This window comes from Myotis nattereri (genome assembly GCF_964212035.1).
Source record: "Myotis nattereri genome assembly, chromosome: 7".
NCBI classification, from domain to species: Eukaryota; Metazoa; Chordata; class Mammalia; order Chiroptera; family Vespertilionidae; genus Myotis; species Myotis nattereri.
Window position 1 is genome coordinate 80,035,659 of NC_138082.1, and position 60,948 is coordinate 80,096,606.

General features: G+C 39.7%; 1 long non-coding RNA gene across 1 annotated transcript; it reads left to right on the forward strand.

The window, feature by feature from the left end:
* Window positions 1–34,185: 34,185 nt before the first annotated feature.
* On the forward strand, window positions 34,186–60,206 carry LOC308522126. Its single transcript, XR_013996215.1, has 4 exons — window positions 34,186–34,288; window positions 44,222–44,428; window positions 55,742–55,823; window positions 59,204–60,206. It is a non-coding gene; the product is annotated as an uncharacterized lncRNA (long non-coding RNA).
* Window positions 60,207–60,948: the final 742 nt, after the last annotated feature.

Genomic DNA, 60,948 nt, shown 5'->3' on the forward strand with positions numbered 1-60,948 from the left:
CTTATGCTGTTTCTACTTTCAGCCCAACATAAGCCCTGAGGCAGAAAATGGATGAGGGGGGAAGGGAAAATGTTGGGAGAACAAACAGAATTTAGTGATTCAATAAATTATCCTGCCACCTCCCAATGGCTTTCCCTTCACTCGGCGACAATTGATCTATAAAGTCCTATAAAGTTTAACATGACTTGGCCTCCTGTTCCCCCTCAGACCCTGACCTTCCTTTGCACCCCCTCGTAATTCCACTGTAATCACACTATGCTTCTTCATGTTTCTTGAACTTACCAACCTTTCTCCTTATCAGAGCCTGTGGTAGCCAGGCTCTAGGAGGATCCCCAATGGGCCCATCTCATGGTATTTATGTCCTAAGAGTCCCTTCCTGCACTGAATAGGGTTGATCTGTGTGTCAACTTAAGAAACATTAAGAGTTTATTTGAGCCAAACTGAGGACATGGAGCAAGATCTCAAATGCTCCAGAGAATAACAGTTTTGAGTCTTCTTCCACGTACTGAAATTAAAGAGAGAATGTAAGGAAGGTTACATGGAGGTTGGAGAAAGCAAGGTGAGGATTAGATTACAGCAAGCATGTCAAACTCTCAGCCCCAGGGCCGCACGCAGCACACAACGAATATTTTTGTGGCCCAGCCAATATAACAGTATGTAAAAAACATTTTAATAAAAATTTCATACCTTAATTTTTACAATATCCTGTTATTCATAATTATTAATAACAAACTACATGGTTCGCTAATGACTGATGACTATAATCGTGTTGCATTCATTTCCCTTACGCACCTTATACGCAGGCGCACCATTTCTCTCTACTAACACTAGCCACAAATATTTTAGCAGCCGATTGCCTCGTCATTAGTCTTGGAATGACTTGTTTGGTGTGCGCAATAGGAAATATTTTGCTTTCAAAGAACAAGAAAAATAGGTTTATTTGCATTACGTTTATTAATCTGTGCAGTTATTCAGTGTCTGGTAAGTTAATGTTCAAGAAAAAATATTAATTTTCATTAAAATGTTCTATTATTTTATGTTAACAATGACTCATTTATCAGCCCTTTGTATTCAGCATGTCTCTATCGAAATAAACCTACATTTCTATGAAAATTGAAGCTTTTGTTTTCTTGCGGCCCACATACATTTAAACCTTGTTTATTTGGCCAGTGTTAGCCTTTGAGTTTGACATGCTTGGATTACAGGATGGTGAAAATTATGTGCTTTCCTGAGGGTGCTTATTCCAAAGGTGTGTTAACCTACATGCACAGCAACAATGTAAGGGGTTTGCTTAAGGCAAAGAAATCTTTTCCTAAAATGTTATTATTAGGTCTGATCAAATAATTGAATTGACACCCCCCGCCCCTGCCTGGGAACTGACCTTTAGGCCACCTCACAATGGACACCTTTCACGTAGACCACATTCCACTTGCTAAGACCACATTCCACTTGCTAAGACCATTATCTCTCCCTTCTGGACCTTCCCAGGATCCGCACCCACCCAGAAAATTCTCCACCCACAAAAAGTCCACCTAGAGTCCTTTAAAATCTCTGATTCCCAGTCCCTGGGGACTGGTGCCATTTTGGGATCTAGCCCATCTGGTATACAGATGACCTAATAAGTTTACAATTCTTTACCCCCTTTGGCCTCATGCATTCCTCCTTCGGTGACCCTAACAGTTATATGCCTGGGATGTGACTAATCACCATGACTTGCCCAGTTAGGAATTTATGATCAGATGACCCTGTGAGGTTATTTTTTATAGAACCTTTTTTATTTTTCTGTCCACCTGTGAAACAATTGGAATTTGCAGAGATGATGTGTAACTTCTGAGCTGGGTCATGGAAGACATGTGGCTTCTTCGTCACTCCATCTTAGACTGTTTGCTCTGGCAGAAGCCAGCCAGCCACTATGTCATGAGGATGGTCAAGCAGCCCATGGAGAGATGGATGTGGAGAGATACTGAGGCCTCCTGCCAGCAGTCAGCATCCTGCTAGTGAACCTTTTTAGAATTGGATCCTCCAGCCATGCCAAGCCTTCAGAGCCCGATCTGACATCTTAACGACAATCTCTGAAGAAACCCTGAGCCAAAACCACCCAGTTAAGTCGCTTTCAAATTCTTGGCCCACAGAAACTGTGAGATAATAAATATTTACTGTAATTTTAAGCCACTTAGTTTTTGGATAACTTGTTTTGCAGCAATAGATAGATAATACAGGCCTTCACATGCCTTCTGCAGGAATACTTTATCTCAAGTTCCTACGTCTCCCACACCTCTTTGAACACCGCTCTGACGTCTCCTTGTAATAAGGCCTTCTCTGACCACCTATGGACAAATAGCACCCTCTCCCCACGATGGCACTGGGTTGGTTCCTCTTTCCCTGCTTTATTTTCCTTCACTGGCATTTCTAATCAGGTGACAAATTATATATTTGTTTTTTGTGTGTGTGCATTTTTTTAAATCTTCATTGTTGAAAGTATTACAGATGTCCCCTTTTCCCCTCCATTGACCCCTTCTAGCCCACCTCCGCCCCATGCCCCCCCCCCATGCCCTGCCCCCTGATTATGTATTTGTTTGTTTGTTTACTCTCTCTGTCTTCATGCTCAAATGCAGGCTCCTTGAGAGCAGGGATTTGTTTTGTTCTTGGCTATATGTCTCAGGCCAAGCGAGTGTCTGTCTCACACGCAATAAATCAGTGATGGCGAACCTATGACACGCGAACTCATTTTTTTTTGGTTGATTTTTCTTTGTTAAATGGCATTTAAATATATAAAATAAATATCAAAAATATAAGTCTTTGTTTTACTCTGGTTGAAAATATCAAAAAATTTCTATATGTGACACGGCACCAGAGTTAAGTTAGGGTTTTTCAAAATGCTGACACGCTGAACTCAAAAGGTTCGCCATCACTGCAATAAACACTTGTTGAATAAAGGAAGAAATCAAATCAAAAGTCAGCAAAAGTTCACTATGAAATCGTGGGGGTCAGGCTGAGGATATGAGACTCAATCTGTGCTTTGGAGATGATAATAACAGGGAGTTTTGGGGGTGCTGTATTCCAGCTCTGGTCCAGGCAATTACACCGAAGAGAGGGGTGCATAATTACAGCTTGGAAGAGAACAAAGAGGGACTGAATTGATAGAGAAGACTGAATTTCCAAGGGTAAGCCATGGCATTTATAAGGGAGAGCTTTAGGGCATATTCATCAAGCATGAAGTATTCTAAATAAATTAAAAAATTAATTTAGGAAATTAAAGAGTTCAATAGTAAGTCAAAGGACTTCATCATGTTAATGTGTTCTTGTTTGCACATTTCTACTCAGGGTATAACTACTTATTAATAATCATTGAAAATCTTTAAGTATTTAAAATATATGTTTATTCCATCCCACATAACACTCAAGTCAAGTCCAGGTAGAAGTTTGTGCTTTCAGGAATTCTGCTAAGCAGGTAAAACACAACTGTTCTAAAAGAATCCAGTCTGATACCTGTCAGAGAATAAATACTGAATGAACAACAGCAGCAACAGACAAGGATTTGAGTAGAAATAGGTATTTTCTGGAATATATCTGGGATGGGCCACTTATGTATATTAAGAGCCTCTTATTTAAAGTTCCAGAAATAAAGAATTTTTTAAAATATGGTGTGTTTTTTTTTTAATTTTAGAGAGAGAGGAAGGGAGAGGGAGAGAGAGAAACATCCATCAGCTGCTTCATGCATGCCCCCTACTGGAGACTGAACCCACAACTTAGGCTTGTGCCCTGACTGGAAATCAAACCAGCAACCTCTTGGTGCGTGGGATGACGTTCAACCAGCTGAGTCACACTGGCAAGGGCGATAAATGTTTTTTAAGGGAAAGAATCAGAGACTGGCAATCAGGGCAAGAAGACAAAAAAGGTGGGCTTTTTTGTTCGTTTGTTTTAAAAAATATTTTGGCACATACTTTTTAAATAAAAACTTCATTTATCCCTTAAAATATATTTAAAAATATTTTAGTATATTCTATCTTACCTAATGTGTATTTATATTTCTTATTCTGACTACTGTATATTTATATTTATTGAGCTTGTTGGTCCATGGCTGCTGAGTGTATTTGTTAAAATCTGAAAGCAATGATTTGACTCCTGTTTCCATTAATATACTATCAGTTCCATGTTTTTCAATTCAGATCAACTCTTGTTTTTAACTCTAGTTCAACATTTGGGCAATAACACTACTGAATATTTTCTTACCAGCACCTCCTTTGCTTTCAATAAAACAAATAGTAATGCCTATTTCATTATCTATTTCACACTTTCACTGTCTATAAAATACTGTTGTTCAGGTAAAAAAAAAAAAAGTAAATTATAACAAAGCATTCTATTAACAGTGATATGGGATTTTTGGACTGGAGCATGCAGTGTTCCCCTGAGCAGGATGGTTCCCCGGATTCTTTGTCCATAGGAGTCGAAGAATGAATCCACAGACGGAAGAGGGTATAGCAAAGGTGGAAATTTATTGAAGAACAAGTACAGACTCCCACGTGGGGAGGGGAAAAGGGTCCTACCCAGTTCCTTTTCCCCTGGTTTATAAAGGCTACAAGTCCCTGTGTCCTGATATCCCCTCTGGTTGGTCAATATTCCCTTTGATTTGGTCACTATAGCAACTCCTGAGCTCAAAGGTTAAACATCACATGGGACCTGTGAGGCCCTCCTCCCTTGTTCTCCCATTTCCTCTGGGCTTTCTTCCTCCTTCTTTATTTTGTAAATATAGACCTTTTGGCTACTCCCAGTTCCCTTGTCTTATGGAAATGTAACTGCTGCCTCTCCCTTGTCTTATGGAAATATAACTGTTGCTGTTCCCTTGTCCTATAGAAATGTAACTGCACCTGGCTCCCTTGTGTTATGGAAATGTAACCTCTGCTCTGTAACCCTGTGTTCTTTCCATGGGCCCTTCATTTTTAAATGCCCTTCATTCCTAAACCTGCCTATTTCACCCCTAAAAATCCCTATTTCAACAGCATGGACTTTAATGCATATAAATTACTATTTGCCACAAAATACTGCTCAAAGTCATGCTTTGAATTTATGTAGCCTCTTCCCTTTGATACACTGAAAGGTTTGACGGGAGGCTAATCTGTCTTTGCTCTGTCTACCACAGTTCAGCTGGGGACAAAAAACGACATCATCGGCGAAGCAAGAGAATTGTTATGGGGAAAAAACAATGTTCTACCCCTTGAAATTATACTCCATCCTTTTTTTTTTTTTTTTTTTAACAAACTTTTGGGTGGAGGGCTGACTTTCAATAGATCGCAGCAAGGGAGCTGCTCTGCCACCTATGAAATCCTGACCCAGAGCAGGTCCTCTATGGTTTAGCACCAGGTTCCCCACGAACGTGCATTGTATGAAAGGCGAGGGGGCGGCCCCGTTTCTGGCGGCACCCCGTTTCCCAGGACAAGGGGCTCTCCGCGCCGGTCCCCACTCGGGCAGAAGCGGACCATTCTTTATAAATCTTTTTATGTAACCAGACATGCTGAAGCTAATACCTAAGGCGAGAAGGTGTGGTGTGTTTTGTGTGTGTGTTTTGTGTGTGTGTGTTGTTGTTGTTGTTTTTGCAAGTTCTATAAAAATCTCCTTGAATCTCCTAAAATGACATATCTGAGATTATTTAATGATCTTGACAGACTGTTTAAGTTTCACTTAATATGAAAGAAAAAAAAAAATAAAGCCATTTATACTTCCACAAATTGAAGTTAAATATATCATTGTGAAGCAATGGGTTGTCTTCCAAAAGAGGACAAAAGGAAACACGCCTATGAAATCTAAGGATGGCCTTCATGGTAGCTCAGTGAACCTGTAGGTTTACCTGCGTATTAGTCTACTAAACACTACATCAGATAACTGGACTAAGTATTGTCAAATGAAAAGCTATGCTTGCATGTGATTATTTTAATGAGGTGTTTAACATCATTTAATTATCACTTAAATGTACTAAATTGAAAAGCTGACAGAATGATATTGAGTTGGGAAGGGCTTCTTAAGTATAAAAAAAATATGCAGATGGAAAGTCTTTAGAGAATTTATATTGCCCTAATTAAAATTTAAAAATGTCAACTTCAATTTGTGCAAGGAAATCACTAATGATTGCAATTGGCCTCTTCTGTCAATATAGCTAGCGTTGGGTTATTTTATGTTATTTTATTCCACGAGCCTGATGCAGTGTTCTACCTAGGTTTATCATTTTTGGCCACTGCGTGTGACGGCTCTTCCTGACTACATGTCCCACATTCCCTTGCAGTTAGGTTGACCATATGACTGAGTTCTAGCGATGGAATGTACAGTTGTGGCTCCATCATGCTTTCTCTTTTCCCTATATAACTACCATGTGGATACAACTTTGGAAAGGGACTTGAAAATTCCTAGCCACAATATGAAAGGGTCTGAATCCTAAATCATACCATGGAGGAAAGATATCCCCAACTAGAAACCCCTCATTGAGCAAGAAATAATTTTCTATTATGTTAATCCATTGCAATTTTATATTTTATTTATTATAGCAGCTAGAGTTACTCCAATATACTAGTAGTTATCTAAACTAAGTAGTAGTTCACCCTACTAGAAGAAGCACACGCATATACACACACATTATAGACACACAAACACAAAGAAATAAATGCAAACACACATACACATTTTGCTTTTACGTTTTTGTATTGCTAATGGACTGTAAAATTCCACAACCTGTCTGGAATAAAATTTCACAATATATATCAAAATACTTACATATTTGTGCTTAATTAGATGCTTTTGACCTATTTCTAGGAATTTATCCTGAGTTAACAATCACTACTGATGTGTGCAAAGATTTGGTTCAATGACATTCAGTGTGTCATTTTTTTATACTAGCAAAAAATTCGAAGCAACACAAATATCTCATACTGGTTAATGATTTAAATAAATTTTGGTACTTTAGACAATAATTGAATATTCAAGATAGTTAAACTAATATTTTAGGAGATTACTTTATCACATAAGAAAGTAGTAGTGCTACATTGTTAAGTGAAAACATGTAATAACATATATAGTTTGGGTTCCAACTATTTTTAAAGTTATGTATATCTGTGTGTGTGTATAAAAAAATCTCATAAAAGACTGAATGAAAAGATACTAAAATATTACCAATATTTATATCTAGGTAGTAGAACTAAAGGTGACTTTTAAATTTTGCTTTCATTTCTGTATTTTCTAAATTTTCACCAACAAATAGACACATTTTTGTTATGTATTTTTGTTAAAAATTATATATATATATATATATATATATATATATATATATATATAATTTCTTTTTAATAAAGGTAGCAGTAATCCTTTTGCAGAATAAGCTTTCTCCCAGAGTATAAAATGAGAATACAGGTCATCTCTGGCTGTGGTAGAGAAATGTAAGAAAGAAGTAGATTATTGGTAAATGAAGGAGGAAAGTACATCAAATTCCATAGTAAGTTGATTCTGAATAGAGCTGCAGAGGGCACTAAATGAATACTGAGTATTTTGCATTATAATAAAATATTAACTTGTTCCCATGTACTCATGCAGTAATTCTAGCCTAATATCCACATGTGTTATTCCCATTCTAACCCTTATTTTAAGACACTGCAAAACCCATGTCTGTGTCCAAAAGACCATGGCAAAGGTATATTTTGTATTTTTTTATGTCCCCTATTTCCTGCTTTGTTGTTTCCCCTTATTTTATAATCATATTAATTGCCAAAACTCCAAAGTTGACCTGACTCACTTGCGATTTGAACTCTTTTAACCCGAGCTTCTTTCAAATTGGACATGTGATTTTGAAAAAGTCCCTGCACCTCTTGGGACTTGGTTTCCCTTACGCAGTGATAGAATTGGACCAGGGTCCTCTCCTACTTCAACATTTGCACATTCCATGGTAATGACTTATCATAGGAGACTGCTCTTGAAACTCACTCAAGGTCCTACTTCCTGCCTCCTGCTTCCTGAGCTAAAAAAATAACCCAGTGTCCAGACACGAGACCCCAAGAGAGAACATATCTGTGCCTAGAGATTTTTGTTCTTACTTCGTTTCTTCTTTTTTATTCTCATTTTAGAGAATAAAAATGAGAGGTAAAAATTTCACCCAAAGGTCATGGGATCGATGATTCAGTTTCCTAAAATGTGAGAGTTAGAATGGCACTTATCCCGTGAGCTGTGAAGAATGCATGAGATAAGGTATGTAAGGAGGATTGCATAGGGCACACACTTGGCAGCACTAGCTCCTATTTTACTATTATTATTTTTTATTGCTAGTAGGTGGGTAACTGAAGCCAGTTGTTGCTTTTCCTTCATGGATTTAAACAAAGTAGTGTGGTATAGAAAGAGCAGTGCTGGGAGGGCTGGCACCATCAGAAAGAATAGCAATATGGCTCAGGTATAATCTCTGAGCCCATAAAATGCTGCCTTGTGGACAGAAACCTGACTAACAGGTCCTGATGGCTGGGATGTGAATGAGAACAGTCACCATGACTCTCCTGATGTGGGCAGGTGCTACCTATGTCCACTTAGTAACCTGCCTTCTTAAAAGCTCTCTGAACACAGTTCAAACTACAGGAAATGGTACAGATACTCAAGATTATTGCATGAGAATGACAGTTCCTCCCATCCAAAATTTTATTTGCTCCTCTTATCAGAAGGCATGATAAACATAGGTTTTGATTTGAAGCACAAACCTGCAATAATTTTGAACAGCAGCAGTGATTTGTGGTTGCCTCTTTCCACAAAACCAGAATAGGTCAGCTTAAAATCTGTCTTACATTTTACATGTCTTAGAATTTTTGTGTATAACTGATACTTATAAGGATCTCCAAAGACTTGGGAGCACAAAGCTCCTTTTGGAGTGAAAAATCAAAAAAAACAAAAACAAAAAAAAACAACAATCATTTGTATTTCAGGTGAAAGTATAGAACAGAAATAATCATCATTAACCAACCTCCCTAAGGTATATCTGAAGCATCATTGTTCATGTAACCGAAACCAAACTGTATTACAAATATTTTTAATTTTGCATATGTGTTTTGACATTGTAAAAAACTTCTGGCTGGGAGAGATATCCCTTTCTTGGGCAAGCCCATGCTTAGCATTAGCAAAGGGCCCAGCTGGGACCATGTCTTTGGTATGCAATCTAACCAATTCAGAGCTGTCTCCTCTATCAGGCTTGTGCACGCCAGGAGGCAATATTCCTCTCCTTAATCATCTCAGGGCCAGGTGCTAGGAAACTGGAGAGTACTCTTACAGCTTAGAGCACACTCCTAGTATTCAGACTAGCCAGTCCTGAACTGTTTACCCTGCCTGGACTTGCCTTTTCCTTGGAAACCCCAATCTAGGTTGTGGCCTAAACCTTCCCCTTGCTACTGTCTCCTGCTTTCCAACCACTTGGTGGCTTTTTCCATCTGGCCCTACATGACATGCTATGCTTACTGTCCCTAGGACTTGTGAGTATAATAAACTTAAGGGTTTTTTTTGTTGTTGTTGTTGGGTTTTTTTTGCTTGTTTTTCTTGAGCTTCTTTTCTGTCTTGTCTTTTGGCCACATCTGACTGACCATTTCATACATAAATATAAACATCACTCCCCTCAACAAAAAAAAATAATAATGGGTGCTTTGGATCTTTATATAGAGGTCAAACCCTAACATGGCAGACAAAGACCTTCAACCTTTGACCTTTTTTACCCTATAACCTCCTTACAACATGCAAACAGCCACCCTCCCAGCAACTTCAAACAAATTGCAATGTCCTAAATACAAATGCTTATTCTTTTAGGTCTTTTGTTCTCTTGGCCCTACACACCAGGTCCAACTGAGGAAATCGTAATCCTTTCTTCTCTGTTAAGCTCTCAGACACTAGCCACTCTTCCTTCCTTTCCCCACTTGCTTCCGTTCCTGTAAAGACCTCTATTAGAGCCTTAGTGATATCTTATTACAATTCTGTTTACCACGTGGGGGTTAAGACATGGACTAGCAGACAAGTCTTCAGCAAATGTTTGTGGATCTCAGGGAGACTCTGCACTTGAGCAGCCCAAATGGGAATATAATGATCTCATCTTTGCACTTACTGAGTGCCTGCTAAAAACCAGTCCAAGTTCTAGGTCTTGAAACTAAAGCAGGAGAAAGTAAGCAAGCAAAAACAGATGAAAATCCTTACCTTATGATGCTTACCTGGGAGTGTGGGAAGACAGACAATACATAAGTAAAATATATCATTAAATGGTGATATGTGCATTGGAAAAGTGTAAAACAGGGAAGACAGAGGACTTTAGAGAGACTTGTAATTTTAAATAAGATGTTCAAGTTATGTTAACATACAAGTATCAGTTAATAATATTCAAAAAAGCTGAAGCATTTAATGCCGGGAGCCGGTCCATCCTTGCTGTTTCAAGGGACCTGGCATATATGGCATACTGTTCTTAATATGTTTTCTCACCTTCTTGGCACTGTGTTTTAACTAAGGTCTCTGAGAAAGGTTGTTTCCCCAGGTAGGGATTTTCCCCTGAAGTTAGGGAGGGAATAAAACCTCTTAACTAAGTGCCAGGTGGGTAATTAATCACTTTACGAACAATCATGCTTAAGCTACATAATCTTTACTCCCTGGAATGGAGATAAGAAACACCCTAACCTTTGTAATAGAGATTGATAGGATTGAATCAACTGGTATAAATACAGATGTAACAAGACAGCAAGAGACAGAGAGAGAGACAGAAATTGGCACAGAACCTACACAGAACGTTCTCTAGAGACAGAAGAACTTCGCTGGAGAGAACATGGCAAAAGATCCTGGACAGAAACTGGCCTCAGAACCTAGAGACAGAACCTAGCGAGAGAACATGGCAAAAGATCCTGGACTGAACCTGACTAGAGAAATTGGCAAGAGAACCTGACTAGAACCTGGTGACTGAACCTGGCTAGAGAACCTGGACAGAACCTGGCTGGAGAACCTAGCGAGGGAACTTGGCTACAGAACCTGGCTGGAGATCCTAACCAGAACTTCACTGGAGATCCTGACCAGAACTTGGCTAGAGATCCTGGCTAGGCTGCTGATCAACTGAACGCTGTCTTCGTGTAATTCCTTCTTCGCCGACTCCGTCCACACCTTTGGGGACCCCTGGACCCGCTGGGGTTGGACCCCGGCAATTTAATAGTGTATTGCTGGGTTCTTTATTTTATTCTGAAGAAAATCTATTTAGAAAAAAAGTTTATCAAAAAGATCTCTCTAAGAAATTAAGATATGTTCCCAAGGTACAACCTAGTAACAGTAAAGAAAAATATTTTTTATACTACCACCAAAACTAAAGAAATTCTCAAGATATATTACACAAATAATAATATTTGTGCCCTGGCAGAGCAGCTCAGTTGGTAAGAGCATCATCCCAATGCCCCAAGGCTGCAGGTTCCATCCCCTGTAAAGGCACATATAAGAATCCTATATAATAAAAGCCTAATATGCTAAATGTCTGGTTGTCTGGTTGTCTGGTCGTCCGTTCAACCAATCAAAGCATAATATGCTAATAATATGCTAAGGCTGCTCAACCGCTTGCTATGATGTGCACTGATCACCAGGGGCCAGACAGTTGACTGGTTGACCAGTTGCTATGACGTGCACTGACCACCAGGGGGCAGATGCTCTGACTGGTAGGTTAGCTTGCTGCTGGGGTCTGGCCATTTGGGACTGAGCGAGATGGGCCAGACACACCCTGGAGCCCTCCTGCGGTCCCTCCCTGGCTGGCCAACCTCCTGTGTCCATCCCTGGCCCCGATTGTGCACCAGTGGGGTTCCTCAGCCTGGCTTGCACCCTCTCACAATCCAGGACCCCTAGGGGGATGTCAGAGGTTTCGGCCTGATCCTGCTCAATGCAGGAGCTGCCCCCTGGTGGTCAGTGTGCTCCCACAGGGGAAGCAACGCTCAGCCAGAAGCCGGGCTCATGGCTGGTGAGCACAGTGGCGGTGGCGGGAGCCTCTCCTGCCTCCATGGCAGTGCTAAGGATGTCCGACTGTCAGCTTGGGCCCGCTCCCCGGGGAGCGGGCCTAAGCTGTCAGAAGGACATCACTTGAGGGCTCCCAGACTGCTAGAAGGCACCGGCTTGGCTGAAGTACCCCTCTCCCCTCCAGTGCACAAATTTAATGCACCAGGCCTCTAGTGCATAAATAAGTGGAACAACAAATTGATGGCTCCCTCTCTCTCTCTCAAATAAAAATGTAAAAAATAAAGAAACAATATGAGATGACATTAATGGAAATGGTGGTTATTGGTTCCTGAAAACTCTCTCCTCCTTAAAAGCAAACACAATAGATTGTAAGATAAAGATAAAGGACATTTTATAATGATAAAAGGGTCAATCAAGAAGAAAATATAGTCCTGGCCAGTTTGGCTCGGTGGCTAGAGCGTCGGCCTGCGGACTGAAGGGTCCCAGGTTCAATTCTGGTCAGGGGTATGTGCCTTGGTTGCGGGCGCGCCCCCGGTGGGGAATGTGCGGGAGGCAGCTGATCGATGTTTCTCTCTCATCGATGTTTCTAACTCTCTATCTCTCTCCCTTCATCTCTGTAAAAAATCAATAATATATATTTTTGAAAATATAACAACTATGACTATATATGCACCAAAGAACACAGCCCCAACATATATGAAGCAGAACTAAAAGGACAAATAGACAATTTAAAAATAATAGAGACTTCAATACCCCACTATCCATAATAGGTAAAACAATGAGACAGAAGATTAACAGGAGATAGAAGACTTGAAAAACACTGTAAAGCAGCTAGACTTAACAGACATCTACAGAACACTCCACACAACAGCAAAATACACATTCTTCTTAAGTGCACAAGGAACATTCTCCAGGATAGGCCATAAGTAAGTCTCCATCAATTTAAAAGTATTGAAACTACATAAAGCATATTCTTTAACACAGTGAAAAAAAATTAGAAATCAATAATATAAGAAAATTTGGAAAATTCACAAATATGTGAATATTTTAAAACATTCAAATAACCAATGACTCAAAGAATGACTGACAAGATAATTTAGAAAATATGTTGACATGAATAACAATGAAAACACAACACACCAAAATGTATGAGATGTAGCCAAAGCAGTGTTCAGAGGGAAACTTATAATTATAAATGCTTACGTGAAAAAAGAAAAAAGATCTCAAATAAAAAGCCTGTCTGTCTACCTTAAGAGACTGGGAGAAGGAGCTAGGAAGGGGGTAACCAAACTAAAACCTAAGCAAGCAGAAGTAAAGCAGTTACAGAGATTACAGGAGAAAAAAATGAAATAGAATAAAAGAACCATGGGGAAATCAACAAATTGAAACATCTGTTACTTTAAAAACTCAAGAAAATGGACAAATCTTTAGCTAGACAGAACAAGAAGATTCAAATTATTCAAATCCAGAACCAGAAAGCAGACATTACAGCTGGCAGCACAGAAATAAGTAAAATACTGTGCACAATTATGTGCCAGTAGAACATAAAACCTAGATAAAATGATGAGCTTCCTAGAAAAACACCAGTTACTGAAATTAATTTAAGAAGAAATTAAAAACTCTTCTATTACCCATAAAGTGGTTGACTTAGTAATAAAAAAAACACACACCTATAAACAAAAGTCATTCTAATAATGTGTGGATATCTAGTGGTCCCAGCACCCAGGATATTATTTATTATGCTTGCCTTTCTGTGGATTATTTATTGAACTGTATCCCTCTCAGTTAGTCAAGGGCCATAGTTTCTCTTTGAATCTTCTGAAAGCATGTAGAGCAGTGTTTTTTGTTTTGAAATTAGAAGGTCATGATACTAACTTAGTGACTCATAGTCAATACTTTTTAAAAAATGAAATCACATAGAAAAATATCAGATGGCTCAATTGTATTTAGGAGAGACACTATTTTAAGGAAACAGTTTCAGTGTGTGTGTGTGTATGTGTGTGTGCATGTGCACATGCGTGCTCTCATGTTTGCATGCATATATATATATGAGTACTTGGTTAAGAAAGAAGGCATATTTCTTAAATTTTTAAATTTACAAAAGTTTGGAAAACATTGGTCTAGAAGACAGTGTCTCTAAAATAGGTGATAAATGAAGAATCTATATATACTAGAGGCCCAGTGCACAAAATTCGTGCATGGGTAGGGCCCCTAGGCCTGACCGGTGATCAGGGCCGACCTGTGGGGTCCTCACAGGCACCCACCTTGGCTGGCCTGGCACCACCCACTCCCTGACCCTGCCACCACTGCTGCCGATCACCTTCCTCTGTGGGCGACCAACAGGGTGTTGGGGGGGGTCCTCTGGCACCCGCCTTGGCTGACCTGGGGACTGCAGGTTGGGGCAGGGCCTGTGTTGAGCATCTTCCCCCTGGTGGTCAGTGCACGTCATAGCCACCAGTCATTCAGCTGGTCATTCCGCTTTTCAATTTGCATATTAGGCTTTTATTATATAGGATAAAAACCTAAGCGACCATTATGACTGAATGACTGGTTGACCAGTCACTATGACACGCACTGACTACCAGGGGGCAGACGTTCAATGCAGGAGCTGTCTCCTGGTGGTCAGTACATGGCCCCTCTCCCTGGCCGGTCAACCTCCCGCAGTCCCTCCCCTCCACTGCTGGCCAGCCAACCTCCATGGCCCCTCCACCTGGCTGGCCAGCCAGGCCCCCCAATAGGCTTTCATCGCAGGCCAGGCTGAGGGACCCCACCCGTGCACGAATTCGTGCACCGGGTCTCTAGTACATAAATAAAAGAGCACTCAAAGACTGCTTCTCTTTGCCTTTAGGTGTTTGCCTTTCTTAGGAATGCACTTATTGGATAAAGGTAGCTGGAGTTCCAGATATCAAGAGTCTCAGTTACATCCTCCTCCTCAACATTTAGAGCAGTTAAACACTTTTGTGCATCTCTAACAGCAGGATTCAATTGGCCTTTTGCCTTTAGCATTTTCAGGTGTCAGGAAGATAAGAAAATACTGACTCCCAACAAGGACATTATCTCCCCTCAGGCTGCTTGACAGGTGAAATTCCCATTCCAGATAGGCAGTCTGAAGCACAGACTTGATATCTTGGATTTGCAGGGTGAATCTACTCAAGTCTCTCCCTCTGGGCATAGCTTTCCAATAACAATGAACCTCCCCTAAAATGAACAGATTTTAAATTAGTAAAGGAACAATGTGGAATCATTTGAAGTAAATATCTAGGTACAAACATAAGTATAGAAGCCCTTAGGGAAATATTTTTTAAAATATATTGAATTCTATTTAACAAGTAACATTTGATACAGCATAAAATGCAACAGTTATTAAGTCTATAGTATAAGTCACAGCCTTAATATTTTACTTAAGAAACACTGGAATGCTAATGTGTGATCTCTGGCATCAGATATAGACAGTGTAAGTGCATTGTATCTCAGTGTTTCATCACCTAAATCTATAAGAACACTTAATCAGATTATTCTGAAAGTAAAGCAAAGCATAAGTCACTATTCAAAGAGTTTAATTAGAGCGGGAAAGACTTAAATGGTTTAGGGACTTGCCCAAAGTTACGCAATTCACCAGTTAAGAGCAAAGCTGAAAGTAGAACCCAGACTCCTCCACAGTGTTCCTTCTACATTGGTGCTCCCTACCTCTTTCCTTACACTTATCTGAAGCTACTTTAAGGAGACCTGTTATTGAACCATAACCATTCATTGACTATAAACTTAATTTCTACTATGTGCTAGGCAGTCTTTTGTGACAAAGTCCCTGCCTTTGAGAAGCTGGCTTTCACTTGAATGACAGAGATTGAATTAATAATGAAGGTTCTGCAAAGATTGTTATAGTAACGGAGGAGGACTTTAGTATTTTGGTTAACAGGAATTTGTGAAAATGGTCACCCCTTTCTGGATAGAAACGATAATACTGAGTGGAGTATATAAGACCCAATTCCAGCTACACGTATCTTCCTCCATTCCAGGTGTTTAACCAGATGCAAAGATTGGAAAACATGGAAAAGATTTAGTTTCTTCCCTGCCCTAGGGTCAGCCTGCCTCCCTAAACTGAAAGATTTACGTAAGGAAATCACATCATAGGCCATGAAATGACTCAGATAAATTGTAGCCAAATTGCCTCTCTTCAAGATGAGTAGATCTACATTTTAAAATATCCTAAAAGAAAAAAATTGCTGATGCAAAAGCTATTTGTTTTCATCTTATAATCAACAATATCAAACACTTCTAGGGAAAGGAAAAATAATGGTTAGAGATACTGCTGTTTAAAGAAGCAGCACCTTTTAGAAAAAGACAGCAATTTCAACTCAGGTGGAAAAGTTCAAACATTAAAAGAAACAAGCAAAAAAAAAAAAAAGGTTAATCAGCTTTTTAGTATTCAACAATTCTGGAGGTGAAGTGGTTTACTCTAGGAGCCAAGAAACAAATCAAAAATTAAAGTTGGAAGACCATGATATAGAAGCAAAGATCTACCTATCTTTCAACAGGGCTAAAAGAACAGCGGGAAGTGTGGTCAATATTTTACACTGAATTGGTTAGCAAAAATCTTGAAACTGACAGGGAAGGAAATCTTTATTCAGCCTTAAGCCCAAAGACATTCCCTTGAACACGAGTTACTTAAATGTGCTGAGTATGACATTTCTACTTTCAAATGAAAATGATACTAAAATAACATCTGCCTCATAGATAATGGAGTAATCCACTGAGATACTCAGCACAGTACCTGGCAGAGGATTAAGCAATCAATCACTTTTATCATTGGCAATCACATCAGCAACAATAATAAAACAGGTTCACAGTAGGGGCGTTGGATCATCCAAGCCACTGGAGAGGCACGCTAGGAATAGCTCCTGAAAACCTCATGTAACTCAAAACATGCATAAGACATCCAGATAGATTTTTCCCTTAAGAATAAATGTAATGCAAGAAATAACAGTCTCGGTGCACATAAACCTGGGCCATTGTAATGCATTCCCTATATCAACTTACTTGTTAATGCACAATAAACAAGTTTTAGTGTGGGCAACTCACATTGTTTCAATGTGTGTGTATAAAGTGAGACTTTAATAATATTTTTCATTGCTCAGTGTTTTAAATTTGCTAATTCAAATTGGTGTGAAATATAACTGCACTGTTTATCCAAAGGCCATTCAAAAATCAGAGAGAGGGTATCATAATAAATGAGACATAGGGGAGTGTATCATAGGATTTCAAGAGGGGTGAGCAAAAGTACATTTGTAGTTGTTTGTATAGGAAAAGACATGCAGGTTCTGATTAGTACAGTCACTTGATTAACTCAAAAGAATGTCACAATGGCACAGTGCACTAACTTTTGCCCATCTCTGCATACTTTAAATAGGGAGGAAAACAATAGGAACTGTAAATCCTGAAATACCTAGAATTTAAGTTATTGGAATTTCTTTTACAACTTTGAGGCCTATAAAATGATAAATTTTATCTGTAAGTAAACCTACAGAGAATTGTGAAATGATGACAAACTAAAACCTTTCACTCCAAGACACTTGTGGTGGAAGAGAACATAAAAGCCCTACCTGGAGACCTTGTTTCCAGATTCAACACATAAAGCCATGCCTTGAATCAGATATTATCCAAAGATCACATAGTGTGATAAGGTGTTACTACCACAATGCTGATGTCAGAGACTGGAAGAGAGAGATTTTAATTTTGTTTCCTTTTTTGTTTTTATTGAGGGGATTTTAGTTTTGTTTTTTATTGTGAGGAGGGATTTCTTTTGGCTTATGATTTAGGTTTAAATCTTCATTTTTCTATTTCAGTTTTTTAAATGGGATGCAAATATGCAATTTACATGGCAATGAATTGTATTTATGGGATAAGATCCTAAAATCCTCACTTAATTAAAAACTTTCATAATTCTAGACAGCTTATTTCCCCAGAGGAATCAATATAATGTAAGTGGAAAACATTCTCAAAATACATAAGCCTATAACATTATAGACCATTTCATAGAGGAATGCTTTAAAAAAAAATCACAAAAAAACTTTATTTGGAAATAATTTAGATTTACAGAAAAGTTTTACAAAGATAATATGGAGAGTTTCTATATACCCCCTCATCCAGTTTCTCCTATTGTTAACATCTAACAGTTCCATGATGTATTTATTAATACTAAGAAACCAACAAAGATACTCTTAACTGAACTAAAGACTTTATTCAAATTTCACTGTTTTTTCCATTAATGCTTCTTTTTTTGGTTCCAGAATCCAATCCAATTAAATTACTTTTTAGTTTTGGAAGAATCCACATTATTTGAAATTTGTACAAACTAATAAAAATTTTTTCATGCTCTTTAAAATTTGAAAAATTTAAATTGGTATGAAATATAACTGCATTGTTTATCCAAAGACTTTCCAAACACAAAAATAGCTGAAGAATTAACCTACTGCAGTGGCTTAGGCCAGTGTTTTGTTCGAATTGGAATGGTGAGTGGAATAGAGGGAGTGTATTTTGTATTGGGTTTCAACTGAAGATTTTATTTGAAGAAAATTGCTAGTAAGAAAATCCAGGAAAAATATTAGGATAATTTAAGGAATACTAAACATAAACAAATAAGCCCCAAACTGGATATGATCATGTTACAAGAAACACTCAGAAACTTGCCAGCCAGGTACCATTTTTTATACAAGCAGTTTAAACTTTTTACTCCAAAGAGCATACAAGCAAACTATGTAATCACACATATTTCAAAATATTCCCTATTTGCTGTTACTATTATTAAAACATAAAAAGCTCTTATAAATCAATAGAAAAATGGGCAGGGGCATAGCCAATTTATAGCCAATAAGCATATGAAAAAATGTTTAAACTCATTTTCAAAGAATGCAAATTAAACTGCAATATACTTTTTTTTTTTTTTTTTACTTATCAACCTGGTGATGATAATGCATACACTGGGCTAATGTACAAAAAACAAGACACTCTCACACATTGGAAGTAACACGTGAGACAACATTTTTATGACAACTTGGCAATATGTGTGTTGCTACCTATTGCTGACTAATAAACCATTCCAAAATGTTGTGGCTTAAAACCACAATGTGTTATCCCTCACATGTCTATGAGTTGGCTGGGAGGTGGTCGTATGGTCCATGTAATTAGTTGGCTGGGGCCACTCCTGCAGCTGCACTCAGCGGGGAGCTCAGCCAGGATGGAATGCCTGAGGCCTCCTTTCTCCTCTATGTGGCCTTTGTTTCTTTTTAAAAATATATATATTTTTATTGATTTCAGAGAGAAAGGGAGAGGAAGAGGGAGAGGGAGATGGAGAGGGAGAGGAGAGAGAGAGAGAGAGAGAGAGAGAAAGAGAGAGAGAGAGAGAGATCAATGATGAGAGAGAATCATTGATTGGCTGGTTCCTGCACGTCCCACCAGGAACTGAGCCCGCAACCTGGGCATGTGCCCTTGACTGGAATCAAACCTGGGACTCTTCAGTCTGCATGGCCAACGCTCTATCCACTGAGGCAAACCAGCTGGGGCTGGCCTTTCTTTCCATGTGGCCTTTCATCACTCAGGAGCCTAGCCCAAGGATCCTACATGTCGACTGGATGCCAAGAAGGCAAACGTGGGAGCTGACAGGCCACTAAAAGACTAGAGAGAGAAGCAGTGGTGTGCAGGAGCCCATGTGTACAGGCTAATGAGGACCAAGTATGTATATCTCTTCCCAACTCCATGGTCAGTAATATAACATTGGTAGCTTGAAATCAATCATGGTGGAAGTATTAACACCTTAGAAATTGGCAAATCTTATAAATCAGGGATTTAAAATATTTTTTTCCAAGCCCTGACTTTCCAGAACACTATTTCCTGAAAGTCACACAGCTTCACATCTGCCGCATTCTATTTATCCAAGCAAGTCACAGGCCAGCCCAGAATCTCTGTGAGAGGGAAACAGACTTCACCTTTTGATCAGAGGAGTGGAACATAATATGTGGCCATATTTAATCCATCGCAGTCTGCTGTCTTCCCACAAATTATTTATTTCTTTCCACTTGCAAACACACACACACACACATACACACACACGCACACACACACACACCCCTGACCACTTCCCAAGTTACCTCAAAACCTCGTCCATGAAGGCATTGGGCTCCATGTTCAATATTCACAATCCACATCATGTCCCAGATGTGGAACCCTCCCCTCTGGACCTGGAGAGCTATGAACTGTTCCCTTACTCCCCAACTTCCCCCAACTCTTCCACCCCAACCAAGCATATAGTCTTGAGAAAGGGATAAGAAAGCCACAATAGACACTCCCATTCAACAACAGGGAAAGCAGGTCTATAGCAGGCCTGAAATCTATGTGGACATATGTTGTCTGACCCTCTACTCCCAGGACGGGAGCCCAGCTGGGGCTGAACATCTGAAATGACTTCTCAGCCTCTTGGGCTTCTCTAGGTGGCCTCTCTCCATTCGGGGAGCCAGTCCAGATTCCTCACAGCCTGGTAGGTGGCTTTCAGAGAGACAAAGCAGAAACTGCCTGATCTCTCAACAGCTAGGCCTGGAGCTGGTGTAGTGCCATCATGCCTAGTGTTACCAGATTTAGCAAATAAAAATATAGAATGCCCAGTTACATTTGAATGTCAGATAAGCAACAAATAATTTTTTCAGTATCAGTATATCCAATTTTTCTGTTTATTTGACATTTTAATTTTACTGGGCATCCTGTTTTATCTGACAATCTTACTTTCGCCACATTCTAAAGGTCAAGGCAAGTCATCCAAGGATAAAGGAAGGAAATATCAGCTTTTGATGGATGAGTGGCTTGCTTGTACTGGGAGGAAGAAGATAATGGTGACTATTTTGCAGACTACCACACTATAACAAAAGCCTTGTAAATGTGCATGTCACACAAAAATCAGTGATTCTATTTCTAGGAATTTTTCTAAGCACATGATTAAAAACATGCTAAAGATTTAGCTACATGAATGCTCATTTAGAATTGCATATAATGGTGAAAAATAGAAAACAATCTAGATGTACAAAAATAATACATAAATATATTTATTGTGCTCCTAATATGTGCAAAATACTGTGTTGAGCCATGAGGATATACTGAACAACACAGAAAATCTCTAGCCTCAGGGATCTTAGAAACTAAAGGGGCAAGATTGACATTAAACAGATAATCATACATACAGACTATAAGTGTGCTGATTTCTACAAAGGAAAACTACTGGGTGCTATGTAATCACCAAGGGACCTAATCTACTGGGGAATCAATAATGCAAAAAAGAATGGTGTATTTGTAGGTTTAAACTCCTTGAGAAGTTGAAAGAAGATGAGATCCAGAGAGCAAGGGAAGGGTTGACCAAGTTAGGAGTGGGGACATTTTCTCCTATAGAAGCAGATTGCAAAACAGAGGTTCTGATTTAAGAAACTGCAGAGATGCAGTGGAAGGATGGAAGGAAGGAAGGAAGGAAGGAAGGAAGGAAGGAAGGAAGGAAGGAAGGAAGGAAAGAGTGCCTACTTGCTTCTATTTCTCAGGAAGTATGACTCCAGGTCATCCATCAGTAAGAAGGAGAGAAAGGAAGGGGAAGATTAGAAAAACATATTCCCCAAATATATTTTACATCTCATGTTGATTATACTAATTTGAAAATTATGCATGTATATATAGACTCTCACTTATCCAATAAATTCTAGTTTCTCAATATTCCAAACAGGAAAAAGAACGAAGGGGCGGCCATTGTAAGTATCTCGAACGAGAGTGCACAATCAAGATGCATTTATTGAAGAATTTTATTTAAAACCCTTAGGGGAACCTAATAAGCATGATTCAAAATTCATCAGCGTCAATTCCACAATCAGGAAAATTCCTAAGTTATAGAAGGAAGTACCCATTAAAGTGTTGTTCAGAGTCACACATCTTAGTTAGAATTAATAGAGACCCAATGATGTCTGCTTTAGTGACTTAGCCAATGCATTACATTGTTTATTTCCATATTATGCAGAGTCTAAGTAGCTCAATGATGCATTTATCATGACCAAAGCAGACTGGACATAAATAGACTCTTGTGAGATAGAGTCGATGTGATAAAATGCAATACACTACTGTAAATTGCATAAACTACCCACATTGACACCAAGAGCTGATTCTCCTGGGAGTGTTATTTCAGAAGCTATTAGGAAAAATGAAATTTGAGGAGAGCTTTTGGGTCATCGGTGCTCTATATTTAGAATCTTCAAATAATCAAAGATTCCAGCACTTTGTCATCAAGAGAGAAATAAAATGGGGTTATCGCCTCTTTTCACTGCTTATTTTCTTTTCTGTTGGACACACCAGAAGATGCTGTGGTTAGACAGGTCCAAGTCTAAGGCTTAACAACAGATGTTACAAATTTAAGATAAAGTTTAAAATATATTATGATAATTTAAAACATTAAGAGTAATATTGTTCAAAATGTAATATAAATCTTTTAAAGAGCAGACATTTGCCCTGCCGGCATAGCTCAGTGGTTGAGCGTCGACCTACAAACCAGGAAGTCATGGTTCGATTCCCAGTCAGGGCACATGCCCAGCCAGATTGTAAACTCAATCCCCAGTAGGGGCCATGCAGGGGGTAGCCCATCAATGATTCTCTCTCATTATTGATGTTTCTATCTCTCTCTAATCTCCCTTCCTCTCTGAAATCAATAAAAATATATTTTTTGAAAAAGAGCAGACATTTATGGAGCACTTAGGCATCAAGCATTGTTCTTTGTACCTAGTATATGCATTACTTTACATAATCCCCAAAACTCCTAAAGCACCTTTATGAGGTAGGTTCTATTATTACCTACACTTTGCAAAGACAGCTGTGCTTTGTCAAATCCAATACAGTAAAAACAGATTCTCACTAAAATTGCATACCTGTTCAGTGCCAAATATATTACTGTGTTCAGAGACTGTGTGGAAAATATGAGATCCCCAACTCATAGCCTCCGGCGGAGACAGATGGACATACAGATGATCAGCATATCAACGCATCATGGCTTGTGAGAAGATGAATATATAAGTCTGGTTGGAGAGTCAAAAATATTATGTGAAGGAGGTGACATCTGAGCTGGAGCTTGAAAGATGAGCAGGGAGAAGATGGGTAAGCTGAGAAAATGGGTGCTAAGGTGTACAGCTGGGACAAGGTCCTGATTACACTGGAAACTGAGAGTTCAGTGTGGCTTATGTAGGAAGTACAAGTTAGGAAGTGGTGGGAAATAAGGCTGGAGAAATAGGTGAGAGGCAGATTGTGGGGGTCTTGGTGTAGCTACCAAGCAGTATCAGACACTAATACACACTGAGCAACATGACCAACTTTGATTTTCAGGAACATGACTTGGGCACCAGCCTGCAGTGTGTACTGGAGGCAAGAGGCTCGCAGCCTGGAGAAATCGAGAGGGAAGTACAGAAGGAGGTACAAAAAGATGAGAGCCACAAATAAGGTCTAATTAAGGGGAGAAGTCACATTTATGATGCGTTTCTGAGCAACGATATCAAATGTTGAAATTTAACTGCCTAAAATAAGAATTTGTCACAACGTCTCTGTATCTATGGATTGATGCTGGCAATTACCAGAGGGTATCAAGGGAAGGTTTTTAACTAACTAAACAGCTATTTCATGACTGCCACTGGCTGCTAGCAGTCATAAGATGCCATCCTATTATAAGATGCATTCTGATTTCAGACATGTTCAAATATGAAGGGAAAATGTGTATTTAGAATAAAATAAATCTAACCATTTCACCCTACTTCCAGTCCCCTGGCCCAAACCAACATCACCTGTTTCCTAGATAATTCTAGTAGCCTCTTAACGGACCTCTCTGCTTATGCCTTTAATATCTTCTCTTCCCTCCTCCTAAATCCATTTTTAAGTGGGTAGCTAAGGTCAAATCATGTTATTCCCATGTTGAAAATCCCCATGATTTTTCATCTTACTCAGAGAAAAAGCCCAAGTCCTTACAGAATTCTCCAAGGCCCTGCAGGCTGGGGACCCTCACTAGCTCTCTGTCCCATGACCCTGTCCCCTGCTCCTCCCCCTTTGCTCGCTCCAATCCTGGAAAATGGGCCTCCAACACACAGGCTGCCACTTAGCCAACTTGTAACTCCCGTTCCCTCTGCATGACCTGCTCTTCTCAATTGCTGGTCTTGCACTAACTGCCACCTATTCAGTGAGGCCTCCTTTGCCTTCCTTGGTCTAAAATTCCTATCACACCCCGCTCCCAAACTCTCGTTTACTCCCTAAATGCTTTATGTGTGTATTTAGTTAGTTAGTTGGCACTTTCCACTATCTAATTTAGCATGTGTTTTACATGTTTATCCTATTGATTGTGTAGAACAGTGATGGCGAACCTATGACACGCGTGTCAGAGGGGACACGCAAACTCATTTTTTTGGTTGATTTTTCTCTGTTAAATGGCATTTAAATATATAAAATAAATATCAAAAATATAAATCTTTGTTTTACTATGGTTGCAAATATCAAAAAATTTCTAATGTGACACGGCACCAGAGTTAAGTTAGGGTTTTTCAAAATGCTGACACGCCGAGCTCAAAAGGTTCGCCATCACTGGTTTACAATGTGGGTGAGTGTCGAGCTCCCAGTTAAAAACTCATGTGTGACTTTTCAGGCCAGACCATAGGTGGTTACAAAGGCTTTGCGGGGTAAGCCTCAGGGAGAAAGCAGACCTGGTTCCCAGCCAGGGCACCCCAATCTCTGAAGGGAGGTGCAGTCCAGACTCAGACCCCCTGGGCAGTCATGCTCTTTCTCACATTTACACTCCACACCCCAGGGCCTTCATTCCTAGGCCTCTATCTGAGGGGTCTCTGGGGCAGAGGTCTTCCTCAGGTGCCGATGCTAGGACCTACCTCCTTATGACGGGGGTGGGTGAGGGAGGAACCTTGAAGTCACTTTCCCCACTCTGACTTAGCACCCCGCACTTTTCCACATCTAACCTTTCCCCACACCCTGCCCCCACGCCAGAGTTCATAAACCTGCCGAAGGTTCCCACAGCTGCACGGATCCACCTCGCCCTCCCTGGGGTGCCACTTCATGGGTCATGGACAAGGAGGGAGTCTGCACTTCTCCAGCTTTAGACTCTTGCTTGTACCGTCACAGTGATTAAAGTCTTAACTCTGACTTTTGGCTTTCTTACTTGAAAGGACTACTTTTACCTCTTTCTTTCTCCTCCAGCTCCGCTGAGCTTCTGATAGTAGCTCCACAAGGACAAGGGTTTGGCCTTTGATTTTGTTTGTTTTAACAGACTGTTTTAGAGCAGTTTTAGGTCACATGTATAGCTTCCTCCTTTGTCAACAATCATCACCAGTGGTACATGTCACCCTAGGGTTCACTCTTGGTTGCTGTACATTCTAAGTGTTTAGAAAAATTTATAATGACCTATATGCACTATTATAGTAACATAAAGGGTAGATTCAATGCCCTAAAAAATCCTCTGTGCCCTGCCTATTCACCCCGTCCTCCCCTCTAATCCCTGACAACAAGAGATCTTTTTACTGTTCCCTTTTCTAGAATGTCATATAATCAGAATCACATAGTATGTAGACTTTTCAGATTGGCTCCTTCCACTTGGTAATATGCATTTAAATTTCCCCCATGCCTTTTTATGACTTGATTGCTCATTTCTTTTTAGCACTGAATAATATTCTGTTGTCTGGATGTATCACAGTTACTTAACCATTCACCTATAAAGCACACCTTGGTTGCTCCAAGTTTTGGTAATTATGAATAAAGCTGCTGGAACACCTGAGTGCAGGTTTTTGTGTAGACATAACTCTTCAACACTGAATAGATACTAAGGAGCTTGATTTCTGGGTCAGTGGTAAATGTATGTTTAATTTTATAAGAAACTGCCAAACTGTTTTTCCAAAGTGCCGGTGCCAGCAATTAATGACAATTCCTTTTGCTCCACATCTCTGTCAGCACTTGGTATTGTCAGTATTCTGAATTTTGACCTTTGTAATAGATATGTAGTGGTATCTCATTGTTTTAATTTGCATTTCCCTGATAGCATTTTCATATGCTTATTTGCCAGCTGTGAGTCCTCTTTGTGAGGTGTCTGTGAAGGTCTTTGGCCCATTTTTTTAAAATATATTTTTATTGATTTCAGAGAGGAAGGGAGAGAGAGAGAAACATCAATGATGAGAATCATTGATCGGCTGCCTCCTGCAGGCCCCACACTGGGGATCGTGACTGCAACTCACGAACCATGAATCAAACTGTGACCTCCTGGTTCACAGGTCTACACTCAACCACTGAACCACACAGGCCGAGCATTTACTTAGTTCTTCTATCTCATTTATCAGTTTTGTAGTTTTCTACATATAGATCTTTTACATATTTTGTTAGATTTACGCCTAAGTATTTCAAATGGGGGGGGGGTGCTAATGTAAATGGTAATGTTTTCTTTCTTAATAGATTTTTATTGATTTTAGAGAGGAAGGGAGAGGGATAGAGCAAAAGAAACATCTATGAGGGAGAAACACTGACTAGCTACCTCTCACATGTCCCCCACTGGAGACTGAGCCCCCATGTGCCCTGACTGGGAATCAAATTGATGACTTCTTGGCTCATGAGTTGATGCTCAACCACTGAGCCACACCAGCTAGGCAATGATAATGTGTCTTAATTTCATATTCCACTTGGTCATTGCTGGTATACAGGAAAGCGATTGACTTCTGTATATCAACCTTGTATCCTGTGACCTTGCTATAATTATTTATTAGTTCCAGAAGTTTTTTGTCAATTCTTTTGTATTGTCTATATAGCCAATTATGTTGTCTGTGAACAAAGGCAGTTTTATTTCTTCCTTCCCAATCTATATACCTCTTATTTTCTTTACTTGCCTTATTACATTAACTAGAACTTTCAATGTGATGTTGAAAATTAGTGGTGAAAATATCCTTGCCTTGTTCATGATCTTAGAAAGTTTCTAGTTTCTCATTATTAAGTACGATGTGATCGATATTTTTTGTTTTTTGTCACATTCATGAAGTTTCCCTCTATTGACATATTGTTTATTTATTTATTTATTTTTATTGTCTATTGACATATTGTTGATAATTTTTATTATGAATGGGTATTGGATTTCGTCAAATGCTTTTTTTGGCATTTGTTGATATGATCATGTGATTTTTCTTCTTTAGTCTTTTGACGTGGATTACATGACTGATTTTTTTAATATTGAGCCAGCCTCAAGAAAGCACACATTCTTGTCCTGGTCTGTGTGCTCAGTAGGATGGGTACTGTGTACTGAAAGGTTCAATGCCCGGTTAGGGCGTATGACCGGGTTGCAGGATTGACCCCCCAGTAGGGGGTGTTCAGGAGTTAGCTGATCAATGTTTCTCTCTCTCCCTCCCTCTCCTTTCCTCTCTCTCTCTCTTCAAAAATCAATTATATATATACATATATACATATATATGTATATATGTATATATATATATATAATCTTAACTGTCCTGTAATTCAATCCTTGCCTTACTTTTTTCACCTCCATGTAATTGTCCATAAGTTCCCTCCTTAATTTCAAATGCATAAAAGAAGCTGAAAAGCTTATTTTCCTGAGCATTTACAATCCTGCTCCCTGACCTACGTTGTCAGTTTGACTCAAATAAACTCTTACAAAAATTCTCTAGAGATTTGAATGTTTCTTACTTTGACAAGGGTTTGTTTCAAAATATCAATAGAAAAATGGAAAGCAAACCAGAGAGGAATGCCTAAAATAAACTAGGGACATTTGGAATGTTGTAAGCTTTCAACCTATTGTTATTGCTGTTACAGTTAAAGAGGTTTACGTATCCAGTGTCCACTCTTGCACTCTCTATGTAAGAGGAGGGAACAAATACCAGTGCACTAAAAAGCCAGTCATTTCTTCACAAGGTTGTTGAGCTGCCCCAAGGCTCAGGCTCTCTTGGTCTAAAGGAATTCAGCTTCAGGGGAAATTCTTAGAGGACTTTTATCTGTTGACCTGCAGGTTGCTACAAACTGAAGGATTCCTGGATTGATATGCCTCAAATAAAGCCTTTGTTAACTACTGATGTATCAATCCCAGAAGTCCCCTTTATTTAAAAGAATCTTCTTCCTACCTTACTCTTTTTTTCTGAGCTAGAGAAGAAAGGTAAGGGATCATCTGACAAGACCTCTAGTAGTCTGCCGTCTGGGTGGGTGACAGGATCAACAAAGGACACAATTCCCCTGCATCCTGTTTCCCTTGAAATGTACCCAAGTACTTTTATGCCATCTCTAGGCACCCTAAAGTTTTCCCCAATAGGGTTCATCTACCACTCAATACTCCAGGACTTTATTTTTATTTAAATTCTTTATTGTTTAAAGTATTGCATAAGTCTCCTTTTCCCCCCATTGACCACTACCCGACTGCCCCACTCCCCAGCACATGCCCCACTGTCTGTGTCCTCCAGGACTTTTTATTTACTTCTTCACTACACAGCCAAACATTTTTGCTTAGTATTCTACAATTCTTTCTAAGCTGGTAAACTAAATCACAGGAACTGATGGACAAGAATGGCTTAAAGTATTACCTCTTCCAGGTAACACAATTTTCCTCACTCCTACCAGCTTCAAATGTAACCAACTAACGTTTCAATGATCAGCCTCTCCTATAATAGGCCAATCTGGCTTTCTAATGTCCACCCCATAGCTGACCTCATCAACCCATTCTTGCCGATTTGTCCTTGGAGGAATAATTGTATTGCATGCTTGAAATGACCAATGAATGAGGGGTCAAGGGCCAGATTGATTGTCATACTACCAGTTCTTCATGAATTTTAAACCTAACCTGTCACAAAAGTTGAGTGGAGTTGCTGGGTATAGGACTTTGGATCTGTTTATCACTTCACTGTAGAGCACCTGGACCAGAGATAAGTGACAACTGTGCTACCGTCAGAAGATTAATCTATCCCAAAGGTGACAGATAACCCAACCAGTTTGGCTCAGTGGGTAGAGCGTCGGCCTGTGGACTGAAGGGTCTCGGGTGTATGCCCAAGTTGTGGGCTTCATCCCCAGTAGGGGACATGCAGGGGACAGCTAATCAATGATTCTCTCTCATCATTGATGTTTCTATTTCTCTCTTCCTCTCTGAAATCAATGAAAATATATTTTTTAAAAAGCCACAGATAAAAGGGTGTTCAGGACATGTAAAAGTCTGTCCACTCTTCCACTAAAAACTTAGTTCACCTTACATGTAGTTTTGCTTTTGTTTGATTTGATTTAGCTAAGTAAGAGTCAGCTTGAATAGTTTCCCTAAGAATATATACAAATGACCAATAAGCATGTGAAAGGATGCTCAAGATCATTAGTCACCAGGAAAGTACAAATCAAAACCATAATGTGGTAACACTTCACATCCACTAAGATTCTTAAAATAGAAAATAAAAAAATAAAATTATTTTGTTGAGGATGTCAAGAAATTAGAACCCTCATACATTACTGGTAGGAATGTAAAATAGTGCAGCCACTTTGGAAAACAGTCTGAAAGTTACTCAAAAGGTTAAATATAGAGTTACCATATGACCCAGCATTTCCACTCATAAGTGTGTACTCAAAAGAATTAAAAACACATGTCACACAAAAACTTTTACATGAATGTTCATAGCACCATCTTCTCTATATATAAAAGGCTAAGTTTCCATCCTTTCCTCCGACTGGTAGCTATGATGTGCGCTGATCACCAGGGGGAAGACGCTCAATGCAGGAGCTACCATGATGTGCATTGGCCATTTAAAAATAAATGGCACCATGGACCTGGCACTGACAAACCGATTCTCGGCTTCCCCCAAGTGGGACATAGGCCCTGCAACCACCCTAGAGTGACACCCCACCAAATCGCAGCCAATGTTGCCAAAACCCCATGGCACAAAATGCAGCCCACAGTTCAGCCCAGCCTGAAAATGGTCACTGTGGGCACTGGGTAATGACATCACGTAGCAACACCTGGCTTCCTCTCCATAGCGACTAGCCTCCTTTCTTCAGCCCAGGTTTATAGCCAGGTGCAAACATTTTATACTTTAACCAAATGTTTGTGAAGCATTTTCCCATGTCTCATCTCATTTGATCCTCACAGAAGTCCTGGAGTAGGCAGATAGGAGACTCAGTGGAATCCTATTTTCATTAGCAAGACAATAGGGATTTAGAAAGTTTAGAAACTTGATCTGACTGAAAAGAAGAAATGGCGGAACTTGAAAATGATTTTAGGTTTTCTCACTGTGCAGAATATAGTCAAACACTGCTGCAGTTAAATATGTTACCCTTTGTTCTCACTGCGTGATCTACAATAATAATCTGATTCGTGTTGATATTTACTGCTGTGTTGCTGATAATTACTTGAAAGAGAAGTTGGGGTGCTTCACTGGGCTGTAAAAAGTTTAGCTAAATCAGAAAGCAGGTCTAATTATGCATGTTTATCTATATAAAAGGCTAAGTTGACTGGTGTATGCACAATACATATAAGCTCTTGCTGGCGCCAATCGCATGCGTATGTTTCGACCTGTCATTGTAAATCGTGAATTTGGTTGATACTTCTATTATAGAGAAAGGGCAAATGGCGATATTAAAACATTTCTTCTAATTAATTTCCTTTCAATGTGCACGAATTCGTGCACCAGGACACTAGTTATTCGTAATAGCCGAAAAGTGGACACAACCAAAATGTCCATCAAAGGACAAAACGTGGTCTATGCACACAATGGAATGTTATTAAGCCATAAAAATGAATTACATATACTAATACATGAATGAACATTGAAAAATGCCAGGCTCAAAAGACCACATATTACATGATTTTATTTACATGACATGTCCAGAATAGGCAAATCTATAGAGATAGAATATGGATTAGTGGTTGTCAGGAGGTGGAGGAAGTAGAAGTGAAGAGGGGCTGACAACAGGTACAGGGTTTCTTTAATGGGTGTGTGTGTGATAAAACTTTTCAAATTTTAGATTGTTGTGACAGTGGCAAAATTCTGTGGATACACTAAAAACCATTGATTTGTACTCTTTAAGTGAATAAATTGTATGTAATGTGGATGATGTCTCAAGCTGTTAAAAAATAAAAAAAGAAGATATCTTATTTAAATAGTAGTGATTGAGAATGTTATTTTTTATCTTTAGCAGACCCATCAAAGCCTTAAGGAGGAAGAGGTAGCCCACGTGGTCTATAGGGCCAGACTCTAAAACCAAGAGTGAACCCCTTATAGTGTGGCAGCAGTTAAGAAAAGAAAGCCATACTTTTGCGAGGAGACCCTGACCCTCTATGGGTCATGAATAGCTAAGGTCTCCCTGTGTCATTCCAAGGCAAACCTGGAGCCACTGAGCTGCATTTGCACATCTACAATCTTCTATTATGGTAGTCCAGGCCTCTGAATTCTCCAAATCAGGGGCTGCAGGCTTTCAGAATCTGGGAAGTACTTAGGGTAACCAACTTGTCCTGGTTTACCCTGAACTTTACCAGTTTTACCATTGAAAGTTCATCACTAATATGAAAACCTCTCCTCCAACAGTCATGGGAAGAAGATGATTATACTTGAAAGTCCCATCGATGTCAAGCAAACTTAGATCACCCTAGCACCACCAGATAGAGTAAAAGGTTATGGAGAGCAGCTGTCTGTATTTATTCTTATAATCAACTAGCGACCTGGCGCATGGATTCGTGCACTGGTGGGGTCCCTTGGCCTGGCCTGCACCCTCTTGAAACCTGGGACCCCTTGGGGGATGTTGGAGAGCCAGTTTCCGCCCGATCCCCAAGGCCCAATCCAGACAGGAGGGAGCCCGATCCTGTGCATTGAGCATCTGTCCCCTGGTGGTCAGTGCCCGTTATAGCGACCTATCGACCGGTCATTCGGTTGTTCAGGCTTTTTTTCCCCCCGCTTAGACTTTTCTATATATAGTATAGATGAGCCACAGTGGGTAGAAATTATTATAATCTCTTTTGCTACAGATTCCCATATTTTCCCTTGGTGTCCTGAGCTCACTGATATTCTTATCCACCTTAGAAAAATGACCAGAGTTCAGAAACAATCCAAGAGAGTAAGTTGTAATTCAGGTTAAAAGCACCAGAAAACACATTTCCCTGGTGGAATTCTGTCTAACTCACATATGAGAGCCATGTGGGAAATCCACAACAAAATGTATAGTATAAATACAATGCTTGCCCACCAAATAAATCATACATTCTAACTCAAAGCTAAAACTATTGATAAAAGGTGTTCATTAATGAGGGAGACTTTCAAGTTCTTTGTGCTTCTCTGGCTAAAAATTTCCTAGAAGCTAATCATAACTCACTGAAATACTAATTTAATAAAATCTGTAAATTGTACCCAAACCAAAATTTTCAGAATAAGGCAATATAACATTAAAAAACATTTTATCCATCAAACCGAAACTACTTGCATTCTTCAGGGAAGAAATAACATACATTCATAAACAGCTACCAATACTTCAGGAAATATGTAGTTGTTGTTATTAGTATTGTTGGTAATGAGAAGCATTAGTGTTTTAAGTTTGGGGAAACTCAGAATAAAACAGCAGCAACAAACAAACAATAACAACAACAACAATAAACAGCCATCTGAAAATAGGTCCAAAGTATACTTTTCCAGGAATTTGATTCAGGCTCCTATATACTAAACAAGAAACTGTGACAGAAATGAGCAAGTAGTAGAAAAGTTTTATGCAAAAGAAAATGTAAGTTTCAACAGCAATACCAATGACGTAGGCCTACCCGGACAGTTGCTGAGTTTCTGTGTAGTTCATCCAAGTGATGTCTTAGGATCAATGGAAGCGGACTGTTTTATAAAAATAAACTAATATGAAAACCTTTTCTCCAACAGTCATGGGAAGAAGATGATTATAATTTAAGATGTAATGCCAGAGTCTTCCTTTTCACATGATGAACTCGTGGTTTCTTAGCTGTTACGCATAAAAACGGCATTTGACCAAAAATGACTTAATTTGTTATATAGTTTATAAAGCTGTTAATAAAAAGAGGAACCCTTCCTCCCTTTCCTCCCTCCCTCCCTCCCTCCCTCCCTCCTTTTTCCCTCTTTCCTCCTATTTATCTACTCTATGTGTGTGTGTGTGTGTGTGTGTGTGTGTGTGTGTGTGTGTGTGTGTTTTACAACTTGCCAGAGACCAAAGGCATTTTGTTGTTTTGAAACTCAAACACATGTTTATTACTCAGCTTATAAACCCCACATGACAATCACAGGATTAGTTGATTGCTTTTCCAGAGGTGTCACTGTGTGGAGCTTCTCCTCTAGTTAAAGTGCTCAGTGTCAGTGCTGTCACAGCCTCCGCAAGACATGTCTTTGTCCTGACTTTAAGCTAAATTCCATGCTACTTCTATAGTAAAACCTACAATAAAATCCTGGGTTTAATCAAGAGTGTTAAATATTATTCATTTGGTAAATGAGAAAAGCAGCAGTTGAGCAAGCCAGATGGTGTAAAGTATATGCTTCTATCATCATATAATCCCCAAAGCTGATATGTTTATGGAGCTCTGCTTCCATATTAAATCAAAACAATGGGACTGTCTCTTTTTTTTTTTCACATTCCTCTATCCAATCTGTCCTTTAGGACTTTTTCTCCTTCATATCTGGTTTCAGAGCTCAGATGAATCTAAAATCACCCAGATATGGTTTTACAGCAGGTCCTCAAGAAACATCCTTAAATTCAACATCATTTTGTTATAACATTGATGAGATGCAGTAGAAACTTGACTCTTGTTTATGTCAATTAGCAGATGGTAAAGTTGGTTTCATTGTATGTCATTTTGCTTAAAGTCACAGAACCTATCAATGACCTTAAGTGGGACTCCATGTATTTGACCCAACTGTTCCAGTCCCAGGAACAGTGCAGGATCCTGCTGTCCCTGAAGATGGGGACCTCGCACTCTATCTTCCAGAACAGATGTCACATCACATGAATTTAGTATCTACAATGCTGGTCCTTTTCAAAACTAAATCGAAGTGAAAGAAGGCCCTATAAGTCTCTTTAGCTTTTGCTCTTGGGCTTAATTGGATCAACAATCCACTATTCCATTACTTACCATTCAGGGTAAATAGGTTCTTCTGTTCAGAAGGTGCAGCGTGGGACTACTTCCCCTGCAGAGCGCCTGGTCTCCTTGGTGATGGGGAGGAGGAACTGAGCATGCCTAGCTTGGTGCCTGTGCTTTATTGTGCTGATCCCCTGCTCTGCCTCTCCTCAAGAATCTCTCATTCTGTTTCTCCATGAGGTAAGCTTTCTATGTCAGCATTTGGCCTTATAGTGGGGAGACTTGAAGTTTGAGTTCTGTAGGGTTAATTCAAAGAAGAAATTATCAGGTGACCTGAATTTGCTTAGTACCTATGCTCCATTGTCTAAAGTGGCCCTTTGAGTAATAAGACTGATTCTTGTGTCAGCTTCTAAAGTCAGAGGATTGACAACAAATTATCATTTCTATAGACACAAAGAATCCCCAAATCTTAGTGGCTAAACCAACAAAGGTTTGTTGTTACCTGTTCAGCAGGGTTCTGCCCATCTGCGTTGACTCTTTTCCAAATGCCTGAAATCTGAGAGCTCAAAGCAGTTTTTAATATTTGAATACATGCCACACAGTGGGAGTTTAGGTTTTAAGAGACTGGTTTAAATTTTAGCACCTCTGAGCAGGACTTTATTAGAAAATAGAACTAGAAAAAAAGTTTGAATATGAATTCTGCGATGCAATTACAAAAATTGTGTCAGAATGGTGTTCTCAAACGGAGAATGGTCTTCCTATTGGAGACCACATACATCTATAATAAACAACAGAAAGAAATACCGCCTACCACTGAAGGCCTTTCATATCTCCCTGCCTTGCTGAGAATTATTTTTAGTAATACTTAATTCGTAGCTTTTCTTTCAGGGTGTTGGTACTTTCCCTTTTTAGATATGAGTTATACTAGACCAATCTCTATTATTTCTGGATTACATGTCAGCAATGAAAAATGAATTGAGTGCTTTGAGAAAAAAAAAATCATTACTGGGAAGATGAATAGATCCACTGTACTGGGTTACTAAAAGTTGGGGCTCTGGAAAGGTCATTGGTTTGCTTTTTCCAGGAAAACATATCTTTTTGGATACTCTTCAAAGTTGTGATAATTTCCTCCAGCAGTAGGTGGGAGGTTGGTGTATTGATATCACTTTTTCTCCTGGCCCACTGACTTCACAGACAGACCTTTCTTTGCTATGTGGTATTTAAATGTAAAAACAGCTTTGAGCTCTCAGATTTCAGGCATTTGGAAAAGAGTCAGCAGCCAGCCAAACTTATGTATTTGTTGCTTTTGCCACTGGAGAGAGATACCTTTTTTCAATAGATATGTATTGTTCTTATTATGTACCAGATAATGCTGTGTGCCAATAACACAACAGTTATCAAGACTGACACAGGCCACCACCTAATAGAGTTCTCAGTCTGGGGAGAGGGAGATGGCTCTATATGGGTAAACAGCCTACAATTCAGTTTGAGAAATACCATGATGAGGACACACAGGGTGCTATGGGAATCTTATAGCTGAGGCAATCAGGGAAGACTTCCTGAAAGAAGTGACTTGTCATTGTGATCTCAGGGACAGTAGGTCTTAACCAGAAGAACAGAGTCAGCAAAGGCCCTGAGGTTGGCATATTTGAAGGAACTGTGTATGGGTAAGGGAGAGAGACATGTTTTCTAGAGAATAATTGAATAGGAAAGGGACAAGGCTTCAAGTTAAAGGGGTAAGGAAATACAAGGTCATGGAAAATCTAGAAAAATATGTTAGTAAGTGTGGACTCTACATCATGGAAATAATCACTGAATGGTTTTTAGCAGGGAAGTAGCATGATAAGATTTGTTTCTAGAAGCCACTCTGATTGCTATGTTCAAGATAGATTGGGAGAGACAACGTGTGGAGGTAGGAGATAGAAAGATCAGCGGGGGGGTTATATAGTGATCCAGGTGAGAGATTATGGTCTCCTGAGATTAGTATTGACTGTGGAATGCACAATATGGACACATTTGAAAAAAAATATAGAAGGTAGAACTAACAAGCTGATGACAGACATGATATGGATGGTGTATGAAAGAGAGAAATCTAGCATGACACTGAGATTGCTCAAGACTCTGAGTTGGACACTAGGCTGATAATAGAAACCCAAGAGGAAGAGCAGACCTGGAGGTTAAGACCTTGAAGTCAGTTTGGGAAATGTTGATTTGAAGTGTGTGGTGGACACTGCCATTTATCCACTCGCACCCCCTTGGCCTACCGTTGAAGTTGCCTGCAGATAGGCTTGCAGGTGAAGACAGCTTCCTACCTCTCTGCCTGAGGCCGTTCTCTGGCCACAGTGTAAGCTGAGCTGCAGAGCACCTGGAGTCAGACCAGAAGTTCCAGGAAATTAATGTCCCAGGAGTGACCATCAATAGTGAGGGACAGGGATTAATGAATAAATGACTCAGCTCTCTTGTGTCTTTTTGCATCAGTTCTGAAGCATCTTCCTCCCAGTGTCTCAGAGGGTCTCCAGTGAGACGGAGACACATTTGCCTGTAGTAATAATTTTTAGCTTTCTTTAGTTATCAACACTATTAGCTTGCTTTCTTTCCCTGTCTCCCATCCCCTTAGAATTTCTTCCCATCCCCTTAGAATTTCTCCTGGTATCACCTTCCGCCAAAATAAACCAGTGGTACCCAAATAGGAGTATCAGAGTCTAAGATGAAAGTGTTCGTGAACAATCAAGTGGCGGTTCCAGAAGACAAAATGGATATTAAGGTCTGAAACTGGGGAGCAAAGTTTGGGTTGTATGTATCAATTTGGGGGAGACATCAATATATGCTTTCTCATTGAGGTGATGGCTGTAGATGATTTTCAAAAGAGAATGTGAAAGAAGAGGAGGGTTTATAATAATAAATTATAAAATTAGGGGACAGGCAGAGGAAGCATTGGCCACAAATGTGACAGAAAAGGAACAGTCGGGGCGGGGGGAGAAGGAGCAGCAGAATGTGGGACCACAAAAATCAAGGGTGGGTGAGAGAATCTCAGGACAGAGGGGTTCTCAGAGTTGTGTAAGAGAATAAGTGAAAAATGTTCACTGGACTTAGCTGCAGGAGGGAATTGGTGACTTTGGGAAACAATTTCAGTAGTACGTGAAGGCAAAGCCAGGCATCATGGGTTAAGTCATGGCTCCCAGAACATACAGTAGATCTTTTCTAATGATTCTTCTCCAACCAACCCCAGTTCCTGAACTTCTTTGTTGGCACTATGCCTATAAAACTTTAATGAGCTCTATTCCACTTTGATCTGAGAGGAAGGGAAGCAGAAAGACAGACGTCATCAATGTGCAAAGCGACCGTGGAGCATGAAAAGTGTGGCCTCAGCCACCCATCCAACCAGCCTCTGGTGTGAGGTGGCCAACTCACACAAGGGCCACAGCCCAGCCTGCAGGGCTGACCTGAGTGGAATGAGGCATAATGTGAGGCTGCTGAATGGCCCCCAGCCTAAACACACTTCTTAAACCACCACTCTCTAAGTTGAAAAGTCAAAGTAACCAACATCTCCGTGATGACTACTTTACCAGGTTGATGGGTAGTTCAGCAGGAGCATAAGGGAATGGGTCAGCAGCCCAGCAGGCAAGCAGGCAGAATTGCCCAGGGAATGTAGGTCACCCTAAGCGGAGTGGAGAAACTGGGCAGCAAAACACCCTTCTGGAGCCTTCCATCCCGTCCTGTTCATATACATGGAAGTGACATAGCACATGAAAATAGCTCACACTTCCTGAATATGCATTAGCAACAGATCTTGCCTTCGATCCGTTACATCACCTTTAATCTTATCACCTGTTCAATGAGTTCCTTTTAGCACCTATAATTAAGAAAATGGAGGCCAGAGAAAGCCAGGCCACACAGCTGATACATGTAAGAGCTGGTTTCATATTTAAGACTTCTAACTCTAGAGTTCCCTCTTTCAAACAGGAACTACTTCATGCAGCCTTCTTTTCTGAATAGTTTTTTCACAGTGGAGGGACGATTCAAACCATCAGCCCATCTTGCACTATAACAAGCAAATTTTTTCTAGGGGGATTTAGGGTGAAGTCTGGGACAAATGTGTAAAACAAGTAAGCTATGAAAAAATACCAGCAAGGGAAATAAAATAATGATGAGCAGGTATTTTGCTTTATCTACATTTCAAAGATGACAGTTAACTTTTGATTGCTTACACAAGAAGTGTAGAGAATGTATAATAGTTCACATGAACAAATATTTATTTAGTGCCATCACCAGGAACAAAGATGGTAGCTGGTATTTTACACTTTGTCTTCAGGGAGGCCTGTTTGACTTGATTTTCCTCTCTACCTTGAGAGACTTGAGGTTGCTAAGCCACCGTGGAGAAAGGAACTTGTGCTGGAATTGCTTTTCTAGATCTGACACTGCCCTAGAATCCCTAGTTCTTCATTTTTGTTGAATCATCCTAGGGTGTGTTGTGGCAATGAACTATAAAAGATTGTGCCGTGACCATCCATCAGTGTCTAATTGACTGGCTGATTCACTAGGCAGGGCTGTTCCTGTAGGTAGCTAGTGTGTTCCTGGTAAAGATGAGGCTGAAGTTACTCTCTGACTCGCTCTGAAAGAATCATGGTAAGGGTTAGGGTTATCATGTTGAAAATAAAATTACAAGCAAAACCTTGTTGAGTCTTGGCAGAGAAGCAAAATTTAAATGCTAAATTATGAACTCCGCTTTGGGGCTATGCTCTTGCCAGAACCCCCTTATTTTGATGCCTTTTAGCCCAATGTTATTTATTCTCCTAATGTCCCTTCTCTTGGGATTCTTTCCAGTAAAGTACATTCAGAGCAGTCTATTATATTTACTTTACTCTATTTTATAAGGGTATCATATTTTATTTAAGCATCCTATTACTGATGGTCATGTATGTTGTTTCCAAACTTTGCTCTTACAATGAAGTCTTGTAATGAATATACCATTTTATTTGAAACCTTTTCACTTATATGGAACCATTTTTGTGGGCTAATTACTTACAAGTGGAACTTCTGGATCAAAGGGTATGTGCATTTCTGTTTTTGAAAGATATTTTCCAATTGTCCTTCAGGGAATTTGTATCAATTTTCATTCTGTTAGTGATGATTCAGTGTTTCTCCATTATCTGCCTATTTTTAGTAATTAATTATTTTAACATAATTTCAGACATTAATGAGTATTCAATATCCATATCAGGAAATTAGCATTAATAGTTTCTCAATCTTTTTTTGTTTGTTTGTTTCTATGACATTAACACTTTTGAAGAGTCTGGGACAGTTATTTTGAAGAATGTCTTTCAATTTGGGTCTATCTTTTCTTTAAAACAAAGAATCAATGTCAAATAACTCAAAGCAAAAAACAAGAAAAAATTGCCAAGCATAAAAAAGAACAAGCAAAATAAAATTTAAAAATGTAGTTAATAAGAATACCTATCACTTTTTAATTTTAATTTTTATTTTTACTACTTAAGCATTTTTTGACACTTACTTGATACCAGATATCACTTTCCTGGTGGTAATAGTCAGCATTTGCTGGATGTCAAATATGTGGCAGGAAAAATACTAAATGCTTTATATGCATTACCTCATGTTCCTGATAATAATTCCCCATATTATGGATGATTACATTATGGTACACAGAGGCAGAATGGTTTCTGTAAGGTCACAGAATTAGTTCTCTCTCTTCCCTTCTTTTCAAGTCACAAAAGTCATACATGCCCATGGCAGTCAACCTAATCCAGAGGGGGGTAAAGGAAAAGTAGAGTGCCCAGCCTCTCTCCAGTGCCCCACACCAGCGGTAACCTCTAATAACAGTATTTAATTCCAGACCTTTTCTATTAGAACCAAGATATGAATAAAGGCTTTGAATTCGGAAAGGTTTTGAAAACCTTTCCGAATTCAAAGCCTTTATTCATAATGAGTATTCAGTGTTGTCTCCTATATGCAAATAGAAAATTACATAACTATATATATTTTATTAAATAAAATGGCTCTTAAGACACTTATCAACCAGATTATTGTTGACAAGCAGGTGAAGCAAAACATATTAAGTTTTTGCCATCCATCTCTCTGATGCAAAGAGCCTTTTTTATTCACAGCATAAAGAACACAAAATTAATTAACTGATTGAAACACAAAGATGTTTGACAACTGACCCCCTGCAAGTGCCTTTTGTGAACTTTCTATTTGGCCAAGTGTTGACTATAAAAACAGAAATACTAAGGCATGTAACCAAGGAGGAGGAACAAAAGCAGTCCTGCTGTGCACTAGCTAATCTAGTTGAAGGGCTGCTGTAGGAGGAAGTTGCAGTTAATGTTCTAACAAAATACTTGTAGCTTCAGGTAACCTAGTATTAGATACCCTGCATAGTGCTGACTGTCCAGTATCCTGGTGAGGTTATAATGGTGACCAGCATCTCAGGCATGTTTCATCTACTCAAGGTCAAGGCAGCAAACTATCCATGGTAATGGCACTGGAAAACAAGAACTCACTTCTTCAGGTCATAGAATGACCCAATGAAAATGTTATCCTTGTGCCTGGCAGGCATGGCCCAGTGGTTGAACATCAATCTATGAGCCAGAAGGTCATGGTTTAATTCCTGGTCAGGCACTCAGGCCTTAAGTATGCTATCCAGGTTTTGTGTGAATATCTATTTTAGAGGTTTTGTGAAAACGACAGGATGGATTATATCACTTCTGCTGGTGACTCCAGAAATACTTTATTAAGGGGGTCTGAAATGCCTCAGGGTTAAGAAATCAAAACCTAAGGACAACTAATCACAAACTACCAGTAGGCTTTCCCATATACAGCACTTAGCCTGTAGCCAATCAAAATATCCCCTTGCTTTGCTTTCGTCTCTTCTCCATAAGTCTTTCCACTGGCTGCTATCCGTGGAGCACTCCTAACCTCTCCCTGGTTAGTGCTGCCTGATTCCAATAGATTTTTGATCAAATGAACTCTTAAAAATTTTAATATGTCTCAGTTTGTCTTTCAACACTACAAATATGCCCTATTCAAATCATTAGTAAGCATTTATAATCATTACTCATTGTGAAGGATACAAAAGAGGCATGTAGCAAAAATATAATGGCTAATATGTACTGAGCACCTGATATATGTCAAGTTAAATGCTTCACATTCATCCTCTTACATATCATTTATCAACTTCTAATGTGTGGAGATTGTAATCAATGCCTGACTTAATTATCCACTAGGCTCACTAGCCACAATGCCTGGGTTCCACAATACTTTTGTTAAGTCCAGAAAAATGTTTTAGTTTCTTTCAGAATTAAAAGGGAAAAGAAATAAATATAACCTTCCCTGGATATTAGTCTTTGTGCTCACACAGTCATAACTATAATTCATAGTATTTTTTATAGAGTAAGGGGCCTATTAAGGCAAAAGTGCCTTGAGGCTCTGAAAGTCATAATGCAGCCTTCACCATATTCATCCCCACTTATCAGATGAGAAACTGAGACTCAATAAAATTAAGAAATAAAACTTGTCACACAGCTTGGAAGTGGCAGAAGTTATGTTTGGAGTCTGTAGGACCTCACCAAAGACCATTTTCATTACCACACTACACACTATACATTTTATAGCAAGAAGTTCTAAGTTGAGAAAACGAGTTGGTTGTACATTAACCAATTAGAAAACACTTCTTGGAAAGAATATAATCAACTGCTTAAACTCAGGGACAGATCCAGATTATGTAAGATCTGAGGCTTTTACAACTTAAAAGATCTCCTTTAAGAAAAAAAAATACAAAATTATAAATAAAAATTGGGTACATAATCTTGGAGAGGGCTGTCCAAGTAAGGGGCCCTCAAATGTAAGCTCTTTAGTTCATGGCAAATTCGCCCCATCTAAATGTCGTTGGGCCTGAAGGATGCCAGAGAAGGAAGGATCAGAGTCGGTCAGGAATATCAGTAAAGGTTTTAAGGAGAAAGGGGACTTTGAAGTGTGGCTCTGGTCTGGGAACCCTGCAAAGTCTGGGTGGCAAATATGAGCATAATCTGTTCAGGGAAGGGCAGAGAACTCCACCTGGCTGAAACCCACAGCATGTTAGTGAGGGGTGGAATGCAGGTTCACTCAGGAAGGTGGGGCCTATTTTAAATGCCAGGATGGACAGGCTGCTGGGAATCTTTGTGTGCTCCTGGGTCTCCTGACATTACCCGGGAAAAGAAGCACAAGGATGAGGAATCTAGCGCGGGGGCAGGACTCTCGGAACAGGTGACTAGAAGCAAAGAGATGGAACTGGAGAACTAACCTGGGTGCGCTTTAATGAGCACTTTATAAATTACGGTTGGAAGGGAAGAGGCGGGAATAAAAAAGAAGGGAAAAAGGGAAAAGTAAGAATCAAAAAAGGATCAACCAAGTCGATACAAGGAATAGAAGGGACGAAGAGTCTGTGATAATTTTTACATTCTGAGCCTGGATATTTGAAGGAATAGTTGTGGGATAGCCAGAATTTCAAGGTTGGTTAGGTTTGGTTTTACCGTATAGAAGGTAAAGTCAACAAAAAAGATTGCAACCACTGGGCTACGTACATCACCCGAGGAAGCTGAACCCCTGGGACAGGGATGCATCTGACCAGGGCCCGGCTTGACTCTGCTGACATTGTTAGCTGTAGCCCTGTTTTCTGCATACCAACTCTCCATCTGCTCATCACATTCTTTCTCAATTATGTTAACAGCTTTAGGGACCTTGCAATCAGGTCTCATTCTTCTTGCTGACTAGGAAGCATTTTGCCTTTTTTTTTTTTTAAGACTGCTGGGCTTTAAAAAAAATGTTTTTTTATTATTATTCTAGAGAGAGGAAGGCAGAGGGAGAGAGAGCAACATCAATCAGCCGCCTCCCACACAGCCCCCACTGGGAATTGAGATCCCACCTCTAACCCTCGCCCCCCAGCACCATCCCCACCCCCAGCTCATACACCCCACCCGCCCACCAGGGACTGAGTCAGCAACCTGGGGATGTGTCCCAACTGGGAATCGTAGGACCTCTCAGTGTGTGGGATGACACTCAACTGACTGAACCACACTGGCCAGGGAGAAGCATTTTGCTTTGTAACATGACTTTTGTTAAACACTACATTATGAGATTAGTTATAATTTAACTCTGAGTTTCAGCAGGCCCTGTGCCTCTCCAGGTGAGTGGTCAGGAGGACTAGTCACAACAGAAACAGAAGGAAGAGAATGGATTTGAGAGGGCATGACAGAGCTATAAAAAATAGAAGGATGTGGAATTAGAAAGAGGGTGGAGGCTTTTGATGATTCAAACATCTTAGTATGTGTCAGGCTCTTTGCTTGGAACAAAAGCCATTCCTATGAGTGATGCATCTGAATGGCCTGAAGGCATCTGAATTTTCAAGATAGGTATTTGGGAAAGTGACAGGTCAGGCAGAGGATCCATGGCAGCAGATTCTAGAGCAGCCATGGGCAAACTACGGCCCGCGGGCCGGATCCGGCCCGTTTGAAATGAATAAAACTAAAAAAAAAAAAAAGACCGTACCCTTTTATGTAATGATGTTTACTTTGAATTTATATTAGTTCACACAAACACTCCATCCATGCTTTTGTTCCGGCCCTCCAGTCCAGTTTAAGAACCCATTGTGGCCCTCGAGTCAAAAAGTTTGCCCACCCCTGTTCTAGAGGGTGAGGAGCAGGATGATGAGTTTCGTATTTGCCAGGTTACATTTGGGGTCATGAAAATGTAAATGAGGGCCAGTACACAGTTGTAAACATGGAGATGGAGTTTAGGAGAGAAGCCAGGGCAAGAGGTATGCATTGTAGAGTATACCAATCAGCAGGAAGTTACTGACCAAGGCAGGCATGGGGGTGAAAGCATTGCTTCCAAAGCTGATAGGCTAGTACAAGTGGGGTTGCAGGTACTTCAAAAATTGGGGCATGATACATAATTGGTGAAAAAAAAAGGAGAAGAGTTAAAACAACTTGACCAGTGAGTATAGTACAAACAAGTCATTTAAACTTGGAGGAGGGTCAACCTGAGATCTTGCTTTTTGAGATATAAATTTCCCTGTAAGTAATACTTTACCTACATCCCAAAACTTGGATATGCAGTTTTTGTTGTTGCTCTTCTCCAAATACTAACCCATAAATTATTTGGATGTCAATTCTAATTCTGCAGAATTATATCGGTCATGACAGAGAAACCACAGGAAGACACCCTGTTCCATGATGTGACTGCTGCCTGACCTGCCTCACTGCCGCGGACCTTCGCACTAGATCAGCTAGATCTGAGCCAGAGCAGAGGTTGCTTCCCATAAACCTCTCAGAGACTGTCTGACCTCCGTCCTGTGCCCCAAGCAAGCTTGTTCCTGGAACAGGCCCTTGCGTAAGTATGTAAGGCATTTCCCCCTTACCTGCGGCGGGTCACATGCTAGTATTCCTGTCCATCCTGTTTTGTCCTGTACAACCACTTAGCACCTGCTGTGTAGCTCTGAGGATATCCACGATGAGCCTCGGATATAAATTCCCTTGATAAACTTATATAGTAATGCTGGAGTTGTCAGCCTCTTTCTTAAGGCTCTTGCCCTGAGAAATTTTACATAACACTGATACATGGATAAATATAGATATACAGATTTGACTGGAGGGGACTTTAATACAGAGAATTGATTCCATGGTGACCATGTATTGAGAAACCAACTGGGGACACTGAGGCAATCCAGAGATTAGCAACAGCAAGAACCCATTACCACTTGTAGGTCTGAAGGGACAATAGAAGGAGGTGGCTTTACTCAAGCTTTAATCTGGAGTCATCTGAAGTGAGTTAGAGCTAAAGTGGGCACTTCTGTAGGAAGGAGGAAACAGCTTGCCTTTCCCTTCTTCCTCCCAATCTCAGGTCAGTGCTGTCAGTGTCTCCCATTGTTGGAGACTTCCTGGATGCCAAAGCTCAAGGGAACCTGGGAATCGTAGTTCCTTTTATAGGGGGAAGAATAAGGGGAAAACCATGCAGAGGAGTTGAGTATCTTTTAATTACTGATTTGTGATTTTATTATATTATGGTCAAAGACTGTTGTCTGTATGATATGACTATTTGGTATTGGTTGAGACTCAACTTTGTGAGCTAGGACATAGTCAAGTTATGTAAATGTTGCACGTGTTGTTGAAAAATATTCATATTCTCTATCTTTGGTATGTGTATTCAGTGTTCCATATACATCCATCAGATTTGGTTTGTTAATTGTGTTATCCACACAGTAAAGATATCTTGTTATCTATACAACGATTTTGATGACATGAAGTCAGTTTTTGAAAGAAGTTTATTAAAAAGCTTTGATTATAATTGTGGATTTATCAAATTCTACATGTCAGCTACATGGAAAATAGTCTCTAAGGACCATGAATGAAAATAGTGGGAAGGCTAGTGCTGTGAGAGATGACGGTAGCCTGGCCTAAGATAGTGAGAATATAGAAAGAAAGGGAAAGAGAGAAATTAATGTTGATTCTGGCTTGGGTAACTGGATGAATGGCGGTACTGCTCAAATATGTGATTGCCACTGATCAGCATTTTACCTTGTGCAAACTAAATAAACACTCCGGGCTTAGTTTTCTTATTTATAAAAATGGGTTTAATAGATTGTATTTCATAGGATTATTGTGATGGGGAAAAGAATTAATACACGTAAAGTAATAGCACAATATCTAAATAACTGTTTAATATTTTTTTCTTATTACCAACTCAGATATAGTTAATGGAGAGAAGTTTGAGTCAAGATTTCCTCCTGAGGCTCATTATATTTGAGTTGATTTGTAAGTTATCTTTCAATAAAGAGGGTCTAAGTCATCTCAGCACAAACCATTACGGTATGAAAGAGGATAGAAGTAAGAAAAGCCACTGGAAGGTCAAAGGCAACTTTCAGGAGTTGACAGAATCAAGGGGAGATGTTCTTAAGGTGGGGAGAGAGGATCGTGGTTCCCGGCAGAGAAGAAGGAGCCATTGCAGGGAGAGACGGAATCACTGCCTACATGTGCTTTCCTGCTGGTGTTTGCTTTGCAGCGTTAAGTGCTGTTGTCTGGCTTGGGTCTGAGTAAGACAGCTCGTCACCTCCACAAGGCAGCAGAAGAGCAGAGCTCTGGAAAAAATGACTGCAATTAACAGATCAACATTAACTTACAGAACAACATTAACTACCTTGTGTGTGATTTATCATATCATCAGCAAGCAGATTACTCTAGTGACAGGTTGTTAAGAAGTCTGTATTAAGCATTTGGTACAACAGGGAAAAGTGATTAACTTGAAGATTCCTGAGCACATATGTTTCCAGCTTTGAGCGACTATGTGGAATGAAGACTGAAATTATGAATTCCACAGTAAGCACTGTCTTGGCAGAGTTTAGCATGAGATTATGCATGACTACACCGCCCCTACAAGTTTGCACAGGCTTGGGAATTTTCTTATTAAGGTTGTTATGCAATCTGTTGGCATACAAATGCCTAGAAAAATATTCCCAGGAATATTAGTCTTGACTTACAATTATGTTTCCCCCTTTAACCAAGTTAATGCCAAACTACTTTTTCTGTTCTATATTGTTAAGGAGAAAAATAGTACTTAATTTTAGATCCTCACCTAAGGACATGTTCTCATTTATTTCAGAGAGAGAGGAAGGGAGAGAGAGAGAAAGAGAGAGAGAGAGAGAGAGAGAGAGAGAGAGAGAGAGAGAGAGAGAGAGAGAAACATTGACCGGTTGCCTTCTGTATACCTCCCGACTGGGTATCGAACCTGCAATCTGGTTATGTGCCCTGATCTGAAGTTGAACCCGTGACCTTTCAGTGTATGGGGTGATGCTCCAACCAACTAAGGCACACCCGCCGGGATAGAAAACATCACTTTAAGATACTGTAACTGGAGCCATCTTTCATAAATCAGTTTTAGATCTATCACAAATAAATTATAAGCTAGATTTAATTATGGAGCCATTAACACACTTCATATAAATAAAAAATGAAAAACAAGTTATGTTTAAAGATAGAAGATTTAACAGGCATTTCTACTTTTTCATATTCTTGGAACCCCACTAACACAACCTGTGAAGGAATAGTTTAAGGCTGAAACTCGATGAATGGAGAGAGTGGGAGAAGAGATCAAATATATGGTGATAGAATAAACAGAGCTGAGAAATGGAATCTAATCAAGTAGTGGAGAAAATTAAGAACTAATCCGATTTCCAGAATATCCAAAGCCTTAGAAACTAATGGCAGCAGGCACTTAGTGGAAGTGAGTATAAAAGGGGTGTGCATTCAATAAGAAGTATTGTTGGTAAGTCTGTTTAGAAGGAACTGGGTCCTTATACTCCTCCCTAGATCCATGCATTCAGAAATTGCCCTTTCTTAATTGTCAAAGAGCGATGGTTCATTTTCAGAATGACATAAAATAGACGGTCTGCATGGAGGAATACCAGTTCATCTGAGGCTCAGGGGTCTGTACTAACAATAGGGGATTAAATGAATGTATGCATATTAGCTTTGGAGACAACATGACACATCTGTTTTCTAGAAAGTCTAGAAAGCTAGACTTTCACCCTCCTGGCAGGATACTGGAAGAGTCTTTTCTTGGAAATATGGCTAGTCTATGATGAAAGATATGACATTGAAAAGATACTGAAATTCGAAGTTTCCCCTTTAAACTGCCCATTCTGATGCTCCTACAGAGAAGCTCACATCAGACCAACATCTCTCATATGCTCAGGGCTTCTAGCAGTGTCCTAGTGTTTCATTCTTAAACATCGTAGGATACAAAGACTGAGATATCTGAGGAAAGCCTTGAATCTGGAAAATAGAAAATAAAATAAAGAGAAAAAAGTAATGTTGAAGAAATAAAGGTAAAATAAATGCCAAATATCTCACAAAGAAAAGCTACTGTGACCATGAAACAAGAACAGAATTCTATTCCAATATAAATTAACAAGCAAGTAGATAAATGGAACATAACCAAAACATAAAGAAGGTGTTGGAAATTAAAACAATAGCAGAAGCAAGCAGTTTTCAATAGAAAGGTTGAAATATAAAGTTGAGAAGTTTTACCAGCCAAAAGAAAAAGAGATGGAAAATAGGAGACAAAAACTAAGATAATTAGGAAACTGATCAAGGAAGATTAGCATTTTTTAAAAAATAGAAAAATGTAGTGCACTACATAAATCTCTTTGGCCATGACTACCATTTCATTGCACACTAGCCCGTCCTCCCAAGTGCCAGCACATAAATCTCTTTGTAGAGGGTTTTCTGTGGCCACCAGGGTCTGATCTACCTGTAGTGTGTTGAGTGCTGACTTTCCTTGTCTTTGTGGAAATAGTCTTCAATGGGTGATTGGCAGGTGCTAACTGCCAATTACTGATAAAAGTATTCTAGTTCCCTTACACCCCACGTGAGATAACTGCAGTGCATATTCTTCACTTGCTCCCAGAACTCCTCAGGCAGGGTTGTACTTAATAGTCCAAAATATTGACTTGCTTGATAATGAACTTCTATTGGCTTCCTTTATTTCTGTCTTAATTCTCTACTCCCCTACTGGTGTTTTCTTGGATCACCCCCCAAATAAACTGACTGCACTCACAAAAAGGAACGAAAAAAAAAGAAAAGTAATAAAAAATAAGGAAGGAAAGAAGAAGGAAGGAAGGAAGGAAGGAAGGAAGGAAGGAAGGAAAGAAGGAAGGACAGAAAATGGAGAGGAGAAAGTTAATAATCTGAGTTTCTAGATTGAAACATTTACCCAGTGAAAACAGACTCAGGCAAATGCAACAACACTGTGAAATTTCAAATAATGAAGGCAAAGAGAAAAACCTTCAAGACTGTAAAAAGGAAAAAAATATCCAGGTCATATACAAAGGATCAGCAAGTAGTGAGTAAAAAATTGCTCCTCCAAACTTAGATGAAGACAATTGTTTTGTAGTCATGATAATAAATAGCCATCAAAAGTTGGGTTTGAACTTATTTAAATGTCTATCAAAGTCAACTCCCCGCAATGAACCAATCAGCATCAGTCATTCGCTTCTGAACACTGACCAGTCAGGGGCAGACTTATTCCAAAGGAACTATGATTCTACTGATGATGGCAATAAAGCCTCTGAAAGTCAACCAGTCCCTGAACTCCATGCTTCCCCAGGTTCAACAGTCAGCTCTGCTTGGAGAGACTGAGCCTAAATAACATAGTTCTCCCTTACTACAACAAGTAATAAATTCATCTTTGTCCTTTAATTTTAGATATTGTGTGGTGGTCTCATCATCCTTGGACATAGATTAAATTTTAACTTCTGACCAGGAGCATTAGAAGCTCCAAAGCAATGCAGGAAGGCTTTCAAATTTCTGAAGGAAAATAATTTACAACCTAAAATTATATCCCCAACAAAACTATCATTTAAATATGAGAATAGAAAATAATATCTGTATATATTCTCCAGGAAGGTCCAAGATGGCGGAGTAGGTGATAGCTGCACGCACCTCCTCCTAGGACGACATCAATATTACAACTAAATTACAGAACAATCAACCTAGATAACCACCTGAAGAGTAGCTGAACAGAAGTCCGATAGTCAGAATTTGCAGAAGAAGCCATATTGAGACTGGTAGGAGGAGCGGGGGGGGGGGGGGGGGGGGGGGGGGGCCCAGCCTGGAGCACCAATGTCAGGAAGAGGAGCCCACATAACATTTGGTTGTGATTCCTCTGCCTCCCCTGGGAGACAGAAGGCTGCTGGAAACCCAGGCATCTGCGGTTCTCAACCTTTGGGTCGCGACCATCGGAAAATACATATAGCATATCAGATATTTACATTACGATTCATAACAGTAACGAAGTTACAGTTATGAAGTAGCAACGAAAATAATTTTATGGTTGGGGGTCACCACAACATGAGGAATTGTATTAAAGGATCACGGCATTAGGAAGGTCGAGAACCACTGTAAGGGACGGCACACAATCTCACTTGCAGGCACTCACCCTGGACTCCAGCAGACGGATGGCCACTCAGTAATTCAGGGAGAGGCTGAGTTGTGTGGCTTTGGAGCAAGGGACGGAGGAAAAGTCTCCAGTACCCCTGTGTTGAGTCATGCCATGGACTCCATCTTTCCTGGGTTGAGCACTCCCCCCAACGCAGCGGAAGCCTAGTGAGGTCCATTGGGCTCCACCTGTCAGCTCCCAGGCCCTGCCCAAACCAACTCTGGTGGGGCCAGAGACTCTGTCCCCAGCACCCAGCCTGAGCCTGCTTTGTAGTTTTTCTTAAAAAACTCTCAAGGAATTCCTGTCAAGCTGGAGGGGTGCCCGAGACACACAGGGAGAAACTGAGTTGTCTGGCTCCAGGGCAAGGCCGTCTTCCCCCACAGCTGACAGGCTCCGCATTTCCTGTGTCAAGCCCTCCCTACACACAGACAAATCTTAAATCTGCTTCAGCCTGGTGAACTCAACTAGCTCCACACTGACAAATCCCTGAGACCCCTTGCCCCACTGAAACATTCTGCAGGCCCCGGAAGGTGGTGGCTGGCCTCAGTGTACCCTAAAACTTTTGCTGAGTGACCTCAGACCAGCACTGGGGCTGAGTTTGAAACTGTATGAACACCACTCACCCCTAACTGGTTAGTCCCTGAGAACCTGTCTCACATAATTTGCATAATGCCCAAGGCTTTTTTAGTGGCCCAGCCTAACAGGCAGCCAGCAGACAGTGGCAGGTCTTGGGGTGCCTTGGGGTTTTTGCTAACCTGCCTCAGGCCCAGTACTGGTGGCAGCCAACCTTGGTTCACAGCTTGCTCCCTCCCATGCTCAACCAAGTTCAGCAGAGGAAGCTCCCAACCATGAATCTCTTTGTAGCCTGAATAGGTAGCCTGGGGCTGGTCTCAGGCAGCATCAGACATTGATCTGCACAAGAGTCCCTGCAAAGGCCCCAGAACCAACACATCTTCAAAGACTAACTCAAGAAGAAACAAAAAATCTGAACGGGGCCATTGCTACCAACAAAATTGAACCAGTAATAAAAAAATAAAAAAAACCTGTAACAAACCAAATTCCTGGGACAAATGGCTTAACAGGCAGATTTTACCAAACATTCAAAGAAGAATTAATAGCTATCTTTCTCAAACAATTCCAAAACATTCAAGAGGAGAGAGAGGTTCCAAGCTCATTTTATAAGGCCAGCATTATCCTCATTCCAAAACCTGACAAAAACATTAATATATATATATACACATATATGTATGTATATATATATATATGTGTATATATATATACACATATATGTATGTATATATATATGTGTATATATATATATATACACACACACATACATACATACAGTGGGGCCTTGACTTACGAGTGTCCTGACTAACGAGTTTTTCGAGATACGAGCCGTCTCTCTGCCGATTTTTTGCTTTGAGTTGCGAGCTAAAATTCGGGTTACGAGCCAGCTTCAGATACCCCACCGCTAGTTGGCGCAGCGAACGTCACAGTGAACGCCACAACATCAGCCCAGCATCACGTGTCTCACTTGTTCACTTTAAGATTTGACATACAAGTAATTTGAGTTACGAGCTCCATCATGGAACGAATTAAACTCGTAAGTCAAGGCCCCACTATATATATATACTAATATTCTAGGTGAACATAGATGCAAAAATCCTCAACAAATATTAGCAAATTGAATTCAGCAATACATTAAAAGGATCATGCATCCTGATCAAGTGGGATTTACTCCTGGGATGCAGTGGAATAAATATTGTTGGTTCAATATCCACAAATCAATTAACACGATACACCACATAAACAAAACGAAAGTTAAAAATCATATGCTTAGCCTGGCTGGTGTGGCTCAGTAGTTGAGTGTTGACCCAGGAACCAAGAAGTCATGGTTCAATTCCCAGTCAGAGCTCATCCTCAGGTTGCAGGCTCAATCCCCAGTGGTTGGCATGCAGGAGGCAGCTGATCAATGATGTTTTCTCTCAGCATGTTTCTACCTCTCTATCCCTCTCCCTTCTTCTCTCCCTAAAAATCAATACAAATAAATAAATAAAAATCACATTATTATTTCAATAGAAACAGAAAAGGCATTTGACAAAATCCAGCACCCACTTATGATAAAAACTCTCGGCAAAGTGGGAATAGAGGGAACATATATCAACATAATAAAGGCCATATTTAACAAATCCACACCCAACATCATACTCAATGGGCAAATTGAAAAGTGTTAAGATCAGGAACAAAATAGAAATGTCTACTTTCATCACTCTTATTCAACATGGTATTGGAAGTTCTAGTCACAGTGATCAGAAGAAATAAAAGCCTTCCAAATTGGGGGGGGGGGGGGAGTAAAACTGTCAATATTTGCAGATGACACGGATCTATATAGAGAGAACTTTAAAGATTCCATCAATAAACTACTAGAACGTATAAATGAATTCAGTAAAGTAGCAAGGTAAAAAAATAAATATTCAGAAATCAATTGCATTTTTATACACCAATAATGAACTATCTGAAAGAGAAACTAAGAAAACAATCTTATTTGCAATTGCGTCAAATCAAAATAAAATACCTAGGAATATATTTAAACAAGAAGGTAAAATATCTGTACTCAGAAAAATTTTAAGACATTGAAGAAAGGTCTTGAAGAAGATACAAATAAATGGAAATGTATATTGTTCTCATGGATAGGAAGAATTAACATCATTAAAATTTCCATACTACCCAAGGCAATCTATAGCTTCAATACAATCCCTATCAAAATTCCAATGGTGTTTTTCAGAGAACTAGAACAAATAATCCAAAAATGTATATGGACCACAAAAGACCCTGAATAGCCACAGCAATCTTGATAAAAAAAAGAACAAAGTTGAGATATCATGCTACCTGATATCAAAATATCATACAAGGTAATCAAAACAGCATAGCACTGGCATAAAAATACACACATAAATCCATGAAACAGGCTAGAGCCCAAAAATAAATGTGTATGGTCAATTAACTTACGACAAAGGATCCTAGAATGTACAACACGATAGAGACAGTCTATTCAATAAAGGGTGTTAGGAAAATTGGGCGGGTACATGCAAAAAAATGAAACTAGACCACCTCCTTAAACCAAATACAAGAATAAACGCAAAATGGAATAAAGATTTAAATGTAAGACGTGAAGCCATAAAACTCCTGGAAAAAAAAACACAGGCAGTAAAATCTCTGACATCTCTTGTAGCAACATTTTCTTCTGATATATCTTCTCAGGCAAAGGAAACAAAAGAAAACATAACAAATGGATCTATATTAAACTAAAAAGATTTTGTACAGCAAAGGAAACCATCAACAAAACCAAAAGACAATCTGCTTAATGGGAGAACATATTCACCAATGATATATCTGATAAGGGATTCATATCCAAAATTTATAAAGAGCTCATACAACTCAACATAAAAAAAGCCCACAAAAATCTAATTAAAACCTGGGCAGAGGACTTGAATATACACTTTGCAAATGATAACCACAATGAGATATCACCTCGCATTTGTCAGAATGTCTATCATCAGTAAACCAACAGATGTTGGAAAACAGAATGTGAAGAAAAGGAAACCCTTGTGCACTGTAGGTAAGAAGGCAGATCGGTGCAGCAACTATGAAATACAGTTTGGAGTTCCCTCGAAACATTAAAAATGGAACTGCCTTATGACCCAGCAATGCCACTTCTTGGTATATATCCAAAGAAACCAAAAACAGTAACTAAAAAGATATATGCACCTGCATGTTTATTGAAGCATTATTTACAATAGCCAAGATATGGAAGCAGCCCAAGTGCCCATCAATAGGTGAGTGGATAAAGAAGAGGTGGTACATGTACATAATGAAATATTACTCGGCCATTAAAAAGAATAAAATCTTATTTGTGACAACATGGATGGAACTCGAGGGTTTTATGCTAGGTAAAATAAGTCAGACAGAGAAAGACAAATACCTCATTATTTCACTTTTATGTGAAATCTAAAGAATAAAATAAATGAAAAAACAAAGCAGAAACATATTCATATATACAGAGAATAAACTTATGGTTGCAGGAAAAGGCTGGGTGAAGAAGGTGAAGGAATTAACAAATACAATTTGATAGTTACAGATTAGTCATGGTGATGTAAAGCATGGAGAATATAGTCAATATTATTATATTTACTACTAGTGACCCAGCGTACAAAATCGCGCGAGACCCAGACCCGCGGGAAATTGCGTGAGACCCAGGACCCCCAAGTCCTGGAGTGCCACGGGACCCAGAGTCAAGTCCCTGCCCACCAGTGTACCTCGCTGCGCTGCTGCGCACGCAGCCTTCTGGTGACCGGTCTTTGGTCATTATCGTGTTACGGCCACTGGGTTTTTATTATATAGATGTGTGGCGCCAGGTGGGTACTTGATTTATTGGGGGAATCACTTTGTAAATTATATAATTATCTAACCACTATGCTGAACACCTGAAACTAATATAAAATAATATTGAATGTCAACTGTAATTGAAATAAAATAAATATGCCTAAGGAATCCCTTTCTTTTGGTTGTAAAGGCTATGTGGGCCTGGTGATCTGAGTGTGTGAAATGTTGGCTTTAGTACAAGCTGGAATTTGGCTTCTCTGGCAGTACTGTGATGACAGTTCAGAATCGCTCCCTCCTGAGAAGCAGAAATGTTCAATTAGCCAGAATTTGGAATGTGACTTTCTTTTTTTTTTTGCTTTCCATCTCTTTTAAACTTTTAAAATAGATGAATTTGCTTAAGGTATTTGTAATTAAAATGAGAAACTCAAATTAAAATATTATAATATGTACACAGGATGTTTAAAAAAAGAAAAGAATACATTTCAGACATGAAAGAACTTAATTTACTTCTCATATAGTTTTTCTTAGGAATTTTCTAGAGGAAAGCGAGCAAGGGAAAGACATAGGTTACTGGAAACAGGAGATCCAATTTAGGAAAAAAGCAAAAGACAACTTCAGGATGACAGTGAAGAGAGTCCCAGTGTTATCGGTGAAAGTGGAGTTCTTGGGGTACCAGGAAGAAAAGAATTTCCTGAGGTCCCCATGGGAGGATGGGGTTTCGTGGAAAGCTTTATTAATGATGTAAAATTAAGGGGGTTCCCTCCAAGTTCTGTCCATTTCACCATGGCAGAAGTCCAATCTCATCTTTAACAGGGCCAGAATGAAGGCCACTGCCCAGAATTTCTGTTCCATATTTTTTTTTATTGTTTAAAGTATTACATATGTCTCCTTTTCCCCTGATTGACCCTCCCCTGGGCCACTCCTGTTCCCCAGGACAAGCCCCCACCGCCCCAGTGTCCCTGTCCATTGGTTATATGCATGTATACAAGTCCTTTGGTTGTCTCTTACCCCTCTCCCCACCTCCCTTGCCTTCTCTGAGGTTGGACAGTCTGTTCAGTGTTTCTCTGTATCTGGATCTATTTTTGTTCATCAGTATATGTTGTTCATTATATCCCACATATGAGTGAGATCATGTGATATTTATCTTTCTCTGACTGGCTTATTTTGCTTAGCATAATGCTCTCCAGGTCCATCCATGCTGTTGCAAATGGTAAAAGTTCCTTTCTTTTTATAGCAGCGTAGTATTCCATTATGTAGATGTACCACAGCTTTTTTTAAAAAATATATTTTATTGCTTTTTTTACAGAGAGGAAGGGAGAGGGATAGAGAGTTAGAAACATCGATGAACGATAAACATCGATCAACTGCCTCCTGCATGCCCCCCACTGGGGATGTGCCTGCAACCAAGGTACGTGCCCTTGACCAGACTCGAACCTGGGACTATTCAGTCCGAAGGCCCATGCTCTATCCACTGAGCCAAACCAGTCAGGGCTGTACCACAGCTTTTTAATCCACTCATCTACTGATGGGCACTTGGGCTGTTTCCAAATCTTAGGTATTATAAATTGTGCTGCTATGAAGATGGGGGTGCATATATCCTTTCTGATTGGTATTTCTGGTTTCTTGGGATATATTCCCAGAAGTGGGATTACTGGGTCGAATGCGAGTTCCATTATTAATTTTTTGAGGAATCTCCATACTGTTCTCCACAGTGGCTATACCAGTCTGCATTCCCACCAGCAGTGCACGAGGGTTTCTTTTTCTCTGCATCCTCGCCAGCACTTGTTGTTTGTTGATTTGTTGATGATAGCCATTCTGACAGGTGTGAGATGGTACCTCATTGTTGTTTTGATTTGTTCCATATTAAAGTCCAGTCTAGTCCTTTGATCTGTTCCATAATGAAGTCCAGTCTAGTCCAGCATCTGGCCAGCTTAACTTGTATTCCCAGCTGCAGTGCATTGCAATGTGGGGTCTGCACGGCCATGGTCCATATGGCTGCTTAAGGCCACATGGCTATAGAGAGAGAACAGGCAAGCACATGGGAGAGAGTGGTCACAGAGCAAGAGAGTGAGAGGGAACAAGAGGAGGGGGAGGGAACCCTTTGTCTGGGGATTTTAACCTTCCAAGATTTCACACACTTCTTTTCATAGATTTTTATTGATTTCTTTAGAGAGAAAAGGGGGAGGGGGATGGAGAGATATAAACATTGATGAGAGGGAACATAATTGATTGGCTGCCTCCTGCACATCCCACTACTGAGGACTGAGCCCTGACCAGGAATTGAACCGGTGACCTCTTGGTTCCTAGGTCGATGCTCAACTGCTGAACCACACTGGCCGGGCTCACACACTTCTTAAGGGGGTCACCTCCTAACCAATCCATGGTTTCTCAGGCTAGACTGACAGGAAAGTACCTTCCCTACAACACCTTGACTTCACTACACATGTGCCTAACTCCCCCTTTGTTTGATCCCTTCCCCTAGTGGCCTGCAGGGAATGGATGGTGGTTCGCTGGGGAGTGTGCAGCTATAGCTTCCTGGTAAAGCTGCCCAGATGACTAAGCTTATATGTCTGGCCTTCCCCTTTGCTTTCTTCCCATTATTAATATTAATAAGCTGTCTAATTACCACAGTAACACAGGATAGTAGTTATACATCAGAGCAAACCAGTCCACTTGCAGCTTATATCAGTTATTTAGTACTGCATGACAAATTAACCCAAAATGCAGTGACTTAAAATGCCCATGGATTAATCTCTCAATTTGGCTGCGTAGTTCTAGATTTTCTTAGTGAGCCTCACTCGTGCTCCTGCGATCAGTTGGCAGTTGAGCTGGGTATTATTAGTTCCAAATAGCCTCACATAAGTCTGACAGGTGGTGTGGTGGTCACTGGGTCCCTCGGGGTGACTGGGCTATATATTTCTCTGTTCACTCAACAGATGAACCTTGCTCTTCACATGGCAGCAGGACTCCAAGAGCCCAAAGTACAAGGACTTTTCAAACTTCTACTGTGTCATGTTTGCTAACATTTCATTGTCCAAAGCAAATCACAATGCCAAGTTCAGAATCAAAGTGAAAAATATACTGTTACAGAGCGAGGGCGCATGGGCACAGGAAAGGGAATTGTTGTTGGCCATTTTGTTGTCAATCTATCACAGAACTTACCAGAAGGGTTCAGGAAAAAATTCCTTAGAAAGACGAAATTGATCAAATGTACCTGATGTGGCTGAACTTATTGAAAGATGCTTTTAACAACTGTCAGCTTTTGGTGTTGAATTCTTGAAAAATATTAAGATAACCAGTCAAAGGAAAAAATTGGCAATTAACTCTGAGGATAACAGAACAGCGTTTAGCAATTTAAAATAAGCATAGTTTGCAACAAATTTAGTGGTAATTAGTTTTTACTTAGTCATATGTCAGCCAGTTAACACTGAATATTGAATTAAGCAAAATTTTCATTTGGCCATATAAGGAGAAAGTTGGGTACAAAACGTTAGTACAAATGGCAGGAAGGATAAAAAAGAGCTGAGTCCTACTCTTTCACTCTTCTGTCTGAATGGAAAAACAGAGATCATATCTAAAACCAGAAAGTCAAGAAGTAAGAATGTTATCTAGAAAAATGAAGATAACCAAAAAATCAGATAAAAGAGGTAAAACTGGTGCCCCTAGAAAGGAGGAAATGCTCGAGGGGACAAGGGCCTGCTGTGTTTCACAGTATGTCTTGGAGAACTATTTGTCTTCAAAAGTATGTGTATGTTCACTTAAAATAGAAATTAAAAAACAACAACAAAAAAGAAAAGTAATCAGATTAATATGCAGTAATCGCTGTCTAATACCAAGTGATAAAAAGCAAAATGCAGAATAGTTTGTAAGCTATTATTTGTATTTTAAAAATGGAGGAAGTGGAAAGTATATGCTTGCATATTTATAGAATAGTTAATCAGCAACTTCTGTTGAATCTACCTGCAGAACAATTTCCAATTCCAACCATATCTCACCCCTCTGTGACCCTCATCCCTAGGAAAGCTATTACCTCTTGGTACACTAGGCCATTGGCCTTCTCATTGCTTCCCTGGCCTCCCTGCCATTCAGTCTAGTACCCACACAGCAGCCCAAGGAATCCATTAAACAAAAATTTAATGACTTAATCCCCCATTGAAAATGCTTAAAGTTTTTTTTGTTTGTTTCAACAGGTTGACTAAAACCAGACTCCTCACCAGGGCTCCATAGCCTTGTGTGACCTGGTTCTGACCTCATGTCCATCTCCTTCTAGTCCATTCTCACCTCAGGGTCTTTGCAACTCATGGCCCCTCTGCCAGAACGCTTTCCCCAGATTATCTGTGAGCCTGACCCCTCACTCAGATCCCTGCTCAATTGTCATTTCTTAGAGTGACCTTCCCCACCCCTCCTCCCTGTACCCTCCCTCTCCCCACACTACCTACCTATCATTGTCTAGCACCTCACCCTGATTTATTTTTCTTCATAGGAGTTATCACCACTTGACATTTAAATATATTTAACATTAATATTTAGTTGTCTCCCCCAACAAAATGTAAAGTCCCCATGAGGGCAGCTATATTTATCTGTTGTGTTTATTGCATTTATTCCTAAGCATCCAAAATAAGGCCCCATGCAGATTAGCTATTAATTTCTTTTGAATAAATTAATAAACAATGAAAAATACGCGCAAGATTTTTGAAACTATTCATAGTGGCTGCTTTGGGAAGGAGAACTGGGAACTTGAGTGTCAGAGATGAGAGAATAAGGAAGACTGACTTTTCTCTTCTTTAGGTACCATGACCTTCAATCTTCTACCTGGAGTCCAGCAGCAATCTCCACAGTGCTGCACAGGGAGTCCACAGGGTGAAAACGACAAGTGTGAGAACATCTGCTTAGAATACTGTTTTCTTAAAAGAAAGAAGGCATTATTAACATTAAACTCATAGATTTCGAGTGCATGAATATAATTTGTAAATTATATTATAGTCGGTTTAGGAGGTGTTTGCGATCCAGCGCACCAAGGGTTTCCTCCCTGGCTTCCTGTGGGTTCTCAGAGTCCACTCATCTCACTCCCTGCAGGCATTTTAATTAGGACCCTTTTCTGACTCTGTTTCTCCATTTCAGCCAAATCATTTGTACCTGATGGCAGTGAAAGTGCTGAAGTTTGTTAAGTGTTGACTTAAAAACAAAAAGATTGAGTTCATATACTTAGCACACACTATCTTAACATACACTTACTCATTCAATCCTGTTGATTGAGGTTAATAGAAATGGAGTAGATGTTGGCACAGCCATGCTTACCCGGAGAGGGTGTCCCTGTAAATTATAGCCCCTTGGGTGTGTCCTGGCTGAGAATAGGCTAAACTGTAGCCCACAGTTTTGAACCTTGATACTATAATTATATACAGTCCTTTGGTACATATGTATTTACTAGTACAGGCCCATAGCCGACCTCTTGTAAGCACTCCTTTGTGTACAGTACATCTGAGTTCCTCAGAATACCAGGTATTGAGAATATTTAATAAAGACTGGTTGGTTGAGTGATTAACATTAAAAAGCATGGATACTGCCATTAACTTAAATTATATCACCATGGTTTGCATAGCTAAGTATACAGAGATAGTGAAACACACACATACACACCTATGTTCATTTAGTAAAAGCAGGAAGGATGTCTCAATCATTTTGGTTTTCCCCTAGTGCCTAGGGAAATAGTTTTTCTATGATCTGTACATTATAATAACTGGATAAATGGATGAATAAGTGAATGAATAAAGTATACAATATCTACCTTGCTAATAGTCATAGATACTATTCATTAAGCACTAATTGTGGGCTGGCCATTGAGCTAAATCCTTATCATCATTTCTTCATTTAATCCTTACAATGATTATATATAAGCAGGTTTTTAAAATATTAAAAATTAAAAAATAGGGTTTAGAAAAGTGAAATAAGCAGTCCACTGTTATTTAATTGCTAAATAGCAGATTCAGGATTCAAACCCAAATCTAATCCCAAAGCCATCAGTCTTTACTAAGCAATACCAAAAAATAAAACAAACAAAACACCCTCTGGATGAAAAGATGTTGAAATTTCTCCAATAAAATATTCCCATCCAATGACTTGATTGTCACTGAAAATAAACTATAAAGTCAGCACATTATGCAGGGGCAGAAGTTAAAGATGTCATTATCAAAATTAATGGGGGCATGAAGGGTGTTCAGAGTAGAACTCAGGGCAGGTTTAAGCACATGCCCTAGAGAAGTTAAAACACTCACATTTAAAAAACGTAATCAGAAGTTAGAGATAACCTTGAAAAGAGTAGACAATTGGAAATTGTTACAAAAATGGGAAGTTGCTTCTTGGCCACCAACTTCTATTTATTGTAGATAAAAAGTAATAACTGAACACTTTTTATTATATACAAGCTCAAAACTCCAGGTTCGTTCATCCAACAGAACCTTTCCTATGCGACCAAGGCACTGTTGGGCGAAAAGGAAGTAAAGAGTTTGCAGGCTTAAGCGCCCCTCACAAGG